Consider the following 70,818-nt stretch of genomic DNA (forward strand, 5'->3'; position numbering starts at 1 on the left):
AGTATGTCCCACGAAATCCTGGACAGTCGATTATTTGCTAACCTATTAAAGATACGAAAAAAGTTTTTATATGAAATTGAATGGCAAGAGGGGGCTGATTTATTGGCCGTAACAATTTTCTTTTATCATTATTGTTTAGAGAGATATGAAAGTTAAGTTTGGTTTTTTAAATGGGATTATATATATATTTTTTGATCAATAGATAGTACGTTTCACGACGAATTCAGCAAACATTAATGTATACACCTTTTTTCAAATAGTTTTTAAGATATTACGCGTAAAAGTTTACTGATTTTCGGTGGACGCGGTGGCGTCTGTATGAATACGTGCTAGTAGCAGATATCGAGAAAATGTTTCGACAAATTCTCGTAGCTGCAGAGGATCGTCGATTCCAATGCATTGTGTGGCGCACGCCAGAAACCGAACGAAATATAGCGTTCGAGTTAAAAACCGTGACCTACGGTACGGCGTGTGCCCCATATTTATCGATGCGAACACTTCTCGAGCTGAAAAAACGGGACGGCGACCGCTTCCCGCTCGCAGCTCCTATGCTCGAGAAGGACGTCTATGTTGACGACGTGTTTATGGGAGCTCCGGACAAACTATTGTTGAAGCAAATCCGTAAACAAACGTGCGAGCTCTTACAGCAAGGTGGATTTAACCTTCGTAAGTGGGCTGGAAATTCGCCAGATTTATTAGGCAATATTCCACATAGCTCGCACTCCCACGCAGTCGACCTTGATTTGTTTGATAATTCCGAATTAAAGGTACTCGGTCTGCGATGGATTCCATCGGGAGATTTTTTCTACTTCAACCTGCAACGCTTCCAATCGTCTGCAACACTGATAACAAAGCGTACTTTGTTTTCGGAAATTGCAAAATTATACGACCCTCTCGGCTGGCTTTCGCCAGTCGTGATTCGCGCGAAAACTTTAATGCAGTCCCAATGGCTGGAGAAAATCCAGTGGGACGAGCAAGTTTCCGCGGAAACGCTCAAAATGTGGAACACATTTTGTGCGGATTGGTGCAGATTGAACAAGTGGAAACTTCCCCGATGGATCCGATATGGAGCCGACACGACTTCTGTGGAACTGCACGGATTTTGTGACGCATCGCTCGCAGCCTATTCGGCCGTCACTTATTTAAGAGTGACGACGATAGACAACGGTGTGTTTACATCGCTGTTGATGGCAAAAACGCGAGTGGCTCCAATAAAAACACAGTCGATCCCAGTTCTTGAATTGAACGGGGCCGTACTGCTAGCCGAGCTAATCTTGCACGTGAGAGACTCGCTTGCAATGAAAATAGATCGAGTAGTCTGCTGGACAGACTCAACGATCGCTCTAGCTTGGCTGAAAAAACACCCATCGACCTGGAAGGTTATAGTGGCCAACCGAGTGTCGAAGATCCAAACGGCCCTCCCGAACGCGGAATGGCGTTACGTGCCGACCCGTTCGAACCCCGCGGATTTAAATTCGCGCGGGATCGACACGGCAGAATTTCTGCAGTCGAACCTATGGACGTTTGGACCGACTTGGCTGAGCGAAGCGGAAGCGCAATGGCCCGCCATACCCGCTTCCGTTGAGACCGATGAAAGCAAGCGCGTAGCGCATGCACACGTAGCAACTCCGAAGCCGGAATGGGATTTTCTGTTCCGCTTTCAATCATGGAGAAAACTGTTACGTGTAACGGCGTACTGTCTTCGTTGGCGAAGACCGGCGCGCGTCAATCAAAGGTCAAACGCCAGTCAAGTAATCGAGGCGGCAGAAATGCGTAACGCAGCTGAGCGCCTCGCACGCCATATACAGGGCTCGCATTTCGCAGAGGAATACCGATGCTTAAAAAATCATCGCAGTATCCCTGTGAAGTCTCCCTTGAAAAGTCTCAACCCGTTCCTCGACGATAAGGACGTCCTGCGAGTCGGTGGAAGACTGGAGAATGCGACGCTTGCATGGGAAACCAAGCACCCGATAATACTGCCTAAGCATTATGTTTCGACATTAATAATTAGGCAGTGCCACGTAGATACGTTGCATGGGGGCTTGCAGTTGACCCTACACACTGTCAGGCAAAATTATTGGATCCTCGGTTGTCGAAATGCAGCGAAAACCGTGGTCAACAAATGCATGCGTTGCGTAAGGTGGCGAGGCAACACGTCCACGCAAATAATGCAGCATCTGACCCCGGAGCGCTGCCGCCCGTCAAGAGCATTCGACAATTGTGGAGTGGATTACGCGGGACCTTACCGTGTCCGCGACTCCGCGGGCCGAGGCAAAACAGCTCACAAAGCGTACATCGCGGTGTTTGTTTGTTACGCTACGAGGGCTGTCCATATCGAACTCGTCCATGACTACACGACGAGCGCGTTCTTAGCCGCACTCGATCGGTTTGTTGCACGACGAGCAATCCCGTCCTGCATTTTCAGTGACAATGGAACCAATTTCGTCGGTGCCGATCGAGAATTACAACAGCACTGTCGTGCAGTATTTTCTGCAACGGATACGCATAATAAATGCGGTGCTATGTGCATTCAGTGGCGGTTCAATCCACCCAGTGCCCCACACTTCGGTGGAATGCAGGAGGCCGGCGTAAAATCGGTGAAACACCATTTGAAACGCACGTTGGGAGAGTTCACACCAACGGGAGAGGAAATGCAGACGTTGCTCTGCAAGATCGAAGCGAATCTTAACTCGCGACCGATCGCTCCCCTGAGTGACGACCCAGACGACTATGCGTCTCTTACGCCCGGTCACTTCCTGACAGGCGGACCACTAAATGCGATTCCGCTGCAGTCCGTGGAAAATGAAAAACTCTCGCGATTGTCGCGTTGGAGAGCGATTCAGAAATTTCACGAGCAACTGTGGAGGCATTGGACGCGCGATTATCTCACGCACCTCCAAAATCGCTATAAGTGGCGCGCCACCCAACGGCAACTGCAACCAGGAGATCTGGTGCTAGTGCAGAATCCTCTTCTTCCCCCCAATCAGTGGGAGATGGGAAGAATTGAGGAGGTGTACCCGGGGAAAGACGGAAATGTACGTGTGGTAATAGTACGTACAGCGAAGTCAACATACACACGCCCAATTACAAGGATGTGTAGGTTACCCGTGGATGAGCCCGCTATGACGACCGACGCCGAGGTCGAGCGGCCAAAATAAATTGCCAAAACAATTTTGGAAAAAATAGGGGAGACACCAAGGTGAGACCGATTGTTCTAGAAGAAAATCGAACGATCGGGACCCCCTCTTCCTTGACCCCCAAGCCTCCTGGGAGAGGAGACGAAGTATTTCCGTCTCTATCTCTCCAAAGGAAAAAGCGCCCCCGCGATATCGCGGGCGCCACCGAAATCGGCTGGGAGCGTCGCGACGGCCTAATCAGTTGTAAGCCACCATGGACAGCAACAACGTCGCGACACAGAAGGAGATTTCCGACAGCTTCGATCGCTGTTTGAAAATCGGGCAGAAGGTGTTACAGCCAGATGGCCACCCCGCCGAACAAAAGCAGCCGACGGTCGAGCCCCCGCGGGAAAAAACCGAGGAATCGCCGTCTCAGCTGCCCGTGGAGGAGTGGTTCTTCAAGATGGGCCCTCTCCAGCTCCGTGTCCCGGAGCACATCCCCCGCACCACCAGGAGATATCGCTGCACAGTCCCTGGAGGACGTTATGTCCTCCGTTGGGACAAAGAGCAGCGATTAACATCGCTGCTCTGGAGACCCGAACACGTGGCCTCGACGCTGGATTCACGTCCGGGGCAATCCACCACCACCACCCCCGCGAAGAAGGAGGCAAAACCTGGGAACAGAGTGCGAGGAGGCAGCAGGTCCAGCAACGGGCCACGACCTGGGGCACGGGAGGAACCAAGGCAGCCCGCCTCCGCACCATCGACCTCGAGGGCCGTGGAACCTACCCGATCCACGCCTGCCACCGGACGCTCCCGGCGACCTCCACGGCCACGCGGACCGACCTTGGAGGAGCTGACGCGCGCAGCAGTCGGCATCGCGGTGGAAATCTCGATGCGGCTGCTGCAGCAACAGCAGCAGCTCCAACAGCAGCAGAGCACAGTTCCACCTGCTAATAAGTAAGTTCAGTTGAATTTATATTTTGATTGAATTTACGACAACGCTGCGAGTGAGTTCACTTCAATTGAACTTCACTTGCAGCACCTCTCTCTCTCACTCGCGGAGAAAGCATCAGTCTTTCGAGTCTCGCGTTACGAAGTGCATACGACAGAGCATTACCGATTCTCTGTTGCACGGACCGTGCAAGGGGGGCGGTATGTTTAAAAAGCGGTTATATAACGGGCATTTGGCTCGTCCGCGAGATTCGTAATTTGTTGGTATACGTGACCGACCGAAGGTTGCCTTCGGTTGGAGCATCCGTTGTCCTAGCAGCAAAACACGATCAGCTGTCGTATGACTTGTTTTTATCGTCAAAATTGAAGTTCAAACAAAGTAAGCGTTGTCGAGCAACGGTTTTGAACTCCAGGCTCGATGTCGAGTGGGGACATCGGAGCCTGAAGGAGAGAGAGAGTACATCGTACTACATTAGCACGAAACAAAAGATAATTTGTGAGCGCCGCGTAGTGGTAAAATTTGGCACGTCTTCCGCTTCGCGGAGACACGCGTGGCTCTCGCCCCAGTCGTCTTACGACAATCAAGCTTGACGCAGTCAGTGCGACCGTTCGTCAAGCGCATCTCAGCTCGCCAGCCTTCAGATTTCAAGTTGTTTGGTTACCAGACCCTTGAAATCTCACTAGCTTTCAACAGCTGAAACGTTGTCACCTACAACTAGGAATCTGCTCTGCTCGACTCATACGTAGAACACGTACGACAGAGCACCTAGTTCGTCCAAGGGGACAACGCAGCGAGATTTGCACTCTTGGAATCGGGGCCTCCCCTGATTCTCTGAGTCTCGTTTTCGTCTCGGAGCAACAAAGGCCGCTGCCTGTTGGATCCCGGAAAGACGGGTTACAACAGAGAGAGATAACGTACGTGCCTATCACTTCTGCGTTACTCGTGCTCTGCCACCCCGTTTAGAAGCAACCCCCGTGTGACGAATAGAAGCACACGGTGAGGTGAACGGAGTCGCGGAGCCTCTGGCCGTCCTCAGCCTCCAGGACCAGCAATTCGCTGGTTATAGCGTGTCCCTCCGCTCACGAATCCCTAAGTTATTTGGATTCGTACGAAACGAACCTTTCCAAAAGGTGCAAGGCGAAGAGAAGAGGTCCCTCTTCCTCTCTAGCCACTCGCTCATCGACCTCTTCTTCGCACCAGAAGAAGAGTCGATAATACAGTCCACTGCATTACCTTTGCGTTACAGGCAAGGTATTGCTATCCCCTCCAAATAGGCTCGCGAGCGCAGCCTGGAGTCGGGAATCTTTGGTATAGCTAGACTTCCACTCTCGCTTACCGCCGCGGTTCCGCCGCTATCTCTCTTTTTCAGACGCCAACGTCGCTAAGGGGAGTAAAGGCTTCGCCACCACCAGCCAGGGCCCTCCGATCCACCGACGACCACCCGAGGCGACGAGGACCGGAGGCAGCACCCAGCCCCCAGAAACAGATTCTTTAATAAACGTCGTTTAAAAGCCCTTTTCAGAGCCGACAAAGATTAAAACTTGTGTCTTCGTTTCTTTCGTGTACCCTCAATCTCACCTTATCCGGACCTCCGTTGGATCTCTTATTTTAAGCGATTCCAACATATTAGTTCCTTTTTCATTTCATTATTAGTATTTTAGTGTATTATTTCGTTTTTATTTGTATTATTTCTGTAATATCATTTGTTTCATCGAAATGGATGAATCACCGAGTCCGTCTAATGCTGTTTTTACAAAAAATCCGAAAGGTAAGTAAGTTAGTTTTTTGTTGTTCTAAGTATTATTTATTTTATAAAAGTTTGTAATTTCATTTTTGTATTTAAAAAAAACTTTTGCAGTGGGTTACATCTGGCCGGAAGAAAATGATTGTCTGCGCTTATACAGCCAAGATTGAGAAGGACCCGCATATGAAGTATAAGGACCTCATCAAAGAATTACGAGAGGAAACCGGTATAGGCGAGCGTACAATTATTACAACAATCGCCGTATATAAGAAGGAGAGGAAGGCTTTTTCCCTTAATAAGAAAAGGAACAGGTCCATTTTTTTAAACACCATGAGCGACGACATGAAAATTGCTATCGGGAAAAAAAGTGCACGATTTCTGGTTTCGGAAGGAAATTCCAACATTAAATAAAATATTAGCGAATGTTAATGGTGACATACAACTGCCAAATTTTAATCGCACTACTTTCTACAAAATATTGATCATATTAAATTTTAAATTCGCAACGAGGAAGAGAAATAATGCGTAACTGCAACGTAACGACATAATATTATGGCCTAGAGACTATCTACGTAAAATCCAGCAGTACAGAGATGAAGGGCGAAAAATCTATTTCCTAGATGAGACAGGGGTGAACGCTGGCGATTGCAGTAAGAAGAGGTGGCAAGCAATCACGGTAGTATCGGCGACACAAGCAAGGAGCAACGAGTTGTCCCCGGGCATCCCGAAACCAACAGGTAAAGGGAAGCGGTTAATTATTCTGCACATCGGGTCGGCAGATGGATTCGTACCGGGAGGATTACTGTGTTTTACATCGAAAAAAAATACGATGGACTACCATGACGAGATGAATGGGGAACACTTTTTAGAATGGTTTAAAAAAATATTAACGAAATTGGACGATAATTCTATAATCGTTCTTGACAATGCGCCATATCATTCGATCAAGAAAGAAAAATGTCCAACCACAAATTGGTCAAAGACGAAGATTATTGAATGGTTAAATTTAAAGGGACAAACAGTGGCAAACAATTCATTAAAACTCGAATTAATGGAGATTGTCAAGAAATTGAAACCTCTATATTCGCAATACGTAGTTGACGAATGCGCCAAAAAAGAAAATAAACTTGTATTAAGGTTACCACCATACCACTGTGAACTAAATCCAATTGAGATGGCATGGTCCACGATGAAAAACTATATCAGAAGTAATAATACAAGCTATAAACTAGAAGAAGTGAAGAGATTGGTCATTGAAGGAATAAATAATATAACAAAAGAACATTGGGAAAACTATATTAAACACGCAGAAAAAATGGATAAAAGATATTGGGAAATCGATAATATTACGGAAGAAGTGACCGAGCAGCAAGGCGGGGAAGAAGAAAACGAAGAAGGAGAAGAAGAAGAAGAAGAAGAAGCAGAAGATATTTTTATAAATAATGACAGTGACTGAATAATTGTGTTTAAATAGGTGAGTCAGTGAATAAGTGATTGGATAAGTGAAGTGGATAAGTGAAAAACGATTTCAAAAAGACAGTTTGTAAAATATTTGTTGAACAAGTTAGTGTTTATAAATGCAAATGTATTCATTTTTTATTGTTGTTAAAAGTATTTATTTTAACATCGTTGTTACTTTACTGAAGACTTAATTTGGTGATTATTTATATATATATATGTATTTCTATTCCAATTATTTTATATTTCTATCGTTTGTATCTATATTTATCTAAAACTTTGCTCTGCGTAAATATTCACTGAAATTCAATTTCTTCCTTTCAACTTTCATAATAATGCACCTGGGGCCTCCGAAAGTATTAATGCGGCCCTGTTAGCAAATAAAAATCTTCTTGAATATCGTCTCTGTCGACGAAAAACGTACTGGTACGAGTCAGAATTTTTACTACGTTGCTATACCATAAACGACCCTGGATTTCCCGTGTCATAAACTACCTGATCGCATCGAACATTTTGTAGGAAACTCATGAAACAGTTCTACCGTTGCCGTTTCTTTACAATCAAATAAGCTGTGGATTCTTATACATTTATATTTGAGTAAATATTGTTTCTTAATAGATAGAAACATTTGTCTCATTTGGACACTAGATATATATAGTAGAAAGAAGCAAGGCGTGTCCTTTCAGGCTCTTGAATCCTTCACCAATCTCAGTGGAAAAGTAAGTCGGAGCAATGGAGGCCATCTGCGCGAAACGACTGCGTTCTCTCAGTGAACGCAGTATAGATACTGTGCCTGAATCCGGAAACTGCAGGGGATGGAGACGGCCTCAAGGTCCCTCAGTTCTCTTCTACGGCCCTGAAACGTCGTGCGCGCTCGGCACGAAGGCACCCGAAATTAGCGACGATTCTCAATATGCGATATTTTCCCCCAGGAGACGTCTTTCGGCATATATTCCGCAAGGGGGCCGTACGGTCCTTCTGTTCACTAATTTTCACTGACTTTAATAAAACGGGGACGGCGCTATCTGCAACGTCACAAGTTTTAATACCGGTTTGCTAGCTAAGACTATTTTTAACTGCTCAAATGCATGCTCTGCTTCACTACTGAGTTGAAATTTTACGTCGGATTTTAATAAATTTGAAAGGGGTCGCGCCATCAGTGCGTAATGTGCTATAAATTTTCTAAAATAACCTGTAAGCCCTAAGAATCTCTGAATCTGCTTAAAAGTCTTCGGTTTAGGGAACTGCATCACCGCTTCGGTCTTGTGTTCCGATGGACGAACCGTACCGTCCTTTACAATATGGCTTAGGTATTCTACCTGAGGTTGTTAAAATCTGCACTTGTCCCAGTTGATCAATAATCCTGTCTCACTCGATTTTTTAAATTACGTAACCCACTCTCGTAATCTGTCGATGGAACAATTATGTCATCTATGTAGATTAATACTTTTTTCTTCACGATCAATTCTTTAAATACCAAGTTAATGAATCTTTGGAACACTGACGGTGAGTTGCAAAGGCCGAATGGGACCTTTAAGAACTCATACTGCCCGTCGGGTGCAATAAAAGAAGTGTATTTACGACTGTCTTTACTCAATCTTACATGGAAAAACCCGGTTTTAAGGTCGAGTGTACTATATATCTTCGCGCTTTGTAGTAAGTCCAATTGATCCTCTATGAGAGGAAGTAGATATCGGTCCTTAACGATTTTTCTGTTTAGTAGACGGTAATCTACGCAAAGTCTAGTAGCCCCATTCTTTTTCTTTTCTAATACCAGCGGGCTAGCGTATTGTTGTAGCTCGTGTGAATACACGTGCGCTTAGCAGCAGAAACCGCGGAGTCTCAATACTTCCGCGCCGAGCTAAGCAAATTCACAAGAATCGGTAAAACGTGACGGCTTCAGCCACCCCCGTTTTGTCTCCAAAAGAACGCGGATCGAGGAACGCGGTGCACTTTGGTATAGCCTGTCCAGCGAACCACAACGCGACAGTACCAGAGCTAATCAGTGTTTAAATAAAAAGTAGTCAAGTACACGGTGAGTTCCAACTCTTTAACCTGGCCAAGGACCCAATCATCCTCCCATTTTCCTTACAATCGGTTGGACACACTGTCTACTACGTTGAGCACTGTTGTCATGCACCTAAGACACTGTCCGCAGGATTTAAAGTTCAATAGTGGTGCGTGACACCTGGAGCAGTTGCATTCGCGTCTTCTGATTTCCACCCTACGTATTTGACGGGGAATGAAGTTTATCAGGCACTCCGCGGTCGCACAAGCTTCACAGCACTTTTGTCCGAATATGCTTACGTACACTACTCCTTGGGTGCACAAAAACCCTTCCAAATAGTCTAGAATTTGCAAAAGTCGGAGTTCACGGAGTCTGGTGTTTACGAATTGCGTGTGGCGGCACATTACCACCTTGCGATGACATCTACGGCGCCTCCGTTTTGCATGAATATCCACATGTCTGAAGTCATCTCAAAGTGTTCTATGCACTGCGGGCAGCGCCAAGCTGGACGCACGATGGCAACTATGCAGTTGCAACGAGCGCATGTGGAGGCTTGCACTGTTCCTGTGCCACCCTCTTTGGATGTAGCGGTCTTGTTCGTCATCATTGAAGGCGTTGTAACAATCCTGGCAAAGGCGTTGGTCACGGTATACGTAGATCGCTCTTGTGTGGATGGTGACGCAGTACAATTGTAACAATTGGCGTTACGCGTTCGGATAATCTATGGGGCGAACACCATCCATAGATCCGTAAAACTGTTCATAGTATTCGGCGAATTCCTCGCGCGACAACCCATGAGGAAGTGGTATTTCTGGAATAGAATGCCATCCTGAGTAATACGTGACTCGTTTTTGTGTAGAAGAGTCCGTTCAGTCGTGCGGTTCGTTCGTCCTGTCTACGTTTTCGGTCTGCTGTGTGCCAATTTTAGTTTATTTATATGTACTGTACGTATGTCATTATTAGTCCGTATCTTAACATTCTGATTGGGCAATAATTCTAATACCTTATGTGGTCCAGTGTACTGATCTGCAAATTTCCCTTTTTGCGGTTCCTTTAGGAGATAAACTATGTCTCCTGCTTTAAAGTTTTGAGGGTTTATTTTTTGGTCATAATATCCTTTTGATCTAATTTTGGCATTATTTAGATTTTCCTTGGCGGTAATTTGCACGTCAGTGATCTTATCGAATAGGTCTCTTAGATAATCGGCATACGTGTGTTCCAAGTTTTCTGGAATTGGTTGCTCACTAGATGGCTCCCGTGCAATGCAGCCAAATATTAATTCGTGAGGTAAAAATTTGGTGCCCTCGTGTACCGATGTATTATATGAAAACATTGCTAAATCTAACCAATCGTCCCAATTCGTGCTATTATTTATGTATTGTTTTAGGTATTGCATTAATACGTGATGTGATCTGTCGATTGTTTGCGGTGGTGCCATAGCTCCAGAAGTATGTGGTATGGGACTCGCAGTGCGATTCATAAGTGATTCTTCCAGGTGCTCCATTTTAACCCTTAATTCATCAAGCCCGTTGAATTTTTCTTCCCATAAGGAAAGGGATGCCAACATTCGGCCCAGAGTAGATTGTGTCTGTACTTGCCTTCGTTTCGTTTCTTCTTGAATAACGTGTAATTTAGCCGTTTGTTCCTTGAGCTCCTCCAAAGTAAGTGAGTTGCTGGGTTTGGTCATGTTTGTTATTTGTCAAGATACGAGTAGATCGTTTAATTCCTTCAACTATGGCAGCTTCAATCCCACCGCTGTCACCAAAAATTGTTATACCCCAGGGCGTTCAGGACGTTTGCGGTGCTAAGTTACTTCGATAGCAGGCTGCTGTCACCAGTGCAGGTATTTCTGGAGCCTGCACTCTCCAGTAATGGACAGGAATCTGAATTATACGACCGCTTCGAGCAAGTCTATGCGACTTATGGCTCGGGATAGTTGAAGGGATGACTCTAGTAACTACTGTCAAAGGTTACGGGGACGTAACACCTCCCCCCTTTAATTCAAATTTCTGAAAGAAATTTGTTCAAGATCCCTCACCGCTTGCTTGAATTCCTTCGCTACAGTGGAGGGCGTTGCCTGAGGCTCTGCTACTGCTGCTGGCGGAGGTTGATTCGGTTGCGTGGTTGATTGCTTCTTCTCGGCCAAGCGTATTAGCAGATGTGTAAGGGAGCTCCACATGGCTCCTAACAGCGGCGGTCTACATCCATAGACTGAGTGGAGGTGGCAGCAGTGGATAATGGTGTCGATTATGGTTTTGATGAACTTTATTATTCTGAAAATTCCCAATATTCCGGCTGCCAGTGACCCAAATGCTACAAATCCGTTCCAGAATCTTGTGACTGCACTTTCAGCTAATTTGGTGATTGTATCTTCATCGAATATACCTATCAGAGAAACTGAACCAGGTGGAATGTTCCTTCCTGTGACTCCTCTGGCGAGTGTGTTGAGTATAGCTGTTTTTTCCGCAGGAAACATTATGTGATCACGTAGGTTTTCCAGATCTTTTTGCGAATATATTCCGCTTATTGCCAGAGCTGAGGCGGATACGTAATGCCACGATGGTTTTGTCATAGGCCGTAGCATTTGCGGAGGGATTCATGTAGGTGAATAAGAATGATGATGATATAGTGGGGGCAAAGCTAGTGGTGATAGCTACATGTAACGTGTGATCTGCTGAAACATTGTCACAGTTTAGAATAAACAATTTCTGAGCGAAAGTATATGTGTGTGTGTGTAATGGAAAATATTCCAAGGAAATTGGAGTTTGCGGCGTTGGATGCTATAAGGACTATTTTCATTTTCATTTTAATTATACTTTAATTAAGCTGTAACGAGCTACTCTCGGGAACACTTTCAGATAGTGTAATTGAAAAGATATTGTTTGAGAGTACTCCCAAGAGTAGCTCGCGATAGTTTTCACTTTCTTAAGTGTCCACACACCCTAAATGTATACATAATTTTTCTGTATTTTTCAGCTCATAAACCATTGGTTTATGAAGTATCATTCCGGCTAACGTCGGCGGCGACAACCATACATCGTTGAAGAGCAGCAGGCATATCACACCGTAAGTATAATTTTGAATTTAATTAAATACTTATTTCATTTAATTTTTATTAATTTTCTGTATTTTTTCGCTTACAGCTTATAAACTTAATGTTTATAAGGCGTCGTGATGAGCGCCGCCGCCGCCGACAGTGGAATGACGACATTTGGGAGTGGAACGATATATCGCTGGATTATTTATTTGGTTAGTATGAATATTATAGTATGATTTTTAATTATGAAATATATTAATAAATTAAAAAATTTATATAGTATTTTTTACGTTTCAGATAACTAAGAAGAAACTATTTTGTATTTCTATTTTTATTTTTAATTTCTATTTTTTATTTTTTATTTCTATTTTTTTATATTTTTTATAATAAAAAGCTCATTACTTATATACACGTGATTGTATGTTAATCACCTTATAACACGTCCCCTTCCTAATACAGTGATATGCAATTAAAAATAAAAACCGTTTTTTTAAATTTTATTTTCGTATTTTTAATTGCCTATTAATCTAAGACCTTGTTTAGGACTGGCATAAGTCTGTGTTGTACTTCATCATTTTTATGTTGTAATTTTTATTGTGCTTCAATTAAGCACAACACAGACTTAACCCAGTCGTAGACCAGATCTTACAACATAAAGAAAATTCTGACACCTTTAAATCAAATGACAACGATGTCATCCATCCAATAACCATTTGCATTTTATCGACTAATTCTTTTCGTTGATAAAATAGATTCGCATGTTTATCGATCGATTTTCGGTTGGTAAAACAGTTTTGCATTGATTTCAACCGGTATCAATGCGTGACGTCATCAGTCGTGCCCCCCCCCCCCCGTAACGTCAGCCCCCTAGACAGCCTGTCCAGAACCCCCATATATATATACTGATGATAAATTGCTACCATCTTCTTCTGTAAAGTCTCACAACTCGTGGACAGTATCTTCGTGCGAAAAATCTCGCGTAAAACAATACAACAATCTAAAACGACCAATACAAAAACAAAACACAAGTTTTTAAGAATCTTCTACATTTTTTACTCATAATAATTTCATCGGCTTTCGATGGATAGGACAATGTATCGGCTAGCTGTATATTAAGAAATGTTTTCTTGCCATACAAATGTTTAGAAAGTTTTATGACGCCCGCGCCAGAGAAGCTATTTTTGAGTACGCTGTCTTCATCGGTTTTAGCCGTTTGGGTCGAACAGTTAAGTGTTCTTTAGGAATTTTCTACGACAGCCTCAATAGCGTTCGTAAGTGTCATAAATCTTGGGTCTCGGACTGGCCGAACCCTGGATTGCCGGAGGCCTGCGAAGTATCACGCGGTGACACATAACTTTCAGGGTCTGACAGGTTGTTTAGGTTTTTCCCTGATGAGACCCCGCTGCATCATCAATATTTACGTTAAGAAATTGGCCTTTGACAATTCGCCCCACTCTGGAAAAGCTGGAGACGGCAAGCGAGCTGTCTTGACCAATGAAAATTAGTTGAACAGCTTCTCCAAGAAACCAAACCGTGAAGGAAGAAGTTTTTGGGAGAGACAGTTCAAGAGTTCTTGAGTGAGTCTCGTACAGACAAGAAGACTAGTGTTCAACTCGCGTGAAAAATAAAGCCTGGAATAGTCACGTATATTTGCAACGGTTATTTTACCTATACGAAGCATCCCTTTAACAATTTTTATCTGTCCTTAACAATCTAAGTAAATTCGATAAATTACATTTACGAACACTCATTATTACAAACGAAAAAGATAAATAAATAAACGAAAATAGAAATATAAAGTATACTACAGCTAATAAAAAAGAAAAAAACACGGAAAGTAAGGCAAACATGAATAATACGTAACAATAAAATAAAATAAATGCTATACTAATTTAATGTACCAAATTAAAGCTAATATAAATGTTAGAATACTATAGATAAAATGAATGAAACGTTAAAATACTATAAATATATGAATGAAACTAAAATACTAATAAAATACTATACATAAAATACTTAAAATACGTTAAGATAAAATGCTATACTAATTTACTATCCTAAATAAAAACTAATATAAATGTTAAAATACTATAAATAATACTAAAATACTATAAATGTTAAAATACTATACTAAACTATTCTACAAGAAATACTATATTAAAATCGAAAACGTACAAAATCAAAGAAATTAACAATGAATACTTTAAACTCAAACACATGGGAATATTGTGGTATCACCACGTGAATCAAATCACTCGTAAAACTTTGAACATCGAAATTTGATTTATCCTGCCTAAATGGTCGCTACTGTGATATCAGTGGTGCAATTGCACATATCCAACGGCTCCTTTCAATGGCTGAGCTGCCTGTAAAAGCCAATATGGCGTCGAAATAGCTTGTGAAATAATTTAAAAATGCTCACCTTTAAAGACACATAACTTTTCAACCGCTGAATTCCTAAACTTAAAACTTGCATTTTTGGATTCCGCTCGTCCAGTACTATTAAAATATATATAAAAAAACAGATTAATTTTTGTTTCTTCAAAGTAGTTTCAGCCGAAACTAGTGGTAAAGATGGACAAAATAAAAAGCTTCAATATTCAAAAATTCCAAGAAAAAAATTTTGAATTATGGAAATATCAAATGGAAATCATTTTTCGTGCCGCAAAAGTAATGAGTGTTGTAGACGGCACGAGGGTTCGACCGGTAGAAGGTGCAGTTTTGCAGAGCCAGTGGGATGATCTCAACGAGAAAGCAATCTCAACAGGTATGGAATTTGATCAGTTACAAACGGTCATGATCTGCAATACAGCCAGGGATATGTGGGATCGTCTCAAAGTTATACATGAGCAACGTCTGCAGTAAATAAGGTGGCACTGAAGCAGCAATTCTTCAATTACAAAATGTCTGAGACTGATATGATAGCCCAGTATATTGGCAAAGTAGAATCTCTAGCACAAAAGGATGTTGATGAACCAGTAGGAAATGTGGATAAAATAGCGAAAGCTTTGGATAGTCTTCTTACGAAGTATAATTCATTTGTTACCGCGTGGGACTCGTATGACAAAAAGTAACAAACCTTTGACAATGTAACATCAGGTTATTAAAGGGAGAACAACGTCTGTCTCAATTGGACGAAGCAACAACAGCATTTGCAGCAATAAAGATCAGTCATCCTAAAGACAAGAGTAAAAATCAAGAAACTCTGACAAAAAGAATAAAATATTTGCAAATAAAGAAGGTGTGGAATGTTATGTTTGCCAGAAAAAAGGTCATTATAAAGCTGAATGTCGCAAAAGGCTATGTAAACCTCAGAGACATACTCCTGAGTCTAAACATCAAGCTCTGAATGCTGAAATAAGGAACATGTTGGCTACCGATTGTGATGATGTATGGCTCGCTGACAGTGCTGCATTAAAGCACATGACTTCACGGAAAGAATGATTCTCAACACTGAAGCCTCTGGAAGATTGTGACATATCGGTCCAGATAGGAGACAACTCGTTTGTACGGGCAGAAGAAATTGGTTCCATCAAGCTTATGGCATTGGTAAATAGAACCTGAGAGTCACGTACGTTGGACTTAAGGGGGTACGATCAGATATATCAGAGCGGCGACATTACCGACAAAATTAGGCAAAAACAGGGGTTTACGGCCTCACACTTTTAGTCCTTATATGAGATGATTTTAAGCTGGGAATGGATTCATTCGAAAGAAAAAAGTTCAATGCAGCGCAGTCAACTCGCGATTTAACGAAATTCTACTGATATTTAGTAATACGAGTGTTGTAAAGTAGAGCAAAAATCTACCATTGACAGCTATGGAAATTTAAGCATTTTTATGTAATTTAGAGAGTGTTTTGAACGAAATCGCGAGTTGACTGCGCTGCGTTGTGCTTTTTTCTATCGAATGAACCCTTTCCCAGTTCAAAATGTTCTCATATAAGGACGAAAAGTGTCAGGCCGTAAAACCATACCACAGTATTGCTTTAGGCTGGGTTATCGATAAAACAGGCAAAAAATATGACAAATTTAGTTGGCCTTTTGCGAACCAGGCGGCGCCTAATTTGAAAGACTGCCGATGTGGAATCGGAATCTGTGATACCCAAATTGGCGATGCGAGTTACTGAAAATTTTCCCCTCCACTATACACACCACCTTAGGATTCGCGTGTGTATGAGCTCGGCGCTTCGGGCCACTTCGGACAGCTTCGGAAAGTCAAAAGAGAACGCGAATGTAAAGTGAACCTTACTCTCTCGTTCTTGAAATACTGTCAAGTTGCCGACAAACGGCGCGCGATATTTTCATTTGCCCATATTTATTGTGTCAGCATCGCCGACTTCTACGATCTCTGGAAATGCAGCCACTGTGACTACACCGGTTGTAAAGAGAATTAATACAAGAATTAATTTATTTGTTATCAATTTATTTATTTTTTTATTATTTTATTATCATTTTATTATGATAATGTTTTTTGGACCGCGGCCCTCTCCTCCCTCTCCTCTCCCGCCTCTCCCACCTCTCCCGCCTCTCCCGCCTCTTCCGCCTCTCCCACCTCTCCCGCCTCTTGCGCCTCTTGCGCCTCTTGTGCCTCTTGTGCCTCTTCTGTATTTGTAAAATTTTATTAGATGTTTCATTTTTTTTATCTGTAATAGAGAAAGTAAATAATCATAATGTTATGTAGTCTGAAATTGCGTATGTATCTAATTATAAATACGTACTTTTTGAGTAAAGCCAGCATTTCTGCTGGCGGCGGCGATCCTTGCCGTGGCGACGCAGACCGCGGCCGCGGCGTTGTCGTTCTTGTATTTTCTTTTTTCGATGGAGAGCAGTCCATTGCGTCTTCTTTGTTTGCCATCTAACAATAAATTAAAGAAATTGTTGTATCCTTTTCTTGAATTATTATTTATAATTCATAGACAAATTACAAAATCATGTTATAATTCATTGAAAATATGTCTTTACTTATCTCGAGGGTCGAATAATTCCTTTATCTTTAATTCGACGATTTATTTTCTCAAATAATTTTCGAGCACTTGTCTAGTCGCTGAATGCTGACTCGGGGACAGCCTCGAACATTACAACGTAACATCGTCCAATGACAAAAATCTAGTTTTTTATGATTTTCATCCTATCTGTTTCAGAATGGTAATAAAAAATTAAATACATATAATAATAATGTACATTTTTCATCGAAAATAAATTCATTATAAATCGGTTTCGTTGTGCTTAAATTTTCATCACAAATTTTATAGGATCCAACCGTAATTTTCTGACTTCTGTAAGTACAGGGTGTCAAAAAACTCAAACTAAGTTCAAAATTTATTGGAACTTCACTACCATTTTTCAATAGAACAGCTGAGTTCCTTCGACACTTGCGAGCTGACCAAAATACGAAATAAGGTTGGCAATACTAGATACAGATGAGCCGTATCGCCATGACAAGAGTTTTGAACGTGTATAAAAAAGGTACATAGATGTATAACAGATTTCATGCTAACTAATCATATTTCTCCTGTACATCGAACATAATGTAATAATTATATTTATTTTCAACATTACAGATAAAAGAGTTCACACAGGAGAAGTTTCAGCTTGCCACAGATGAACGATATCGTCACGACAGGAGTTACTGAAGTATGTAAAAGAGGTACGTAGATGTATAGGCGATTTCACACTAACTAATCATATTTCTCTTATAAATCACAAAAAATGTAATAATTATGTTTATTTTCAATATTATAGATAAATAATTGTGTTTATTTTTAACATGATAGAGAAAGAGTTCACACTACGCAAGTGGAAGAACGGCAGTAGGAACTTTGACCGGGGTCGTGACAGTAGCTACAGAGGCGGGAGAGACGGGCACCAAAATATCAAGTTTTATTTTTAAATAAAAAATTTTAAGACATGTACTGTTTAGTTATTTCAAACTAAATGTATTGTGTAATTATCGTTGTGATAGATCGTATCGATGTGGGCGAACAATGAATAATATGAATGTAGTGGTATTTAGAATGTGACACGTGTAAAATTTATACACATACAAATATCATGTGTCGCGTTTGATAAATACCACTACATTCTCACGATTCAATGCTATATTGAATCACTGAAAATATCTCAGCAATCGGAAACATTGCACGTGGCTCGTGCCGCTTGTAGGGATTTGAATAGTTGAATATAGCGTTTCAAGGGTGAGAGAGTAAGACTCATATTTGCACTCTCTCTACTTTCCGCAAATGTCCGAAATCGGTCGCGAAGCGTCGAGTTCATGTACGCATAGCTCGTATAGTAGTGTGTGCAATAGAGGGGGAAATTTTCTAAGCTACTTCCCCAATTCGAAATCATAGAAAGGCTCCATCTTGCGTTCATCAGGTAGCCACGTGTCTGTGGGTAATACTATTTTTGCAACGAAAACTGTAATAGCAGATACCGACCTGGCAATCTCGAAAAGTCACGCGACTACCATACCCCCTTAATGTTGCATATTATAATCTTACATTATCAAACCTTACAGTATCAAATCTAGAACGATTATTCCCACCAATATGTTCCACTGAATCGAATCTCGCGTTTTTGTATGACCATCCCCACCAGTTTATCTCTTCTAAACTATCGCTCTTATCATTCCCCCACATGACAAGATTCTACAGTCTCACTGCGTTTAGACACTAAGACAATAAGGTGAAGAGTTACATGATACACATGTATACGAATTACAACACATTTGTGATTCACAATCACAAGTGCATAGTATTACAGTAATGTTGCGGACGAGAGCCGTTTCGTCTACACAGACGAGAGCCGCGGTTTATCCCCACTACCTCGTTTGATACGTGCCGCGGAGAAACCAATTCTTGGAACCATCGCGTTCGAGCTCGACGCCCGAGAACAGGGATGTCATAAAAAACAACGATAGCATTAGGGATTTAAATAGGAAAAATTGAAGTTTCTTATTCGCAAACGGATTTTCACGCAAGTAACACCAATCGATTCCTTGTGCTCTCCCGATTAAAATGATGTCAAACACGACATGATTCCGATTATTTTTAACAAAAATACATAAAACTTGGTTTGTAGAACGAAAGGTCATGCCATTGCATTATGTAAACAGACCCGGGCGCGACTCTCGTCCGTGAGTGGTAGTCGATTTTAAGCACGACCATTCCCGAGCGCTGCTCTCGTCCGAGAATGGTAGTCGATTCTAAGGCACGACTAGACCCGAGCGCGACTCTCGTCCGTGAGTGGTAGTCGATTCGACGAGCGCGGCTTTCGTCGTAGGGCTAACTCCCTATTATTCCCTCATATTTTTGTGTTTAATTATTTAATGACTGAAATTATTAAGAAAATGAAAGCGTAATACAAAAAGTATGTATATAAGTTCCGTTTTAAATGTTTAGAAATTTTTATTTTTTTATTTTTAATATCTTCTTTCCGACATCGATTAAATATAATATACATAAATTCTGTTTATGTCATTTTTAGCTCGTAAAGAACTGATAGAAAAGTAAGTTTGACGATTCTCCGTAACCGTCGCAGGGTTCCAACCTTTATTATTTAAATATCTTTATTATAAATAATAGGAATCATGTCGTATTTGATATCATTTTTATCGGGAGAACACAAGGAATCGATTGGTGTTACTTGCGTGAAAATCTGTTTGCAAATAAGGAACTTCAATTTTTCCTATTAAATTCCTAATGCTATCCTTGTCTTTTTTGACGTCATTGATTTCGGGCATCAAGCTCGAGCATCGATGGTCGAGCGAGACCCTTTTTTTGCTTCTCCGGTCTTGTACCAATTATCTCGGCGACTGAGAACAAAGGAAGCCGAATCGACTACCAGTCGCGGACGAGAGTCACGACCAGACCCGAGAGCGGCTCTCGTCCGCAACATTACTGTACATTCTATCTTCTTTTCTTTCCTGCATGTTGTATTTGCTTGCAAAGGTAGGATTCTTAAAATGTATAAGCTTTGTGTGTTATAAAGTATTGTGAAATGTATATATGTATATGTATCTTAAATTTTTGCTATTGGTTTATTTTATATTTTTACAGATAATGCAATCCCTATGGAAGACAGTGGAGAGTTTTAAAGGACATTCAGTTGTCCAACGAACTGAACAAATTGGTCTACTTTTTTCTGTTTTCAGGTATGTATAATTTAAAGTAAGAAAAAATATCAATAAACATATAAGTACATAAGAATTATGTATAATAAATTATATGTAAGTCTATCTCATACTATAAATAATTTTAATATTTTCCAGATATTGAAACAAATTAATGAACAATCCATGGATTGAGAGGAAAAAAATACTGGAGAATCCTGAAGGACAATCAGTTGTCTAATGAACTGGGTAAATGGGTCTATTGTTTATATTTTTCAGGTATATGTAATTTAAAGTAAAAATATGTCATTGTATAGATTGGATTTTTATGCAATTTCATATCATCATAGTAGTTAAAAAAATGCAACCTAAATAAGAGTTTACTTTTTCTTCCAAATACTGTGATTTGGACTTTATTTTTTATATTTTCTATATTTTTGAGAATTAAATGCATTCTGTAACTTTCTACATATTCGAAATTTCCATAAGTGCATAAAAATTTACAGTCTATTCATAAGAATTATGCAGTTAACGTCATCTCGCTAAATATCAATTGTACAATTAATTGAAAATAATAAAAGATGTTATATACATACCTCGTGCATTTTCACTTATAATTTTGTATTTTTATTATACAAGATGTCCCAAAAATATTGGAGTTCCTTAAAAGGGGTGATTCGGGGGTTGATTTGAAACAACTTTTTCCTTAGCGAAAATGTTCTTCTAGGCTTCGTTAACGAGATATTAACAGAAAACCTCGACCAATCAGAGCGCGAGTATGCCGGTGGAGCGCCCGCGGTAGAGTAGGCTATGCGCTATGCGGCCGCGCTCGTACGCGAACAAGCGAGTCAGCACCAGTGGTGGGAAATCGCGAACTTCGAAGTCGATCGTCTCGAAAACGGTACGAGATATCGAAAAATGTTACTCTTGCTTTTTTACTTGTTATGGGTAAAGGAGCCGAAAAGGAAGAGTGGCACTTTTCGATATCTCGCTCCGTTGACGAGATATCGTCGACAAGAAGTCATAGCCTGCGTTAAATTTAAAAAATACTGATTACCGACAAATTAAATAAAACTCACCCTTTCGGTAATTCCTTTCCTTTCTTTTTAGAAACCTGTACCGCTAGGTCACTGTGCCGAGCCGGAACGTCTGCGGACGAAACGGTTGTATGGTAGGTCAGTATGGTAATCAGTATTTTTTAAATTTAACGCAGGCTATGACTTCTTGTCGACGATATCTCTCCAACGGAGCGAGATATCGAAAAGTGCCACTCTTCCTTTTCGGCTCCTTTACCCATAACAAGTAAAAAAGCAAGAGTAACATTTTTCGATATCTCGTACCGTTTTCGAGACGATCGACTCCGAAGTTCGCGATTTCCCACCACTGGTGCTGACTCGCTTGTTCGCGCACGAGCGCGGCCGCATAGCACGTAGCCTACTGTACTGCGGGCGCTTCACCGGTATACTCGCGCTCTGATTCGTCGGGGTTTTCTGTTAATATCTCGTTAACGAAGCCTCGAAGAACATTTTCGCTAAGGAAAAAGTTGTTTCAAATCAACCCCCGAATCACTCCTTTTAAGGAACTCCAACATTTTTGGGACACCCTGTATTTGTATAATTTAAGAGGTAAACCAAGGCAGATGTGAGCGTAATTTAAAAGGTTTTCATTAAAATTTTAATAAATTTGCACAATTTTAATGAAAAATTTTTAAATTGCGTTTTCACCTGCACTGGTTTGCTCACAATGAGTTAATCTTATTTGAAATACTTGATACGTGTACATATATTACACACACATGTGCTCATTCACATATTCATACGTTATAATTCTTCCCGAATCGGTACGCAGCGCTGCAAACATGACTTCAACTTTTAACATGGGAGTTTGGCCTTCCTAACCACCTTCAAGGGTCCGTGGGAGGACCGAGGGCAATCAGCTACAAAACAAAAAAGAGAGAACCAGCGTATGAGCTTTTGAAAGATCGCTCGCTACGTACGTACACGTTCGGTAGCTGGAACTCTCTCCCCTTGCCTGCGGTTTGCACGCCTTATATTTCCGCGGTGTCATAACTTTACTCGCAGGATCGCAGAATATCGCGGTGGCCGCCTCGTGGCCGCGGTGTGAACTAAGTCCGCCTGAGGCGGTCTCGAGTGGGGAGTTCCGGGTCTCCCTCTTACTCGTTACAACTGTAATAACCGAAAACAGTCATACGTTGTTTTTGCTGTGTCTATTATGAGCGCAACGGAATCTCCTACCGAGGACACCTTCGCTAGGTCATATATGCTAAACGACAACAGTTTTTGTGGATGAGACACAGGCTCGTCATAACTCCACTTTTAAATAATATCTAAGAAATAACTTATAACAGATAATTTTAAGTAACATTATTTCTTAAATATAATTGTTACGCTGATTTCTATGTTTGAAATTCAGTTGACAGTTTGTAAATGAATCTAAGCCTCCAAAATAATTTTTTCTGTAATTTTTCAGCTCATAAACTTTTGGTTTATGAGGTTTCACAGGACGCGGTGCCGGCGGCAAGCAAGCGTTGCCGAGGACGTCTTGCACTCGTTGCAAACAGTATGAAAGATTCAGTGTGAGGAACTCTTGCATTGATGAAAATGTAGCAAGTAAAGGTGGCTTACAAATCATTATTCTTCAATAGTTATTATTTACTATAAACAAACGATTGGAATTGTACCATAAATTATAGTTTAATCCACTAATTTTACACAAAAGTACCTTAGTTGAGTAAGAATTAGCCATTCCCTCATAATCTACAGGTGCCGGTTTCGAATCTCGTGGTAGCTTTTAATTTTTTTTGTTTTCAATTTTTATTTTAAATAATTCTAATTAAAGGAGGGGAGGGACCGTTATAACAATATATTTATTTTTAAATAAAAAATAATAAACATAACAATTTCGTTTCTTTGCTTCTAAATTTAACCCTTACAGGGTTAAAAAGTATAAATGAATGAATGAATGAACGAATAGCATGAATTTAATGAATTATTTATACTATATATATAAGTTTTACGATTTCACGCATTAGTATATATATGCCCATAATTATGAAAGTGGTCTGAATTGTATATTTCTTATTTTGGGATATTGATAAGATTACATTTGAATAAATTAGAAAATATTTCTATACTAAGTAACATTGTAATTTAGAATTTTATTAGTCTTGATGAATGAAAATTTATTATGAATGTGAAATTTTCTGTGAATCTCATACGAAAATGTTATTTTTAAAGTTTGAATTGACTTAGACCACTTTCATAATTATGGGCACATATGTATTGTTTAATGAAACAATAATCACGTGATACAATCAAGAGTATCACGAATGCGTGATACTCTTTCTTTCTCGCTCGCACCGTCCTTTTCGATATTCCGTACGAAGCAAAATATCGACTCGAGGCGTATTCAGTAGAGATTTACTGATGGATAAAATTGTAATTGATGTGGCAACAGCGTGATAGAAGTTTCCTACGATGCGATTTGGCAGTTATACTTTCGCACTTCTCATTTGTAATTCAACAAAATAACGCTAGATGCCACATTATCAAATGTCTCTGTGGAGCCTACCTCATAAAAGAATAAGCGGAAACAGGAAGCGAACGTCATCAAAAATTCAATTTACGCGCGTTATGTTTATTTGTTTGTTAATTCAACTGTTTAATTTGTTTATAGTAACGAGAAAAGAGAATTGGTTTTGAGATTGTGAGGAACAGTCGTGTATTTTGTGAGAAATTTAATATATACATTTATTTCATAAATATTGTAGTTTTTAATATAAAAGAATCGCTACAATATTTAATTGGTGACCGACGACGTGATCGGATACAAATAGATAATTAAATAATTTTTACAAATTTAACAAGAAAATGCCTCTTGATCGTTCTCCATTACGGCAGCCGGAATTTTCACCATCTAACTCGAGAACGGAAGATCCAACACAGGATCAAGCTCAAAATGATCCGGGAACTCAAGAAAGCGGTCAGCAACAAAATTCCGGTGCAATCAACGCAACCAGTTCCGTCAGACTTCCCCCGTTTTGGAAAGAAAATCCAGGACTTTGGTTCGCTCAAGTCGAGGCAGCGTTAAGCATTGCACGCATATCCAGTGATGACTCGAAGTACAGGTACGTGGTCGTACATTTAGACCAGAGCATCCTTCCAATGGTGTCAGACATCCTTATCGATCCACCTCAACAGAATAAATACCAAACGATAAAAAGTAGAATCATTAACGCTTTCGAAGAGACCAATGAATCCAAATTACGAAAATTAATGCATGGTTTAGAAATTTCTGAGGAAAAACCCTCTAATTTCCTACAAAAATTAAGAAATTTATCAAACGGCCAATGTAACGATTCAATACTACGTTCGTTATTCTTAGAAAGATTACCAGACAATATTCGAAGTATATTAGCCATCAGTGAAGTTTCTGACTTGCAGAAACTAGCCTTACAAGCGGATAAGATATATGAAATGTCAAAATCACATATCTCGGCAATTTCTTCTTCGACAAATACGGGCACACCTTCGTTATCCGATGTCCGTTACAAAGAGCTCAAAACAATGATAGAAGCATTAGCGGAAAATATTTACACACGTCGTTCAAAACAGAAACAAAATCGATTTAGACACAGAGCTAGATCTAATTCCCGAAATAGTAAATACTGTTTTTATCACCAAAATTTCGCCGAGAAAGCAAGGAAATGCACCCCACCTTGTTCTTGGAGACAAGCTCCAAATCAGGCAGCATCGACGCATACGGAAAACTAGTAAAGTCATCGGTATCAGAGGCAGTTCCGGATGACTATTCAAAGAATCGCCTCATTATTGTAGATAGGAAAACGAAAACACGTTTTCTAGTTGATACCGGAGCTGATATTTCTGTAATTCCAGTAAAGGGTTTTAAAGGAACGCGTAAACAAGACGACTTAAAATTATATGCCGCAAATGGTACAGTCATAAATACTTTCGGTCATAAACTTCTATCCATCGATTTCGGTCTACACCGAGAATTCACATGGGAATTCATAATCGCAGATACTTCCAAGGCTATTTTAGGAGCTGATTTCCTAAAACATTATAATCTTCTTGTTGATTTGAAACGGAAAAGGTTACTGGATGGGATCACATTTTTAAGTTCCCCAGCTTACACCACATCCAAATCTTACGTTACCTTATCGACAGTTAACGAAGCCGGAAAATTTTCATCTCTCCTGAAAGAATTTATTGACATTACGAAACCTTTAGGAAAACGTGGATGTAAACATCATGTTACACATCACATTCTTACTACTGGACCTCCAATTTATGAACCAGCTCGCAGACTCACACCAGAGAAGTTACAAATCGCGAAGAAGGAATTTGAAAAGATGATGAAAGAAGGCATCTGCGTTCCCTCTTCCAGTTCTTGGGCGAGTCCACTGCACATGGTTAAGAAGAAGACGGGAGATTGGCGTACATGTGGTGACTATAGAAGGTTAAACAAAGCTACCATCCCGGACAAATACCCCATACCTCATCTCCACGATTTCACACACCGACTACACGACTGTAAAATTTTTACAACGTTAGATCTTACACGCGCATATTATCAGATCCCAATTGCCACAGAAGATCAACCAAAAACTGCAGTCATCACACCTTTTGGCCTTTTCGAATTCAAAGTCATGACTTTTGGTCTCTGTAATGCCGCACAATCATTCCAAAGATTCATGGACACAGTTCTACGTGGACTGGATTTTTGCTACTGTTATATTGACGACATCCTCATCGCTTCGAAAGACCTTGTCGAACACAAAATTCATCTAAGAAAAGTTTTTCAAAGGCTTAAAGATTTTGGTATAAGCATAAATATTGCAAAATGCGTCACTTACCTCGGATATACAGTATCTGAACAGGGACTTAAACCTCTTCCTGACAAAGTTGAAGCCATTAAAACTTTCCCCACTCCGAAGAATATTTCTGAACTCCGTCGTTTTCTCGGAATGATCAACTTTTACAGGAGATTCATCAAGAATGCTGCGACTGCTCAAGCTCCACTCAACGCTCTGCTGGGTAATGCTAAAAGAAAGGACAAAAGATTAATTTCCTGGACGCCTGAGTTACTCCAAGCCTTTAACTATTGTAAAAATCAGTTAGCCGACGCTACTTTATTGGCTCATCCTATTGCTGATGTTCCTTTAGAAATTCGTACAGATGCATCGGATATCGCCATTGGCGCCGTTCTTCAACAATTCCATGAAGGTAATTGGTTTCCTTTAGCATTTTTCTCTAAAAAATTAAATGACACTCAGAAAAATTATAGCACCTATGACAGAGAATTACTAGCTATTTACAGCAGCATTAAATTTTTTAAACATCAAATAGAAGGTCGACAATTGACGATACGCACTGACCACAGACCTTTAACTTTTGCTTTTTCTCAAAAGTCTTCAAAAGTTTCTCCACGGCAAGCAAGACAACTCGATTACATTTGCCAATTTTCCACGAACATTGTTCATATTGCCGGTCAATCTAATATTATTGCTGATACTCTTTCGCGAGTAGAATCAATAAATATGCCTACTGTTGTTACTATTGACGAATTACTAAAGGAACAACAGAAGGATCAGGAGTTACAAAATATCTTACAAGCAACAAACTCTTCACTGAAGCTTTGCGGTCTACGCGTAGATAATTCGGATTCTCTATTGTATTGTGACACATCCGGAGAAGACATTAGACCTTACGTACCCATCTCTTTACGGAAACAGATTTATACACAAGTACATAATCTTTCACATCCTAGTGGAAGAGTTACATTAAAATTAATCTCACAAAGATTTGTTTGGCCACTTATGAGGAAAAACATAAAAGATTGGACACGTTCCTGTCTCCCATGTCAAAGAAGTAAAATTCATAGACATGTGAAAAACGTACCAACACAATTTCCAGTTCCAAACTCTCGTTTCGAACATATTCACATGGATATTGTTGGACCTCTTCCTATTTCCCATGGTTTTAAATATTGTTTAACTATCATCGATAGATTTACTCGATGGCCAGAAGCTATTCCAATCATTGACATTTCTGCTGACACTGTAGCTACTGCATTTTTTAATAATTGGATATGCAGATTTGGTTCTCCAGCCACAATTTCTACAGATCGAGGAAGTCAATTTGAATCACAACTCTTCCAAAGCTTGTGTAAACTTATTGGAGCAAATAGAATTCGGACTACGGCTTACCATCCTGCTGCCAATGGTTTAATTGAACGCTGGCACAGATCTCTTAAAAACGCCATAATTTGTCATGCAAATACTAAATGGACGGACGTTCTTCCAACCGTTTTATTAGGTTTACGGACCTGCATCAAAGAGGATTTAAGGATTTCAACAGCAGAACTTGTTTATGGAAAATCATTAAGAATTCCTGGTGATTTCTTCTACGATTCTGATTTCCATCCTCCATCTGAAATATTCATAAACAAATTCAAGGAATATATGCAAGAAGTCCGACCTGTTCCTACCTCACATCATTCTAAAAGAAAACCTTTCAGATTTAACGGATTAAATACCTGTTCTCACGTATTTGTACGAGTTGATGCTACAAGAGGATCTTTAGACGCACCTTATGAAGGACCTTTTGAAGTTATAAATAGGAATTCAGATTTAGTTTATACCGTTAAATGTAATGATAATTTAGTTACAGTTTCCACTGAAAGGCTTAAACCGGCTTATTTTGAAGAAATTCCCACAGAAGTCGTTGAAATACCTACAGCAGAAAATGATCATCAACCTTCATCCTCGCGGTATGCAACGAAAACATACCCTGGGAAGAAGAAACTCTCATTTGCGTAGGTTACTAGGAGGGGAGTACTGTGGAGCCTACCTCATAAAAGAATAAGCGGAAACAGGAAGCGAACGTCATCAAAAATTCAATTTACGCGCGTTATGTTTATTTGTTTGTTAATTCAACTGTTTAATTTGTTTATAGTAACGAGAAAAGAGAATTGGTTTTGAGATTGTGAGGAACAGTCGTGTATTTTGTGAGAAATTTAATATATACATTTATTTCATAAATATTGTAGTTTTTAATATAAAAGAATCGCTACATCTCATGTATAAATTATATGTTTTCACTAATATCCGTTTCTTCGCAACAGCGCTTCGATCGATTCGGAGTAGGCCCCGAAGGAGTCTGCCCCCTTAACTGCTCTTTTCGGCCGATTCTCGAAGGCGACGCCTCCTTTCTCCCTCGCATGTCACTTCTCTCCGCGGCGGCCCTAGTGCTCGGAAGGCCTCAGGCGCGTGCCATAAGAATTGCGTGTGGCGCATTGGGGCGACGACACTTATATTAATAGATTTCCACATCACCCATGAGGTACTATTGTTGATGCGTTTTTTTTTTGTCAGTGGTATCCCCTGTAGGCCTATTCCACTGTCACGCGTTGATAATTTGGAAAATCGCGAAAAAAATAAATATAGAAAAATTATTATTAAAATATTGTCAAAATCTCACTTAAGGTTTGGTAAAACTAGATTTTCGAGCACGCTTAGACGTGCTTGGTAAACTAGAAATATCAATGGGGAGTCTGGACGTCGCTGTTCGCATCAAAGACGAAAGCGAGGAATCGTTTAGAAGTGTGCGCTGTTCTGTCTTGACACTTCGCATTTTCGAGAACGAACATTCGCACAAATATGTTGATCCGAACATTGAGAGAAGTCGGAACGCAAAATTTTTAAGACAGGGATACGTTGATTCATCCAGAATTTTAAAGAATTCGGCTCCTGTTTCTTGCCTCGTTTTTAAAGAAATATCGTGCTGAAGATCGCACAGTTCTTCTTGATACTCGAGGTCTTGTTCTTCGATTCTCACGGTGAGGGGATTCTCAAGGAGAATTAGATCATTTTTAAGCGAATCGAAGTCAGTGAAACGCTTATTAAACTGGTCTATCACCGAACGAAGAATATGAAAATGATCAGCAAAATCACACTCATCACCGAATTCTTCGAAGATTAATTTGGACGTGAGGAAAAAGAAACAGTTTTTTTCTTCGAGATGATGTTGAAAAACAGTTAGCCTTCTACGGAAGGAATCGACGTGGCTATATAATTCTGAAATTCTTTCGGTAGGCTTTTGAAGTTTTAAATTTAATCTGTTTAAATGGCTAGTGAGATCAACTACAAATGAGAGTTCACAAAGGAAGCTCACATCTGTTAATAACGAAGAATATTCGACCGAATTTATACTTGGATTTTCTTGCAAAAAAAGAAAAATTTCTTTTCTCATAGCAAAAAATTTAGTCAAAGATTTCGCTGCACTCAGCCAGCGAACTTCACAATGGAGGGGAACATCAGTATAAACAGCATTATGCGTTTCAAGAAATTCAATAAATTTCCTATGAGAAAGAAATTTATTGCCGCCCTTAATAGAATTGATTATCTTTGTAACCAGTTCCATGGCGAAAGATAATTTAATTTCTTTTCCGCATAACGCTTCTTGATGAATGATACAGTGTATCATTGGAAACTTGAAATCACGATTTTTGAATTGCCCATACAGTCCTATCTTGGTACCTGTCATGGTTTTTGCACCATCGGTTAACACTGCAGAGCATTTAGAAAAGTCAGTTCTAAACTTTCGAAGAGTGTTCTCTACTGCACTGAAGAGATCTACACCTGTCGTTGTACCATGTAAAGGCACGAAATCTAAAAGCTCCTCGACATACGAGAAATCACTTTGTACAATTCGAGCGAAAATGCTCAATTGACTAATATGTCGGTTATCGGTGCTTTCGTGCAAACGTACGGAAAAATAACGACAGGTGTTTAGAAGTGCAGATAATTTCTCTTCGATAGATAAACTAATATCCGAAATTCGGGAAGCCACGGTTTTATCACTAAGTGGGATGCTCGCAGCTTCTTCAAATGAAATTGAATTTCCGAAGGCTGAAACCGCTTCAGTGAGACATTTCTTTACGAAATCGCCTTCAGTGAATGGTTTACCCTTCTTCGCTATTAAAAGGGAAATAGCGTAGGAAGCTAAGCGAGCTTTTTCAGAAGAAGATTAAGCCTCAGCAATATTTGTACGATTTTCTGTATTTACTAATTTGAGCCCCTCAATTAATTCAAACTTCTCGCACATGGGGCATACTGTCACGTATGGCGACTCGAAAAGTGACGCTCAATGTTACTCTTTTGTTTAGGAAAGTGTCGCATTAGTTTTTACGTCTGTAACGAAACTTCCGTAACGAAAGTGCAATATTTTAACTGCATGTGAAGATGTCGCAAGAGCAGACTTATTGTCAAAATTTCGATAAGGTATGGGAAAACTTGTATTTTACTAAGATTGGCAATCGTACGATGTGTTTGCTTTGCGGATTTGAGCCAACTCTTGTGAAAAAGTGTAACATCGAGCGTCACTTCTCGAGTCGCCACGCGCGACAATATGCCTCATATGAGTGCTGCAAGAAATTTGAATTCATTAGTGATTATTATTTTTTAAATCTAACGCAGACTACTTTCAACGTTTCTATCTTCAACGTGAATTCTTTCTTGTTCGGAGTACAACTGTAGCGCCTAGCGCGTACCCAACACTACCGCTGTCGCTCGGGCGGCAAACTCGTGCTCTCATTGGCCGGTGTTTTTCGTTAATAACTCGTTAACGAAGCCTCATCTTACATTTTCGCTAAGGAAAAAGTTGTTTCAAATCACCACCTGAATCACCCCTTGTAAGGAACTGCGACATTTTTGTTACACCCTGTATAAAATCTATTACCTACTGTTATATGCTCAATGCTTCGCGGAACCTGAACTCATACGCGGATGACCCTGTAGTTTTACGGAGGACTGCACTGAGAGTACCATATGAACTATTACTTACTTTTGTTCTTACAATATTTCGTGCTTCAATCCCATCGCGATAATGCCGCGACAGAATTCACGGCCATCTCCGAGAGAGCTCGAAAAATTTGCGAAGAACTAGATGTTGAATTTAAACATCCTCGAGTGGTGGCAAGGCAGACCCACTGATCAAATCATCCGTCTGACATTGTAGAAGAATTTTTCAGAATATCGATCTTCATTCCATATTTAGACTCTCTGATTTCATCTCTGAGAGATCGATTTTCTTCTATGCACAAAAAAGCATTTTCGCTTATGCAGCTCCAACCAGAGAACATGAGAAAATTAAACAAATCTTCATTTCTATCTTTACGGAGGTATTCTCCAGAATTTTATTACTGAAGCTATCACGTGGTACGAGATATGTAAGGCCAATGATGTGAGTGATGAATCCCTTGAGTATACCGGTTTGATTGCTCAAACCACCCCGTTTTACTCAGCTGTATGCGAGGCAATCAAGACTGATCTGACTATTCCAGCGAAAACATGCAGTGTTGAGCGCTCATTTAGTACGTTACGGCGGGTCAAAACATGGAATCGGTCTACGATGGGAGATGCGAGACTGAGCGGTCTGTGCATACGTAGCGTTCATAGAAAAAGAATAGAGAACGACACTGAATTTGTTGACAATGTATTAAACAATTTTGGTCAACAACCTAGACGTCTGTAGTTTTTATTCAAGCAGTAATTTTTCATAATTTTTTTTAGTAATGAATAAAAAATTTATTTAAAAAGAATACTTAATATTTTTTGTTGTGTATCTTCAAAACTCATGATTGGAACAATTTCTTAAATTATATGATAGCATTTCAAAAGCTTTAAGTCGTTTAAATGTTTAGTTAAGACAACTGAAAAAGCTCTTGGAAAAAAGATACCAACCTAATTACTAGTAAAGGTATATTAATATTTCTTTATAATTCTTTAAAAGAAAACGATTCCAATATTTCTAACGAAATATTACAATCTATTCAAATACGAATTAATGAAAGAGAAAAACCGTATTTGATTTCACTCATAAAGTATTTACAAAATCCACACTTTTTATCAAAAGAAAAAGAAGTTGATCTTCCGATTTCTTCAAGCTCTGTCATAAAAAACTGCGACGAGAATTTATGATCAGACTATTTAGTAGTATTCAAACGAGACAAGCTGTTATATTAGAAACAGATGAGAATTGTGAGGATGCTGATGATGTTGTTATCAACGATAATATATTAACTACAAACACAGAGCAGCTGAGCAGACGATTAGGCGGTGCCATCAAGAGATCAGAAAAAGTTTGTAGTCCTACTGTAACAACCTGCGACGATTTCAATAATCTAATTAATTAGACAATTTCCAGTCATAACGTTAAGAATAAAAATAAGTATTAAAATAGATATGTATATGTGACACTAATTCCAACCTAGAACCATATCCTAATCTCAAGTTTCTAATTCAAACAATCGCGCCAGCGACGCGCAATATATATACGCAGAAGCAATAGGACCCTTCCATCCACGTATGCGCATAACATCATCCAAGCAACATCCTATGACAGTCTTCTCCGCAGGCGCTGACGACAGAATGGCGACAGGATGATGATACCGCAGACGTATCAGGAAGCGAGCCTCTCGGCACGCATGCGCGAATACTATCACGCGTATGCGCCAAGACATCGGAGCCTATTAGGAGCGAGTATCCTGCAACGGTTCCGATCCACGCATGCGCGACACAACACTTCTCCTATGCTGAGGGGAATTACTAGCTCCAAAAGAAAGAGACAACCTCCGAGGATAAATATGGCGGCGCCAGCCACAGCAAAGCATTCTGGAGTTCGAGGTTCTGAAGAACACGCAATCACACTGATCCTAAACCTCTCCGAGGCAGCTTTATCCAGCTCATTGATTACCACTACGAGGCAGCTTTATCCAGCTCATTGATTACCACTACGAGGCAGCTTTATCCAGCTCATTGATTACCACTACGAGGCAGCTTTAACCAGCTCCTTGGAACCTCCACATCAAGGCAGCTTTAGTCAGCTCTTTGATTACCGACCAAGGCAGTTTTAACCAGCTCCTTGGCATATCGTCGATCCTTATTGATTATAATCCGACACTGCCATCTGCCCTACAGACCTGTTCTACAGACTGAATTAGTAATAATACTAGCGTTAGTTATCTTAAGTTTAACCGTTAACTGTATAGATGTAGTTAATTAATTCTGTTATACATTAATCTAAGAAAAATCCTAGTCTATGAAATTAAGCCTCTCTATCCATGAACATTCTATGTACAACGAAGTCAGATCGGTACACTAGTGTAAACAATTCCAACCAGATATTGAGGAAGGAAATGCTCATTTTTGAAGGCGCTTACAAAAATTATATAATGCCTTAAAAACTATTCAGCCAAGATCGACTGCGAACGAGCGTGTATTTTCTAGTTTCTTAGATTTCTGTACAAAAAAGAGAATTACGTTAGGAGATCTATATAGAGTGTATCTATTCTATAAGTTTAAATAAATTTAAATAAACATTTGACATGTTTCTTTTTTGGTATAAGTAAATACTAGATTCATAACTATGTATGTATAAAAAATAAAATAAATCCGGAGTCCTGAGAATTTCGAATCCCGGGATTGAAAAAATGGGCCGGAGAAAGTGAAACGCTATTAACAAGATGCATAAATGATAGTAGGTAATTATAAAAAAAGGTTTCGATTCATTTGTTTTTGTTTAATCAGGCTTTGATGTCTTCTCTATTAGTACTCAAAACAATAACAATTGGATTCAATCTCTCGTCACAAAGTCTATGGCATCTAAGGGTTAAACAATAATTATAATAATAATTCACTATTCAGTAAGTTCAATATTTAATTTGAAGTTACATAATATTTACTGCTAATAATGATAAATATTTGTAGATTTATTTTGCGAAAGATATGTGGGAAACATACCCTAATGGAAAAAAAATTGACTAAAGCAAAATGCAGTCCCTACAATATTCTATAAGAATACCAACAAAGAACTGTATATTATTTAAAAAGGTAAACCTTTATGGTTTAATTCTATTTTTTATACATATTATTTGCAATGATTAAGTTGAAGAAAAAAAACTAAAAGTTTTCTGCTATATTATTACATTAATAACAATTGTCACATATGTACACAGATGAATCGCAGGAGTATTTATCCGAAAATATCGTACATGAGAAAATGGATGTAGAAAACAATACAATTGCTTAACACACTTCAGACAGTACTATCATTGAAAGAAGTTAAGAACGGAACGAAACTGCAGCATGTTGTACATAAAATACTCATAATGCAGAATGTATAGAAGTACAAATACGCCTTACTAAGCTAGAGAAGATTTTAGCAAACAAGAAACGGTCAAGAGATTATTATTACATAAGAAAGTGGAATGAAGAAAAAGATTGAAAGATTGAAAAAGACAGTGTTTAACAATAAAATGGAAAAATCTGTAATTAGTATTTTTAATCAAGATCAATTGAGGGTTTGTATAAGAAGGTTCCTTGTGGATGCAATAACACGATAAAAAATGAATTGAAATTGCGATTTTCGTGTGGTAGTGCGGGTTACTGTTGAGAAAAAATTAAGTTATGGTCGGTAATGCAGCATGCGAAGAAACATAGGGTATAAGTGTGCTCTCTAGTTGCAGATACTTATAAGCGTTCTCGCTGCTGCCTCTCTCGAGAACAGGTACGTACTTTATGTGAAAACGTGCTAGCAAAGAACAGGGTCTCTAAAATAGAAAAATCTTTTATTTCAAATTGCTACTAGGTTACAAAAAATAAGAAATGGAAACGGAATATAATATAAATAAATACGGTATTACGCCATTCAGCGGAGAAGAATTCAGGAATTGGCTATTTAGAATCAAATTAGTTCTTGGCCAACAAAGTTTAAAAGAAATCTTAAAAGAGAGTTTTCAAGTAATTGAAGAAAACGCAATAATTAAGGATGCTATAGCAAGAAATGTAATAGTCCAATGCGTTTCTGATAGCCATCTCGAGCTAATAAAGGAATGTAAAATCGCTGGAAAAATAATCAAGAAGCTCAAAGAAAACTTCCAACGTACCGGTATTGCGTCGCAACTATTGTTTCGTACTTACATTAAAATATAATGAAGATGACAAAATAGAAGACTTCTTTATAACATTTAATAAGATGGTAAGAGAATAAAGAGTAGATCATATGATGAAGGGCTCAAGAAAGCAGAGGAGCAGAGGTGTTATCATCATAGGCACGGCGGTGATGTGAGCTCGCAGTTTTTTGTTTGCTTCGGATGTGAAGTGCTGAGTTCAGTCCGTTTCAACGAGTGTGAAGGTCCAGTTGTGACTCCGTTTTGAGTTTCTTATAGTTTTTCTTTACTGTGTTAAGATTTTGTGCGATCTCATTAAGCGTGTCGAGTTACACGAGTGATATAGTGCCGTCAAATTGGGTTCAAGGTGTCGGGCTGCACCCTCGAATGGTACCATTGAGATCGTGCCTTGGCTGCACAAGTTTGTGAGGTTCATAACCTCTGTGCCTTACTGCACTCTATTGTGAGGTGTTGTGCCTTGCTGCACGCATTGCCGTGCCAAGCTGTGCCCTGCTGCACCATTATTGTTGGTCGGGCCCTCCTCGCTGAGAGTATCTAGTTTGGAGTGATCAACTCGCTGGGACGCCCGGTTCACGCGCCATCATCGATCCATATATCGATACCAGAGTCCTGTTACGGCAGACTTCATCACTACCACGCCTTGATTAAATATTTTTGATCCTTCGAGCCGGATATTAGAGAGCGGTTAAACACGAAAAACCAGGCCGAACAATGAGGCTCGATCACGTCAAGTTTAGAGTGGATCAAAAGTTAGTACAGAGTGATGAATTATTGCAAGCCTATGAGAACTTTCTCGGAGCCGGCTCGCTTACTCGCCATCGAGTTGAGGTACGTTTACAGGCGGTCAAAGAACAGTGGGAAGAATTCCACGTAGGTGACCGTGCTGTCCACTTAGCTGTATCAAAATTATCTATCGATGAACAACACAAGGTAAAGCTTCTTCCTTATTTTTCCCAAAATCTATATTTCACAACACGTGAAAATTACTTGGAGACTGTTGCGAAAATGACAGCGCTATTGGATGAACTGCAAACCGATTTAATTCAACAATCACCTAGTCGATTCGTGTCTCAGCCTACGACCGTTTCCACCTTTCATCAGGGTCCGAGACTTCCGAGAATTAATTTACCAAAATTTGACGGCTCCCTATCAGAGTGGTTGCCTTTCAGGGATATGTTTATGTCATTAGTTGTATCCAACTCTAATGTTACCCCAGTTGAGAAACTACAATATCTCAAGACCAGTCTTATCGGATCAACGTCGCACTTATTAAACAACACCGCGATAACTGCAGACAATTTCGCACAACCTTGGGCTTCGGTCAACTGCTTTTACGAAAACGAACGGCAGTGGTGAATTCAACATTATAATCATTATTTTCGTTAAGAAAGATGACGAAGGAATCAGCATTTGAGATGGAGCATCTATACACTTCAGTGATGCAAATTTATCGAACGTTAGAATCCCTCAATCGACCGGTTCATTCGTGGGAAGATATTTTAGTATTCATGATGATCCGCAGACTGGATCTTGAATCTGTCAAAGCATGGGAACATCATTTAGGTTCCTCAAAAAGTTCCCCATCCTGGAGGCAATTCCGAGATTTTTTATTGACAAAAATGTTCTCACTGCAAGCGTTTGAAAGGTCGCTACCAAGAAAACAACGTGAGCAACCCCGAGTTCCGACCGCGAGGTCTCATTTTGTCAGTTCATCACTGCAAGATAAACCAGGAAAATTTTGTCTGATGTGCAAAGAACAGCACTACCTCGCTTACTGCCCTAACTATCAGCAAAAGAGCATCAAACAACGTTTAGATTTTGTCACTAACAAAAACCTATGCTTTAACTGTCTCTGCAAAAAAAAAGCGCTGCACTAAATGCGGTAAGCGACATCATTCGACTTTGCATCAAATGTCATCTACAAGCAATCGAAAACCGTCAACCGATAATCAACCTTCTTCATCTGCGTCAACCAATCTTCCGTCCAGTCAGTTATGTCCTACCACAGAACTCATGCTAAACCCAGTCCGTCACGCACGTTCAACGACATCTGCCATTAACTCAATTATTTTATTAGCCACTGCACGAGTCAGGATCTTCAACCGTCATGCTCAAAATGTCCTTGCACGCATTTTACTAGATCAAGGATCAGAAGTGTCGTTAGTGACAGAGAATTTGGTGCAACAACTTTGCATTCCAAGAAAGGCTTCACATGTTCTACTCAGAGTCGGAAATCAATGTACGGGGAATACCCGGGAACTTGTGACATTGACTCTAAAGCCACATTTCGATTCCTCTTTCGATATCTAGCGCATGTACTGTCAAAATTAACCACCATGATCCCAGCAGCCCCAACCGTGAACTCTGCATGGCCTCACATTCAAAACCTTCCGTTAGCAGATCCTCAGTTTGGACAGCCCGGATACATCGATATCATAATTGGTGCCGACGTGTATGGACAGTTACTGGACGGCCCTATCCTTCAAGGACCTTCCGATTCATCCATTGCTCAGACTACAAAATTCGGATGGATACTTTCAGGTCCCACTAAAGCTCTATCTAGTCTCCAGGAAATACACATGCACCAATGTTCTGTTGAAGCCGATCTATCGGAGTTGCTGGAGCGATTTTGGCATCAGGAAGAAATTTGTCCCCCTTCATCAGGTGGCTCCTTGTCAATGCTAGAACACACCTGCGACGACCACTTTGCTAGAACTCATACACGCGATCCCACGGGACAGTATATCGTCCGGCTAACATTTAAGGCACCCTTTGACCAGTTAGGAGATTCAAAACCAGCCGCCCTTCGCATGCTGCGACACCTTCATACTAAATTTCAGAAAGACCAGATGCTCTTCCAGTCCTATACCACGTTCCTGTCAGAGTATAAAAACCTCCATCATATGGTTGAAGTGTCAGCCAACGAGTCTGATCCTGACCATTCCTTTTACTTGCCTCGTCGCAGGGTACTAAAAGAATCGAGCACAACTACAAAATTGCGAGTTGTTTTTAATGGATCTTGCAAGGTGATTAATGGGTTTTCCTTAAACGACATTCTCCACACGGGACCTAAACTCCAGACAGATATATTCGACGTCCTACTCTGATTTCGTCGCTTTCATTTTGCCTATGCCTGTGATATTGAGAAAATGTACTGCTAAATGAATGCCCATACTACCGATCAACCTTTCCAACGGATTTATTGGACGGATAACAATAATCTTCTAACATATCAGCTTACTACAGTCACCTATGGACTTGCGTCTGCCCCATATCTAGCACTGAAGACCGTTCAGCAATTGATTTAGGATGAAGGTCGGAAGTACCCATCCACGGTTGATGTAATGTCACACACGCGGTACGTTGACGATATTTATGGAGGAGCGGACACTATCGAAGAAGCACAATCACAGGCCTCCCAGTTAAACAACCTGTGCATGGCGGGCGGCTTCCCTCTACGGAAATGGGCAACTAACTATCGTCCGACGCTGAAACATATCCCGGAACAACATCATCACCAAACTCCTTCCATAGATATTCCACAACCGGTTATACCCGCCTTAGGTTTATCTTGGAACACTATCACAGATATGTTGCATTTTAGATTAGACACCTCGGTCGCCAACCACATCACTAAAAGGACACTGTTATCACGGATAGCTCAGATTTTTGACACCCAAGGGCTCTTATCCCCTGTGACTATTCAAGCTAAAGTCTTCATGCAAACTTTGTGGATACTAAGACTGGCATGGGATACTCAATTATCCGAACCACAGGTACAGGAATGGCATCGAGTCTCTCAAGCAATGTGTGGTGTAGAAACGATCAAAATTCCTAGATGGATCAAGACTACGGCTACTGGAGCCAGTGAACTCCACGGATTTTGTGACGCATCCCAAACTGCGATGGCAGCCGTCGTTTATCTTCAAACAGTTCAATCCAACAATGAGATCAATGTAGCCATTCTTTGTTCAAAAACGAAAGTCGCTCCGTTAAAACGTATGACGATCCCACGTTTGGAACTTACTACCGCAATTATGTTGACACGCCTAGTCGCACCTGTCCAAAATTTGTTTAATTGGCGACATTCATCGTGTCACCTCTGGACAGACTCGTCAATCGTTCTCACTTGGTTGAACAACCACTCGTCACGTTGGCAGGAATTTGTTTACAATAGAGTCTGCTTGATTCAGGAAACCCTGCCTACTGCTATTTGGAATCACATTGCCGGCAAATGCAACCCAGCTGACTGTGCAACCAGGAGGTTATCAGTCGAACAGCTTCAGAATCATCAAACTTGGTGGTCAGGCCCATCATGGCTGTTGGAAGACAAATCGTGTTGGCCAACATTCGCTGGTTCTGTCCCCCCTCTGAAACATCTCTCAGAGAAACGAAATCGGTCACGTACCACCATTCTACACACAACCGCCTCAGTTTCGATATGGAATTTGATCTTCCGATACTCGTCAATCAAGCGGCTCCTACGCATGACCGTGATTTGTAAACGAGTTTTACAACGTGCGAGAAAAATCCCTAACACATCCCTACAATTCGCGATTCAACCGCAAAAGTTGGAGGACTATCAACGTTATTGGATTCGGACAACTCAACGTATTCATTTTGCTACTGAATTTACATTACTCGAAGGGAATCCGGACTTACCTAAGTCAAACCCCCTAACGAAGTTGTCTCCGTTCAATAACACTCATCAATTGCTGCGTGTTAAGGTACGTTTGGAAAACTCGCCATTAGGTGATAAGGTCCAACATCCATAAATCATACCACGACAGTACCCACTGAGTTCTCTTATCATTCAAGAGGCACACGAACGGACGCTTCATGGAACCACACAAGACACCCTCAGTTATCTTCGGAACACCTACTGAATCATTGGTGGGAGAGCTCCTGTTCGGTCATACGTACTCAAGTGTGTCAAATGTACTCGCTACCGCCGTTTACAGGCTCAACAATTGATGGGTCAGCTGCCTCCGTCTCGAGTGAATCCCTCCCGGGCATTTCTTCACATTGGACTAGATTACGCAGGCCCATTTACCCTCAAAACTTGAAAAGTCAAAGCAACGCGCACCTACAAGGCCTGAGTGGCCCTATTCGTTTGCCTTTCCACATCCGCCATCCATGTGGAACATGTGACGGATTACACTGCGGACTCCTTTATTGCCGCATATAAGCGTTTCACTGGTCGCAGAGGAATCTGTGCCACGATTACCAGTGATTGTGGAACAAATTTTAAAGGAGCGGATCAGAAGCTAAAGGACTTATTCTCAAAATCATCCGCTCAGCTCAAAGAACTTGCCTCGCTTCTTGCAATGGATGGAATTGTGTGGAACTTCAATCATTCAGACACCCCACATTTTGGCGGAAAGTGGGAAGCTGGAGTGAAATCCGTGAAACATCATTTGAAGCGCGTAACAGGGAATGCTATCTTAACCTATGAAGAAATGTCCATCCTTTTGATCAAAATCGAAGCCGTACTTAATTCTCGCCTGTTATGCCCCCCGACGGATCATCCGGCTGACTTAGAGGTGCTGACCCCAGGCCATTTTCCCATTGAACAACCTCTGACATTGGTTCCAGAACCAAACATGATCCATGGCGACCATCCACCAATTCTCCGCTGGCAACGGATAACTCAAATCCTTCAAAGTTTCTGGGCCAAGTGGCTGAAAGGATATCTACAACATTTCCAGGCGATGTACAAATGGAACAAATCCTCTCCGAATCTAATAATTGAGACCGTAGTGCTCATCCTCGATGATAGGTACCCCCCGTCAAAGTAACCACTAGGTCGTGTTGTCCACACCTATCCTGGGTCGGATGGTCTTGTACGAGTGGTTTCGATCAGAACCAGTACGTCTCTCATTAAGTGGCCTGTCACCAAAGTCTGTCCTTTACCTATAACCGCCGTCCGAGAACAATTCCTTGCCTGCGACAATGAAGGCGGGCGGCAATGAATAAAGAGTAAATCATATGATGAAGGGCTCAAGAAACCAGAGGAGCAGGGGTGTTATCATCATAGGCACGACGGTGATGTTAGCTCGCAGTTTTTTGTTTGCTTCGGGTGTGAAGCGCTGAGTTCAGTCCGTTTCAACGCGTATGAAGGTCCAGTTGTGACTCCGCTTTGAGTTTCCTATAGTTTTTCTTTGCTGTGTTAAGATTTTGTGCGGTCTCATTAAGCGTGTCGAGCTACACGAGTGATATAGTGCGATCGAATTGGGTTCAAGGTGTCGGGCTGCACCCTCGAATGGTACAATTGAGATCGTGCCTTGGCTGCACAAGTTTGTGAGGTTCATAACCTCTGTGTCTTGCTGCACATTGTCCTGCTACCGTGCTTTGCTGCACTCTGTTGTGAGGTATTGTGCCTTGCTGCACTCTATTGTGAGGTGTTGTGCCTTGCTGCACGCATTGCCGTGACAAGCTGTGCCCTGCTGCACCATTATTGTTGGTCGGGCCCTCCTCGCTGAGAGTATCTAGCTTGGAGTGATCAACTCGCTGATACGCCCGGTTCACGCGCCATCATCGATCCATATATCGATACCAGAGTCCTGTTACGGCAGACTTCATCACCACTAGGCCTTTATTAAACAGTAAGAGATTTAAAAGGGTCTGATGCTGATCCAACTGAAAGTGAAATAATTTGCTACGTATTGCTAACTATGCCGAGTTCATATGAAAACGTGGTTACTGCCATTGAAACTTTATCTGATAAGGAACTGTCGATTGAGTTCGTAAAAAATCGATTAGTACAAGAAGAAATTAAAAGAAAGGGGCTACAAGAAAAAGAAGAAGAAAGAAGTCAAGCATTTATGAATAAGAAACCACATTCTAGTAAACAAAGATTTCCCTTTTACTGCTACAACTGTGGAAAGAAAGAACATAGAAAGGAAGAATGTTGATTCAAGCCAAAGAAGCAAATATTGAGAGAATTTAAAACAAAGAAGGCAAATGCCAACTCCAGTGAGGTAAAATATTAAGTATGTTTCTTGGCAAACATCAATAATGCCAGAAATGAAAAAGAAGGTCAGTATATTTATTTTTATGTTAATTCTCGTTATGTTGGCGCCACTGATCATTTAATAAATTTAGATCGATATTTCAATTACTATATAAATTTAAGAAATCCAATAAAAGTGAATGTAGCGAAGGAAGGAGAGTCTCTTACTGCAATAAAAGTTGGGACAATTTCAACAGAAGAAGGTAAAATCAAAAATGTTCCAAACGTTCCGAACTTAAGCAGCAATTTATTATCAATGAATAAAATAGAATCAGCAGGATTTGAAATAAAATTTAAGAATGGCAAGATAATAGTTCATAACAAAGAGAAAATAGTCAAGAAAGGATACAGGAAAGATGGTTTATATGAAGTCAAATTCAAACAGAACGAAATATCTGCTCAGAAGGCATACTCGATACCTGAAAAGGATTAAGTTTGGCATAGACGTCTTGGACATGCATCAATGGATAAAATGAAGAGATTAAAGAAGAGAAATCTAATAGACTGTAAAATGAATGGCGAAGAAATAATATGCGAATCGTGTCTCAAAAGTAGGCAAACCAGATTACTTTTTAATCATACTGAACATAACGTTAACAGAACATTGGTATTGTGTATTAAGTTCATGAAAACCGAGCCAGTTATGTTAGATTAATTTCGAGCCGCTAGGAGTCTCCCGTTTAGGAGTTGTCTGTCACTGTTCTCTGTTACATTATTGTAGTTTTTGTCCTAATGAGATAAAGAGTATGTTCGTTGCTGAGAAATGTGTCAAGAACAGTTATTTCTCTGTTGTAAGAAGATACAATAATTGGAATTAATCCATTCAGATCTATGTGGTTTGTATCTCGACTATTGGCTGCTGTCACCAGTGCAGATAATTTGGGAGCCTGCACTCTCCAGAGAAGGATGTGAATTTAACTAGTAGGGCCGCTTTGAGTAAGTCTATGCGACTTATAGCTCGGGATGATTGAAGGTTTAAAATAAATCTCGCACTATTGCGGTACTGATTCTCATTTTATTATTATTCGAAATCAAAATACAAGATTGGGAATATTTCTTTTGATGGAGAGTCTGAGCGTGTATTTTTTTATCTGTTTCTAGTTCTATTTGTTCGAACAGTTTCTCTTCTAAATATGTCGCCGGAGGCGCAGGGGGTGCCGTTGCCGGAAAAAGTTGACTTATGGCGAGGAAATTTAGCTCGCACTCCATAAAGCAGTGTTCTGGTATCGCTACGTCGTTTGCGAAAGGGGTTGGATCGTATGTCTCTTTTTCTTCCCTTTTCTTTTGCCGGATTATAGCCCGTCGTATACGGCGATTTTCAGCCCTTAACTTCCTCTGTACTCCTCCTCTTAGTTTTCCTTCACTCATTCTTTATTTGTTATGATGCGTAGTATTCCTTGGTACAATCTGGTTCTACACTCCTTGGTACTAACTACTAGACGATGTACACTGGTTGAGGTCTGAACGTTAACTGAACTGCACTGCTCGGTAGCTGAGCTTCAATTGACTGCTCGGTAGTGCGGTCCGTGGCTTTTATAGCCCGACGAACTGTTTATCAAGACTGCACGTGCATCCTGCTTGCTGGTGTGTCAGCAAAGATAACTCGCAGGTGTTCGTGTTATCTGACTCCCAAGGAGATATCTGCACGTGTTTTGTCTTGGGAACGAGTTCGTTAATGATTATCGGTATCCCTTACGTTGCGGAATATGCAGCTGCACATTTCCTATCGTGTGGGGTATCCGATATCGGGTGCACGTGTGTTCAGTTGTCCTTCAGTCCGAGGGACTTCCACACGGTCCCGAAGACCGAGAGTGGGGAATCCTATGCTCCTGACGAGGTTTACTCATTCGGTGCCGCGCCGCGGAACAGTTCGGACGTTCTCCACTCTTGGTTTAACAGTATAGTACTTATAATATATATATTCAGTGTGATTTCTCAATCGTAACTTCTGTTTCGGAGTGCGTTTTACAGTGTCGATTGAGCAACCATCCTGGATCCTTACGTAGCGTGATGTGTCGAGTGAGTGTATTTTGTGTGTTTATGCTCGGTTTATTGCCGAACTGTGAGTTTTATCAAGTTAGTGGGTATTGTTCACGCTAAAGTAAGGTATAGCTTAAATTAAACTTTAATGAATTTTTGCTCGAAAACGGTTTGACAGATCTCGCTCGTTTTGGTCTTATTGAATAGCGTTTGCGGAATAGTATCTCTCTGAATTTTTCCAGATTTTTAGTTTGAATTTTACGAGTGGTGTCATATTACATCTGACCCTGAAGGAGTGAATTTTGCTTATATCTGAGTGTTGTTTTGTGTTGGTCTGGGTTAGGTCTGGGTTAGATCCAGGTGCCGCCTGTATGTGGGAGTGGTGCGGGCCATGGCCCTATACGGATGTCCCGTGTGGGCCCGCGGCCCGGTGGTCAGCCGGAGCGCGCGGTGCAAATTGCGCCGCGTGCAGAGGCTAATGGCCATCCGGGTCGTGCGTGGCTACCGCACCCTACCCCACGAAACGGCGGCGGTTCTGGCGGGTGTCGTCCCCTTCGACATCCAGGCGGAGGCACACGCCGATGTATATCGGCGTCTGCAAGCCCTCCGTCTGGACGGGGACGCCCCGCCGGACGCGACGGTCGAGGCAGAGATGAAGCGCCAGTCCCAAAGATCCGCCCGCGAAATATGGCGGCGTCAGCTCCAGCGGAGCGGCGCCGACCGACAGCGGGCGGTAGGGGCGGTCCTGCCCAGCTTTGATAGCTGGCTGGACCGTAGGCATGGTGGGCTCACCTACCGTATGACCCAGGTGCTCTCCGGGCACGGATGCTTCGGGGAGTACCTGGCGAAAATAGGTGCCGAGGCGACGGCCATGTGCCACCAGTGCGGCGCGGAGCTGGACTCCGCGCAACACGCGCTGGAAGAGTGTCCCGCCTTTGCGGCTCAAAGGCGGGCGCTCCGGAGGGAGATGGGTGGCGACCTCTCCCTCCGAGCCGTTGTAGCCGCGATCGCAGGCGATCGCGGCGCATGGCAAGCGTTCGCCTCCTTCTGTGAGGACATTATTGCCCGGAAGGAGGCGGACGAGCGCGAGCGGGAGGTCGCAGACCCCGCTCGCGCAGAAAGAAGAGGGGCGCGTCGGGCAGCGGGGCGGCGGTTACGTGCCGCCCCAGCCACAGGTGGGGCTGGTCCCCCCTGACTCTGGCGGCGCGTCTCTCGGCCGGGCGGAAACGTCATCCGCCCGGCACCAACAGGCGGCTCCCGCGCATAATGCCGCGGCGGGCTCGGCTACTGAGCCCGTCAGCCGCGCGCGGGACCGCCAGGGCCTGAGGTCACCGGGTTGGGGACCCGGTGGCCTCCTGTCAAAAGGCCCAGAAGGGGCGTCGTCGAGGGTGTGGCCCTCTCGGCGGCGCCAATCCCGAAACGGGAACAATATGTGGTCGCGGGCGCTGGGCGCGTAGCGCGAGGTGTCCGCGGCCACGTGGGGAGGCTATACTCCCCACAGAAGAAGGAACTCCGCCGCGCTGGTAGCGGCGGAGGTAGCGCGGGGGGCTCCGGTAGTGTTCGCAAGAGTTCCCGGAGTCCCCCTCATGCGCTGAAGATGGCCACCGTGGAGTTTTAGTGGGTGCAAGCCCCACACTACCCCGGGATTCCCCCATCCCGGGGTGTGCGTTAGGCATTTCTCCACGTTAAAAAAAAAAAAAAAAATGGGTTAGATCCAGGTTCCGCCCGCGAAATATGGCGGCGTCAGCTCCAGCGGAGCGGCGCCGACCGACAGCGGGCGGTAGGGGCGGTCCTGCCCAGCTTTGATAGCTGGCTGGACCGTAGGCATGGTGGGCTCACCTACCGCATGACCCAGGTGCTCTCCGGGCACGGATGCTTCGGGGAGTACCTGGTGAAGATAGGTGCCGAGGCGACGGCCAGGTGCCACCAGTGCGGCGCGGAGCTGGACTCCGCGCAACACGCGCTGGAAGAGTGTCCCGCCTTTGCGGCTCAAAGGCGGGCGCTCCGGAGGGAGATGGGTGGCGACCTCTCCCTCCGAGCCGTTGTAGCCGCGATAGCAGGCGATCGCGGCGCATGGCAAGCGTTCGCCTCCTTCTGCGAGGAAGTCATGTCCTGGAAGGAGGCGGACGAGCGCGAGCGGGAGGTCGCAGACCCCGCTTGCGCAGAAAGAAGAGGGGCGCGTCCGGCAGCGGGGCGGCGGTTACGTGCCGCCCCAGTCACAGGTGGCTCTGGTCCCCCCTGACCTGCTCGCGCGTCCCTCGGCCGGGCGGATACACTACCCGCTCGGCAGCAACAGGCGGTTCCCGCGCTCAATGCCGCGGCAGGCTCGGCTACTGAGCCCGTCAGCCGCGCGCGGGACCGCCAGGGCCTGAGGTCACCGGGTTGGGGACCCGGTGGTCTCCTCTCAAAAGGCCCAGAAGGGGCGTAATCGAGGGTGTGGCCCCCTTGGCGGCGCCAATCCCAAAATGGGAATAATAAGTGGTCGCGGGCGCTGGGCGCGTAGCGCGAGGCGTCCGCGGCCACGTGGGGAGGATTGACTCCCCACAGAAGACGGAACTCCGCCGCGAAGCTAGCGGCGGAGGTGGCGCAGGGGGGCTCCAGAAGTATTCGACAGAGTTCCCGGAGTCTCCCCTCATGCGCCGATGTTGGCCACCGTGGAGTTTTAGTGGGTGCAAGTCCCACACTACCCCGGGAATCCCCAACCCCGGGGTGTGCGTTAGGCATTTCTCCAAGTTAAAAAAAAAAAAAAAAAAAAAAAGGGTTAGATCCAGGTTGATGCTTTGAAGGACACTTCGACCGCCTAGTCCCCCAGGTTGTGGCCACGTCGAGCATGCTTGGTCGACTTTTGCCCAACCTAGGCGGACCCAACCAGAAGGTACGCCGCCTCTATGTGGGAGTGGTGCAGGCCATGGCCCTTTACGGATGTCCCGTATGGACCCGCGGCCCGCGAAATCCTGGACAGTCGATTATTTGCTAACCTATTAAAGATACGAAAAAAGTTTTTATATGAAATTGAATGGCAAGAGGGGGCTGATTTATTGGCCGTAACAATTTTCTTTTATCATTATTGTTTATAGAGATATAAAAGTTAAATTTGGTTTTTTAAATGGGATTATATATATATTTTTTGATCAATAGATAGTACGTTTCAAGACGAATTTAGCAAACATTAATGTATACACCTTTTTTCAAATAGTTTTTAAGATATTACGCGTAAAAGTTTACTGATTTTCGGTAGAAGATTTAGGCCTGCCGTTCCTACCACAGTCTCTTCGTATCAGTTTCAAGAGGCACGGTTTAACCCATAGCATCTTAAGTGTGGTCGAGAGTCGAGACTCCCTACTGTGCTTCCTGGTCTCGCAGATTTTCTTCCACCGAAAATCAGTAAACTTTTACGCGTAATATCTTAAAAACTATTTGAAGAAAGGTGTATACATTAATGTTTGCTGAATTCGTCTTGAAACGTACTATCTATTGATCAGAAAAAATATATATAATCCCATTTAAAAAACCAAACTTAACTTTCATATCTCTGTAAACAATAATGATAAAAGAAAATTGTTACGGCCAATAAATCAGCCCCCTCTTGCCATTCAATTTCATATAAAAACTTTTTTCGTATCTTTAATAGGTTACCAAATAATCGACTGTCCAGGATTTCGTGGGACATACTGTATAAAAAGAAAAGAAGGTGAATGATATGTTTTCCTATATGTGGATGATTTATTAATTCTGTATCACGATAAAAAGTCTTTCGAAACATTCAAAGAGAAACTATTAAAGAGATTTAATGTGACATATTTAGGAGAACTAAAGAAATTGTTAGGACTAGAAATAGAAAGAAATTATAAAAATAATATAATTAGCTTGCATCAGAAAACTTACATCCAAAGAATATTAGAGAAATTTTGTATGTCATAATGTAGAGGGGTAAAAACTCCTTTAGAAAAATGTTTAACACTTGAAAAGGAACTTGATAAGAAACGTTAGACTAAATACCCTTATAAAGAATTAATAGGTAGTTTAATGTACTTAGTTCTAGGTACAAGACCAGATCTGTGTTTTGTAGTTAATCTGCTGAGCAGATTTCAGGACTGTGCGAACGACAATCACTGGACGTGTGCAGAAAGAGTGCTGCGATATTTGAAGGAGACTAAAACACTAGGTTTGGTTTATACTATTGAGCTTTCACAGGAGAATAATGCAGTAGGATATTCTGATGCAAATTGGGCTACGGATAAAATAGATCGAAAGAGCGTGTCAGGTATTTGCTTAACATTATACGGAAATTTAATTATGTGGGCAACACGCAAACAAAAAACGGTTGCTCTCTCTACTGCGGAAGCAGAATATATTGCATTGATTATGCTCGTATCAGAATCAATATGGTTTAAAGGATTGTTAAACGACTTGAGAATAGGCTGCCCACATGTAATAATTTTTGAAGATAATCAAAGTTGTATTCATATGGCAAACAATAGAGAAAACAGCAGCAGAATTAAACATATGGATATCAAATATCATTTTATTAGAAACAAAATAGAAAACGGAGATATTATAGTTAAATATATTCCTTCAGCAGAACAAAAGGCTGATATCTTTACAAAGGCGTTAGATAAAACTCTGTTTATTAAGTTCAAGGAAAGTTTAGACATAAAAGAATGTTAAGATGAGCAGATCCAAATAGAAGCTTTAATATTATGTATCAAGTAAGACTTTTTTCTTTTTGTATTTATTAAGAAAAGAAAGAATTTATGTTAAATTAATGTTATGTGTATCTTGTTAAAGACACTGCGTGTTTATGTTTAATACAGACAATCCATGTTTAGTTCTATTGGAAACGTTAAAGATTTTATGTATAAGTTAGAATGCAGCATTACGGGCAAATGTTGAGAAAGAATTAAGTTATAATCGGTAATGCAGCATGCGAAGAAACATAGGGTATAAGTGTGCTCTCTAGTTGTAGATACTTATAAGCGTTCTCGCTGCTGCCTTTCTCGAGAACACGGGCGTACTTTATGTGAAAACGTGCTAATAAAGAACAGGGTCTCTAAAATAGAAAAACCTTTTATTTCAAATTCCTATTAGTTACGACGAATTGCTACGCCAAAGATTTCTTTTACCGTCAATAGAAACCTTAACAAGGAAATTAGAGAATTAAAAATTTAGTAGTGCAATAAGTGAGGAAATTTTCCAGTCTTTAGTACTTACAATTTCAAAGTTTTCAAATGATATTGATAACGATTGCTTGTTAGTTTTAGATGAAATAAGCATAACCAACCATTCTTGTGATATATCCACAAATACGTATGTAGGATATGTAACTCTACCAGGTCATGATACAAATGAAATTATAAGGTATGGTCTGGTATTCATGTTGGCTGACCTTGATGCAAGATAGAAACACTGTGTCGCATATTTTTTAATTCATGATTCAGTGCATGGACATACATTGAAACCAATTTGCGAAGAAATTATTGCAAAAACAGAAGCCATTGGTTTACGTGTCCATGTGCTGAAGTCTGACATGGGTTTGACCAATCAAGCGATGTGAAAAGCTTTTAGTTTTAATGCGTCATGCCATTTCACAATTAAAAACACATCTCCGCATCCAATGGATCCAAACAGAACATTATTTCTGTATGCAGATTGCCCACATACTTTCAAAAATATAAAAGCCGCTTTTATTTCCCATGAATTTCTTGAAATTCCCGTGCAATTTGTACAAACATATAATTTACCATGTAACAAGGTAATGACAAAATATTTACATGATGTAATGAAAGAAGATGAAGATTGGCACTGGGTGTTATATTCGGCCTTCATCTGGCCCCCTTTCTCGTCGTCAATAAACGAAAAATACTGGTGCATTTCGTAATATGTTAGGCAAACGCTAACGACCAACTCCACCGAGTTGCTTCGGCAAAACAATATGTAAACGTTCTCCTTTTCGATATTACGAATTATAATAATAATAATAATAATAATAATAATAATAATAATAATAATAATAAAAAAAAAAAAAAAAAAAAAAAAACTATAAGAACAAAAATCGACAGCACACAGGAAGTTACATTTTGAGTTATATCGAGTCAGTCGAGAATCAGAGTGAATCTGTGCTCACCATCTACGCGAGAGTTGTAATATCGTAACAGCGAGAGCGTATTGTAACGTTTAGCACAAAGCCGCGTAAGAGTCGAAGGATATCGTGTATTTGTCAGGCGTATTCTACGCTCAACGATTATGTACTGAATGCAATAAACGTGCACAAGTATCGGTCATTTGCTATTCAAAAATTAGATATATTTTTTCTTCTTCTGTTTCATTTATTTTTAAGAAAGATGCGTTTAAAATGTTCAAGAATCGAAAGTAGGTAAAAGACAAATTTTTCAATATAGAAGACAATATACGACGTTATTAAAAAGATTTCTGTTCAATCTTGCTAAGTCAACTCGTATTAATGATTACCTACATTATCTTTTATTAATTCTAGATGCCTGTATCCGTTTGCAATTGCAGTTTTGATATAAATAAAACTATGTACCATATTTATACATAGTTATAATCGGGATTTTGCATACAAACAACAACTTACTTTTCATTTTTCTGAAGATACCCGTCGCAATAAACGAGATAACGCCAGTTCAGTCTATCTGGACATCGAGCTAAGCGATTCGCCCCACCCGTCGATTACCCGTCCAGACAGCCTCGAGATGTTTGCCCCCAACATTGCCTATGCACTCCTCCGAGGATTTTCGGGTCCTGTCAATCATACTCGGAGTCATCTAACTCTGTCTGCAGCACGTCTTCTCCATCTAGCTATTCTTTCAGAGTGTCCTCAGTTATGTTCGCGTTCGCGGCGATCCTGTCTGCATAGGGCGATCTGTAACGCTCGAGACGACCGCTTGCTTAGTTAGGACGTAACAAAGGTAATGCTCAAATTACAAACAGAATTTTTGGGCTCTAGTAATCACTTTTTAAAAATGTGGGTGAGCAACTTTAGAAAACTATTCAATCAAGATGTTAGTAATTGGTGAAAATCTTGAAGGTGTTGGTTTGTTAATTTTGTAGCTCGTTGGTTTGACATAATGTGTAGTAGGACGATTACCGTGGCTCTTAATAAAAAAATGACACAAATATGATGAAACCATGTCATTTTTAAAAGAGTTTGTAACGAATAAGAGGGAGCGAACTTCCCACTTGATAACGCTTCATGCGTACTTAGTTCACACCACAGCCGCGAGGCGGCCGCCGCGAGACCCGTGATCTCGCTAGTAAAATTATTACATCGCAGAGATATAAGGCGTGCGAGCCGCACCGAACAGGATAGCGTTCCAACCAGGGGGGCCAAGCACAGATGTACAGAGTTGAAGTCGCATTTTAGTTCTCCCCGTATCGGTACACTGCGCTCGATCACATCACACACACATTTTTATAACCTATGAGTGAGTACCACTACAAACGTCCCATGTCCGAGAGAGTCAGTAGCCGCCATTTTTAAAGTTTCGACAGACTTTTTGTTGGTTTGACGGATGCTTTGTTCGTTGTTTTCATCAACGAAACAATTCGTATTAGACACATAACGTGTAAGAAACGATTAAAAGAAGCCACAAGGCATCTTAAGCTTGGCTTTGTGGAACGCATGAAATAGCTTCCAAAAATTGTCCGCGAGTTTTTTGAATCACAAGTCCGTAACATGGGACGCACAAAATTTAATCGGAGCTATACACTCAACAACAAGATTTTTGCTCTTTCCATGCTGAAGCAAAATTCACAAAATTATCGCCATCTCTCCAATGTATTCCTTTTACCCAGCAAAGAGACCATAAGCAAACTGAGCTGCAAAATACATCTCAATCCTGGAATTTGTGATACTGTGTTCAACAGTATCGGAAAATTAGTTCGAAATTTTGAAAATTATCAGGACAAGTATTGCGCGTTATTATTTGACGAAATGAAGCTTAGTCCTGGGCTTCACTACAACGTAAAAGCCGATCACATAGAAGGCTTAGTTCATTTTGGTTTTTGCAGAAAAGATGAAATTGCTGATCATGTTGTTTTTCTCAACTTTATTTCTTTTGTGTTTTGCTATGTCGTCAGATGACGGTAGTTATAATCGTAGGAATGGAGTTCCTCCCTTACCTCAGGAAAACCGAGGAGTTTTGGGGGCTATTCGCAAAGCCTGTGGATTTAGCCGAGGATTGCGTAGCTCAGTAGGCGATCAAGGACGTCTTACGAGTGGGGGGCGTTCTGGTTGTACGGACTCGTGTGCAGTGGATGGGACTGCCGATTCCGACAAAGATCAATGGAGTGACGCTGGTAGTGATGGATCCTCCGCGTCAAATTCCTCTAAGGGCCAGGTGGTGGAAAAAGACAGTATGCAAAGTTTAATCCGTTCATTCGCTGCTGTCACTGAAACTCCACCAGAATTACCCATACATCAACTGCCCACACCATTTAATGATACGCTGATAGTCATGAAAGAGGACTTAAATATTGAATGCAATTCATTCTTTACCGTACCACTTCCATGTGAGTACAGAGACTACAGCGATCGAGTAGATGCAGGACCGCCGATAGACCGACAGTGGAATGGGAGGCCGGATGGAAGCTGGTAGCGAATAGGAGAAAAGCTCCAAGCCCCTTCTCCCCCAGGAACCTTCGCCCCTGGTAAAGGCTTGGCTGGAGAGAAGCAGAGTACTTCTCGTGACCGCGGTGCATGCACCGGGGAAGTGACCGCACCTCATAGTGCGGAACTGGATTCGGGGACGGTAACCATAACGGCAGAGGAGTGTGAGTATATGGTATCCCCGCGGCCTAATTCAAGGCCAGAAGTCTTCAAACATGCCGTTGCGACTAGTCATTTGAGGGCTAAGTATAGAGCGGCGACGGACGGTTCCAAACCGTGGAAACAAACAGTGTTGTATTCTTTCTGTAAGGGGACCGCTTCATGGGAGTCGATTGCATGTCCATATAAGTCCATAGGTCGGAAATGCAATAACGTCGGTTTAGTAGTGGTCGCTTCGGTATGCGATCAAGAGACGACAAATGTACGTGCGGTAAAGCAATTGCTTTTCGACACGAAAAGGAATTGCGACACAACTGCCTACAATGGACTGATAGTGGTTGACAATCAGAAAATAGTACCAATGTTTGATCCACCTCACTCGTTACAATGTCTACGTAATAATTTATTAACAAAGGATCTTTGTTATAGAGTTGCTATTGAGTCACTTTTGGAAAATTTAGATGCTACTATGGTCACATTAAATTCAGTGGAAGTATCTATGCAAGCTTGCGCAGATTGTTGCAAAGCTCTGCAAATGCACAAAGAAGTTGTAATGCACTATATGAGAGAGGTCAGTGCAATTACAAAGTACTTCTTTGAGCACCTTCCACATTTAAGAAACTTAAGGATTCATATTCAAAATTACTTAAAACATAGAAACTATGTCAACCTGTCTAACTGCCCTGGGAGGCATCTTCAAAATTATTTATTTCAAAAGCATGTTATAGTTATCCTGCAACAATGTATTTCTACAGCTAATGGGCTTCTAAATGCGTTGGAACAACCACTGATTCAAATGTATGGTTTGTCGTTACGTGCAGCTACGTACAGCAGGGTGCATGCCAAAGGACGTAGACATTAATTTGTACATATAAAAAATTTGTAAAGGCATATAACATGTGTGTATGTGCTTACTTGAGAGGAAAACGATTATGATAGTTTTACTATCAAGTGGACATGTATACACATGTAATTTGTATATACAGACGGTTCTATTTTCATTATGAGTACTGTGATAGTGTCATCTTACAGTACTCCCAATGAAGATAAAATACAGGCAATTAATTGTAAATTTTTTAGTTTTAAAAATACAAAGCACGAGGTATGTGTGGTTTTACAGATCTGTATGAAATGTTTCTATATAAATGCGGAATGAGTGTGTCTTACATTTCATGGAAACCATTCCAAACAGCAGTATTAATTTCTACTAAAACAGTTATCTCTAACAATCAATCAAGTTATTTCAATTATTATTAAATGCGCATAATTTTACTTCTTTTCCGTCCAGATTGACACATGAATGTTTAGAGAATTTATTTTCACTAGTTAGATTAAAAAATGTCACACGAACGCTCTCCGATTAAAAAATACTTTAAAGTTAATTACAATATCCCAATTTATAAAAAATGTTTCAAATACAAATTATGAGAAAGATGATCGGGAGTTCTTTCCAGAATTTTTTGTTACATTATTACAGAATCGGTATCCTTCCTCACATTACGTTAATAATACTGTATCGCTAAGTGAGATACCAGATTTACTACACGCGACCATTAATTTAAATAGAATGGAATTAAATGTTATTTATTACATAGTTAGATATATCTTGTCCGAAATATCACAAAATCAAAATATGTGCAATATTTGCCTAGAAGCGACTAAATCAAAGACAGGCATTTGCCATTCCTTCAATGAACTTACTCGTCTTAGAGCACGCAACCAAAAGCAAGTTTTTTGTAAATAGAGAAACATTTTCATTTTGTACACAAATGAAAACAGTTTTTAGACTAAAAATATGTTCAAAAAGTAAAATGAACTTAAACTGATTTCTTGTTACCATGTACAAAGAAATTTCAGTCAGTTTACCGGAATGTCATGGATTAAAAGAGAAAATTATATTAAAATATCAATCCACTAGGTTAAAAATTGATTTACGAAATATAATAAAAATGTGTGAAATAAATTAATTTTTTATATATTTTTCTTTCTCTTCTCTCTGTTTATTTATAACACTTTCGAGACTATTGACATGTAGAGTGATGGGAAAATAAATAAGGTATTTACATTTTTTTTATTTAATTCTGTTTTATTTGATTTTCTATGTGTGTATTACACAACTCATAAGTATGTTGCTAAGAAAAACATTTGTTGCAGGTGAAATCTAGTAATTTGAGGACACCAAAAGAAGGTTCAAGAAATGCCGTATCCCATTAAGTTTAAATTAATAATAAAACAGTTTAAGTACTTTAGGGTTAATGCTTAAGCAGGTACCATTATTTCAGCAATTATAAAATACAATGAACCTCTATAATTGTATATTTACAAATTTTTGTCTATGTTTTAAGAATATATTTCATATTCTACATATATTATTATCAATAATTGTGTAAATATAAGATTATTTTAATACTATATATATAGTGAAGAAAAATTTATAAATAAAGTATTTTTATTAACCATCATTCTTAAACTTTTGCTAATTTCTGTATAGTAAATCTAGAAAAAAATCGTTATTTAAATGTTTGTGCTTTTCATACTATTAATTTAATTTTAATAGTTAAATTATTTTAACATAAACAATTTATTTCGTAATCTGTAATTTTTACTTTTTATAAAATTGTAATATTTGGTAAAAAGTACATAATTTTTCATTTTGAGTTAATGTAAAAGCATTATTTAAAAACAACAGACTATATATTAGTGGAAAATATTTCGTACAATAGAAAACAGTTTAAAATATACCACCAATTTCAGTCACTTCCATTTTAGATGATCGACATGGCGTCGCATTGTCCAATCCCTTCCTAGAGGATCCTTACAACAAGACAGCGGTGCGCGCCCACATGGACGATCTATAGCAACAAATCGAGGTCCTGTCCATCTCGGTTACCAGTGTAACGGCCCCTCCTACATCTATCTTATTGCCTCAAAATGATCCACTACGTCCTACGCCATATACATAACCTTCTCTATTTTTTTCGCACAATACGCTCCTTTTTTACGTTCGTTACTCCGCTCATGTATAACCTTCTCCATTGCGTTTGTAATATTTAGTCAATTATAATTGTCTTCACCTATTAGTTTTACATACTTTTTTCATTTCACATATTGTAGAATTTTTAGACGCACGTACCCATTTTCGTAGTTATTTAAAATATTTTACAAATACGGTTAATTTAAGTTATTATTATAAATATTAGAACAGGATAGTGACTACTCTGACTTGCTGCGCATGCGCGTTTTCCACTTTTTTGAGTGCATAAGGAGATACTCCAGACGCAGCTCAATGAGAGCAGATTTGGACGTCCAGAACAATGCTGTAACTATGTGAGAGGCTGATACACTCCCAGTGATTATTAAAGACCGCTTCGCTCCTAATATGGTCCCGGCGGCTATAGCGATTCAATGCCCGGAGAATTAAAGATATTCTATGCTTTTTTTGGGGATTGATAGCAGCGAGGGTGTCCAAATATTCATAGACTTGGAGTAATAAGCCTCTACGAACTTATTCGACGATTGCGCAAGTCCACAAACTGCTCTGTTTGAGACAAGGTCTCTGTGGCTAGAGCGGCTGAAGGCGCCAGCAAGTTAAAATGTTTCTCAACGATGCTTAATCGAGCATACATGCCGTACCAAGTGCAAACAAGTAACTTGACGTTGATAAGAGTGTCAGGCTGCTCAGAATGTATTGGAAACTGTAGTCAAACAGGATGAATACAGCTTGAAAGCAAACAACACAGCGAACCTCTAGGTGAAATTCTAATACCTAAAGATGCAGATGTAACGAACCGTGCGTCGTAGTAGATAAAACGTCCACAGGTAGAGTGGCTCACCTGTGAACAGGGAGTAGGATTCGTGTGGCGTGCCGTTAAGAAATAAATTCCATAGACTATGATTTTTATTTAAAGTAAAACATGAAATGATTTATTAACCTAAATGTTTTACACTACTAGAGTACTTAATTCTATTCGTATAATCATACAAACTTCAGTGTTTTGATGAGGTAGATTCTTATTAATATATGAACTGGTATTTGTCGCGAGGTTCTATATCGACGGCATATTAATGACTTATAATCTGAGCGGATGGCAGTGATGATCAATGTCAATGTGGATCAAGGAAAGGCCAAGGAGCTGGTTAAAGCTGCCTCGGTCGGTAATCAAGGAGCTGATTAAAGCTGCCTCGGAGTGATAATCAAGGAGCTGGTTAAAGCTGCCTCGATTTGGAGGAACCCAGGAGCTGGTTAAAGCTGCCTCGGTTAGGAGTAATCCAGGAGCTGGCAAAAGCTGATTAGATCGAAGGAACCAAGGAGCTGGTTAAAGCTGCCTCGGTATGGATTTGGAAGTTAAAGAGAACTGCGCTGCGTACTACTACTTCTGTCACTCTCTGACTCTCCCTGTGTCTCTATCTGTTCTGCTGGTGCTGGAGCTGCCCTATTTATATGGGAAAATTGCCTCCCTCTTTTGGGCCCAATGACTGTCCTCGATGTAGCGGTAGTGTCGTGTTGCGCCTGCGTGTTCAAGAGTCATTGCTCCTGGATTCCGAGGTTTTGATGCATCTATCTGGTGGTGTTTCCGCAGGCGTATAGACAGCGTTGCTTGTTGGTTGGCTCGTGCTGTCATCATCCGTCGTCAATGTTTGTTCCATCGCACGCCATAGGATATCGCTCTGGTGACGTATTGATTTTGTGCGCATGCATAATGGGAAGCGTCCTGTTGTGTGTGCGTACATGCGTTGCGAGGATTCGATTTAAGGATTTGAAATTAGGGTTATGTGTTATGGGTTTATATAACTGTCACTGATCAGATCTAATTATCACTTATTGTTTATTAAATGTAAAAGGAAAAATGTCTTTCAAATCTTAATTACTTCATAGTCGAAATCGCAGCTGGTTGTTACACAGAGACATACAAGAAAATAACCAAACACTTGAAAACGTTAAATGCGAAATTTCATAGATACCAACTCACGCAGGACAGATCATATAGACTTATCCTACGCAATATATAGTGACTCAAATTAAAATTCGGACACTACGATCCCCGAACATTATCGCCGCGCATACCTGTTTATAATGAAGTTATTAAACGGATTCTTTTTTAATATATTAAACACTTATTATAGCGACTTGCACTTACTGCGACTCTAAGTCAGGGTATTGTATTAAATGTAAAATATACATAGGTCAAGATACAGTGAAAAATTCAATCACCAGTGCTTCTGAAAATGTTACCATGTTTATGTGCACAGAAATAGCTAATTTCGGACACATCTTGTTTTTGGATAACTGGTATTCTTCGCCAAACCTGTTTGAAAAATTGCAATCCATAAAAGCCAATGCCATATGAACAGTAAGATGCAATAGAAAGAATATGCCGAATGATTTCGCAACGATAAAGCCGAAAGGATCAGAAGCTATTTCAAGATCTTGCAAGGGTACTTTAGCTGCAAAGTGTAAGGACAAAAAAGATATATATTTATTGTCCACAAAACATAAAAATATTGAAATGATGAAGCGGAAAAGAAGAGATGGAAAAATAATAACACTATTACAAAGCCCAACATCGTTTTGGAGTATAACGATGGGAGGGGTAAATCTCCAAGATGGCTACTTATCTTCTTTTTCACTTATGAGGAAATACGTAAAAAGTTATAAAAAATATTTTTTTATTTAATGGACATTTCACTTTTTAATGCTTATGTTTTATTTTGTAAGAAATTGGATATATCAAAAAGCAAAAAATTCACGTTTTCTAAGTTTCGATTAGACGCGGCGGAACAAATTGTAGAAAGTGTATCTATTCCTGCATACACAAAACGTGGAAGGCTGCCTGCTGATGACATACCACTTCGTTTACAATCAAAACAATGGGGCCATTTTCTAAGGAATATTCCACCCACGCAAGCTAAACAAAATCCCCAAAGACGGTGTAAAGTGTGGGCGAAACGTAAAAAACGCAGTGAGACTACATGGGAATGCAAGGAATGCCTTGCGGCATTACATACTCCAAAATGTTTTAAAATCTACCATACAGTAGTAGATTATTAATTAATAAAATGTTATTATTGTCGTGAGTATTCATTCATATCTGTGTAAAATTGTTTATGTAAGATCCTACCAACGCCCTGAGGCGCTGCCTAAAGGATTGCACTCGCAGAAGCGGTGAGGCGTCAAAGTGACACCTCACCGCGTGTTATACTGTAGCGCGCGACACGCGCAATCGTAAGTTTAATGGTAGCGCAAGTAGTTAAGTAGAGCAACTAGGAAACTCAAATGCTTATTATCAGCGTACAAAAATAAATCTCTTGGCGAGTACATAAACCACCTGACATCAACGGAAGTCACCGACTATTCTCTTTGGAAGATAACTAAAAGGATCACTAAACCTCAAGAAAATATCCCGCCTATACGAAACTTGCAGGGATGCTGGGCTAGGAGTCCCCACGAAAAGGCAGATGCATTTGGCACCTATTTTGAAGAAGTTTTTAAACCCTTTCTCTCCAAACCGCAAGCGACTGAGTCTGAAATTCAAGACCTGAAATACTTGCAAACCCTTCACCAGTTATCTCCACCGATCAAACCGTTCACAACTGATGAAGTCAAATTAATGATATATACATGACTTAACATGACTTAATCTGGACATGACTTAACCATCGGTAAAATAGTCAAAATGCTTCCTAAGAAAAGCATCGCATTATTAACGTCGATATTCAATGCAGCACTACGTACTGGTCATTTTCCTAATCAGTGGAAAACATCATACATTATAGTAATAAACAAACCTTGTAAACCTCCACACGAAGTATCATCATATCGCCCTATCAGCCTTTTACCAATTCTCTTAAAGTTATTTGAAAAATTGTTGCTGAAACGTATAGAACTTGTGCTAACTGAATCAAATCTAATACCTGAACATCAATTTGGCTTTAGAAGACAACACTCGGCTGTGCAACAAGTTCATGGACTAGTCCATCATATAAGAAAATATTTAGAACATAAACGTTATTGTTCGGCTGCCTTTCTAGACATTAACCACTTGCGGTGCTTCTGTTACTGGAACACAAGCGACGTGTTACACACGTCGTCAGGCGAATGTTGCAGAAAAAGAAGTGATTCAAATTGGAAAAATAGGTACGCAATAGCTTCACGTCATATATCTTTTTCACAATTTCAGATCGCTTATTGAAGGTAAACAAAAAAAATTTAATTTTTGGAGGCGATTATTACAGACAAACCCTGGAATGACATCTATAGAAAAAGTAGGAATAATGCTATAATATATACCTATTGTGCTTGTGTGAGTTTGGGAAGGGTCGGATTGGTGGAACATAGTTAAAAAAAGGAAAAACCAATATGCACGGTGCGGCGGGCTGCGCGTTGAAAACAGTGAACACCGCTTAGCTAACAAGACAACGTATCGGACCCGCGCACGCCGCTTTCAATGAAGCGGAAGATATCTAATTGCCAGAGCACTATTTGATGTATATTAGTTACATGTGTTGATAATAGAGTTTTCCTCGTTTCGAGTATGTGGTAGCCCTGAAAAGGACTGTTTTTTTATTCATTTTAGGAATAGAGTTGTTCTCGTTGTAAGCAGCCCTGAAAAGAGCTCATTTTATGAGATAGTTCATGCTCTAAAAACGGAGTATCTGTAATATGAAACTTGGAGGCTGGTATGTTAAATATTAAGGTATATAACAGAAATACATTGCTGCAGAATTTAATCTTCGTCGCTGTCTTCGTTAATAACTTAGGTATACCTGTTGCATCACATAAACGTGTTAGTATTTCCGCGGGCTTGACAATTCTGGACTTATAACGTGCATGTGATAAATAATATATGATCGCGGCTACATGTGAACAACAACCTACAGTTCGGTTTCCACTCGCACAATCACAAGTATATTGCTGTATACCTGCATGAATCGATGTTGCGCCACTCATATAATTAAGAGCGATTCTTCACCAATGAACTCCAACTTCTTCGTATCCATTCTAACTCAAGTTCAATAGACGCATCCGATATATCACTATTCTTACACCGCTTGGCGACTAATGTAGATTCATCATTATATGACAAAATCGGCAATTTTTCATTACCGGAAGAACAACTGGAAAACTTCACAGGCCTTAATTGGGAAAACAGACAAATGTTACAACAAATGTATATTGGTTTGAGAAACAGTGAATCGCGTACTATTATTCGGGTCTTAGTTGTATTTTTGTTTAAACTTACAACTGGGAGCGCCGATCACTTGACAGCAAGCAGCAAGTATTTGTTTATTGTCAAATAAAAAAAGATATTTTGTCCACTCATTTTGGTTTGAATGCAAGATCTAGAGAAGATATTATTTTAAATGAAACTTCCGACGTTGCTAAAAAGATTTTTGACATTGAACAGTTTCAATTAGCAGTAATATTTAATGGGACGTATGTTCGTCATGGAAAAAGTAGGAATAATTAGTACCAAAGAAAATCATACTCTGGACAGAAAAAGGTACATTTATGCAAGCCATTTACTATTTGCACTACCAACGGCTACATTATTGACTTTGCAGGTCCATTCAATGGTACCTTGAATGATGCCACTATCATTAAAACTTTATTAGAGGACACTATGGGATTGAAAACAATATTAAGGCCAGGTGATATTTGTATTGTTGATCGCGGTTTTCCAGATGCTACATACCACAGTCTAGATAATAAAAATAAAATTTTAAAATCATTATGCCAAATAGCTGGGTTCTTACATAATATGTTTAGAAAATGATTAAATTCTGATTTAGAACTTGCCGACACATTCGTAGATTTCATGAAACAGCTGAGAGATCAAATCGACGTAAAAAACCTTTTGCGCCAATGTCTGCTACCAGTCTCATAGATTTTTCGGAACTTAATGAAAACCAATTAAAGATACTATATACCGGATCATATCAATTATCACAAGCAGTATGCTACCTTGGCGAATTAATGAATAATAGGGATGACTTAAATGTTCAATATTTGAAAGAAAATAACAGCATTTTAGAAATGAAAGTTCAATAGAGACACAAATTCTAAAACATATCAATGCTACATACAGTATCAGCCAAACACAAATATTCATACAGGCATACAGCAATATACTTGTGATTGTGTGAGTGCAAACCGAATTGTAGGTTGTTGTTCACATGTAGCCGCGATCATATATTATTTATCATATGCGCGTTATAAGTCCAGAATTGTCAAGCCCGCGGAAATACTAACACGTTTATGTGATGCAACAGGTATACTTAAGTTATTAACGAAGACAGCGACGAAGATTAAATTCTGCAGCAATGTATTTCTGTTATATACCTTAATATTTAACATACCAGCCTCCAAGTTCCATATTACAGATACTCCGTTTTTAGAGCATGAACTATCTCATAAAATGAGCTCTCTTCAGGGCTGCTTACAACGAGAACAACTCTGTTCCTAAAATGAATAAAAAAACAGTCCTTTTCAGGGTTACCACATACTTGAAACGAGGGAAACTCTATTATCAACACATGTAAATAATATACATCAAATAGTGCTCTGGCAATTAGATATCTTCCGCTTCATTGAAAGCGGCGTGTGCGGGTCCGATACGTTGCCTTGTTAGCTAAGCGGTGTTCACTGTTCCCAACGCGCAGCCCGCCGCACCGTGCATATCGGTTTTTACTATTTTTAACTATGTTCCACCAATCCGACCCTTCCCAAACTCACACACGCACAATAGGTATATATTATCACATTATTCCTATTTTTTCTATAGGTATCATTCCAGGGTTTGTCTGTAAAAAACGCCTCCAAAAATAAAATTTTTTTTTTTTTTACCTTTAATAAGCGATCTGAAATTGTGAAAAAAAATATATGACGTGAAGCTAATGCGTACCTATTTTTTCCAATTTAAATCGCTGAAATATCTTGAATAGTTTTCGAAAAAAAGCATGAAAGAGTTTAGGATTATTACCCCCATATCTCCCTTAAAAAGAGGGTTGGAGGTCTGAAATTTCACACAATGGTTTTCTAGACAAAAATCAACATTTAGTAAAATATATAGTATAATATATGTTATTATATATATATCAAATTCAGAAGCCAACCTTAAATGCGAATTTCTCTAGAAGGAAGTAGCATACTTGGATCACATCATCAGCGAAGATGAAGTTAGGCTTGGTCCGAAAGAAGCTAGTTATTGTCAGAAAATATCCAGTACCAACAACACAAAAGAACGTAAAACAATTCTTAGGATTTTACGGATATTATAGAAGATTTATCAAGGATTTTTCAAAAACTGCACAGACATTGTCAAATCTGACCATAAAGGATTACAAGTTTGAGTAGACAGAAAGCCGACAAAAAGCGTTTGAATTCCTGGGGGACGTCCTTTGCAAGGAACCTATACTTCAATATCTGGATTTTAATAGAACATTTAACATTACTACAGACGCATCTGATTTTGTCATCGGAGCTATCCTCAGCCAAGGAGAAATTCGCAAGGAGCAGTCTTTAATGATTCTGTAACATGGTATTCTCCGACAGAGCAAGAACTACATGCTGTAATATACGCAGTACAACATTTCAAACCTTACGTATATGACAAGAAATTTTTTTTTTTAATGGATTACAAACCATTAGAATGGCTATAAAATCTGATGAACCCTACCTCAAAACTCATAGGTTGGAAGTTAAAACTTGAAGAATACAATTATAGAATTATCTACAAACTAGGAAAATATAAACAAACGCAGATGTATTACCAAGAAATCCAATTTCTCTACCAGTGTATGCTAAACGAGTACCATCCCCATCGAACCAGGACTCAGAAGATTTTAAAAGAAAGAAAGAATACCGTTAATATAAAACACGAACACGAACGCCTTCCTACACTGAATCAGAAGATTTCAAAAGCAAAAAAGGATATCTTCAGTATAAGACACGACCTAGAGGTCATTCTCTTATACACTCGTGTCGGTATTTATGTTGATGTGATAATATTATAGGTAAGTGCAACATTTTGTTCTTGTAGCGTAATTTCTTTGTGTTCCTCCGACGCTGTGATGTTTGTTTAGATTGCTCGTGAGTAGTGGTCTTCAGTTTACCCGCAAGTGGCGAAGTGTAACGACCCACGCTCTTCCCTCTCACTCTATCCATTTTTACCTCTCTCTATCTATTACTATCTTTCTCTATATTTGTATCTTTCTAATACTTTATTATTATATTACTGTGTATTCTATTATACTAATACTAATTAATATTTTTGTACCTCATTTTTATACAACATATTATAAGTTTCAATTATATGTTAACATAACCACAACGTATATCGTCTGATTTCATTCACGATTAGAATAAGGCCGCCATTAGAAAGTAAGACATTACACATGCGCAAACTCCTACTAGCGGGTATATAAGGAGCTGCGAAAGCGGCAAGAGACACACTTCTCCCTCGCATCGGGTTCCGAACGAACGAAGATCTTGAAGGCAGCTGATATACTCGTCCAGTGGGATCGAGACCGCTCCTCTAGAGGTAGCGACCGTTTTCCACCAATCAAGAGTATTTGATGCTCCTTTACAGGTTCAGTCTGAAGTAACCTTATGACAAGTGCACTACGACGATTCCTGTGAAGTGCAGTACGGGCGACGTCTTGGAGGAAGCTGATATACTAAAAGATCGAGACCGCTGCTTTAGAGGTAGCGATCGTTCTACCAAATAGTAATTGATGCTCCTTTAATATAGAGTTCGTGCTTGCCGTAAGCAGACGAATCGCTTGCCAACAAGCGCTAGAAGCCATTCCTAGTCGGACACATTTCTAAGACCGCTCCCGAAGAGTCGTTTCTCCAGAGTAGCGACTGATGTAGAAAAGACAACGAAGGGCTTACGGATGCTTAGGCAATTAAGGCAAAGATTATATGTTTCATGAAACCTTGAGACCGCTATGAGGTTATAGCCACGTATAGCTTTGGCAGCGACCAGGGCGTGCGAGACAAAATCTATTGCAGACACACACACACACACAATACACTTCACTTTGTACAGAGGATCCTCCACCGCGAATAGTATGAATAGTTACATAACCTAACTCTCGTTCAACGACATATATATATCGTATTTGCATAACTCTTGCGTTATCGAGATAATTGATAGATAATTATAATATAACCTCACATATAGATAATCACACATAATATAACCTCATATCATTTTATGATTTTATTTAACCAGATTAGGATAGTTATCAATGTTGTATTAACGTTAGGATTACAATAAGTATTATTGAATAAATTATTGTTAAGAAAGATATAAGCCTTGGATTTTAACTCCTTAACCGCACACCACACGAATCCCCACCTTTTCGTCCATCGGAAAGCCGCTCTTCCATGGACAACGTAGCATCGCTTTAGGGACGTTACAGACTACGTATACACTTTTTGGTGACAGCGGGGTGGGATATACGAAGCGTAGAACCGCGTGTAATTTCGATAGAATCAACCCACGATAAGCTTAATATCTTAGGATAATAAGCTTTGTGAAACCTACTCCAAAAATATAAGTGAGTACTATCGATTAAGTTGTGGCAACGAGAATTACTTCTCAGCGGGGCTTATATCTAACTTGGCATAATGGCATCGACTAACAACCCTGGCGTAGATAACCTAGCGAACGATTTGGAGCAATTACAATTAAACACTGGTAATGCGACACCTGTTCATACTACTCCTCCTTTTCCACATATGAGCATTAGAGATGCCGCTGATACAGTTCCTTCTTTTGACGGTAGAAACTTAGCCGTTTATCAATTTGCAAAAAGCTGTCGCAGTGCTAGGCGAATGATTGCTCCAAACGCTGAGTACGGATTAGTACAGTTAATAAAAAACAAACTCTTTGGACAAGCTTCACGAGTAGTTTTAAGTGGTGATTATAACACCATTGAAGACCTTATTTCCGTGCTCAGTTCGCGTTTCGCTCCATTACACTCGTCAATACAATTATATGGCGACATGTCTAAAATTGCTCAGATGCCAAATGAAGCCGTCGTAGATTATAGTAGTCGCGTTTCGAACATTCTACTACAAATAAGGAATTGTAACGAGATCGAAGTACCCGATCATATCGCGCAATACAATATAACTGCGGAACGCAACGCTATCAAGGCTTTCTTAACAGGGTTAAAACCCGAGATATTTTCCCGTATGCGATATTGCGATTATAGTACTCTCGACGCAACTATTAGCGCAGCTATTAGGGCAGAGGCCGAACATCACGAAAATCAAATGCGAATTCGAATGGCAGAAGGTCTTATTCAGAATACCCAATGTACAAATTGTTTCGGCTACGGCCATAATACAAATACTTGTAGTAGTCAGCCTATGGGAAATCAACAACAAGTTTCTCGAGTAGATTGACAGATGAAACACTGTCAATTCTGTCAGAAGAGAGGTCATACAGTTCAAGAATGCCGAAGTCTAAACCGTCCTCGAAGAAACGCTCAACTTACAGACGTTCCTACATGTCAATTCTGCAAATTTAAGGGACACACAATTGAGCAATGCAGGAAGAAGAAATACTTCGACCAACGGGAAGCTGCAAAAACCGCTAACCAGGAGAGACCTCAAAGAGAACCACTACAATCAAGAATGGTACGTAGACAAGCCATACTTAAACTCGCCACAACACAAATAAGCAAACCTCCAAGCATTAATCTCTGTGGTCCAGAATTCGACAATGGGCGAGCAACCTTAATGGTGGATACAGGCTCTGACTTAAATGTCATAAAGAAGTCTGCCATCTCTGCTTATGCACTGTGACGTGGCACAAGTGCCAGTCACAAAGCCGAACCCTCCCCGGAGCAAGAGGAGCCTTTAGTGCGCACCAGAGAGAGTCCAACGTATTTCTAACATCTATTTTGCGCCCTAGCTCTCGGGATATCTCAGCGGCCTAGATGGTGACATCGGCAGGCGACAGGTGCGAGACCATCTCGACACCACCGATACGGTCTCCTGCGGCGGATCTTCGGGATCGGGGAGCGGCCAGGGTACCCGCCGCTCCAGAGTCACTTCACCCGGCGAGTGACACGACGCCGAAATTGGAAGGCTGTCGGAATCCATCGTGCCACTCAGGGAGGACACACGATGGGAGGGCTGCCCCACGGATGTGAGAGGACGCACCGGTACATGGGGACCAGCCGACGCGGGCGAGGTTGGCCACCTCACCCCGCGTTCCGGGGAGAGATCCTCAACGGAGAGGCGCAGGGACGAAGCCACGGGGGCCATCTCGCGGGCAGACGATGGCAGCGGACTCCGGAAGAGCGAAGTCTACTACTGCGCCTCGGATCCACGCCGCAGGAAGAGCCCCAGGGGGACTCAAGGAGGACCTGCCAATCATCAATTAATCTTCGAACGGCGCGACGAATAATTGGTCGCGAGACCGCGCGAACTGAGCGAGCCAATCGGGGCACAGTGGGGGAAGCGTCGCGTGCCGAGATCCTGCCGCACGCAGCGATCTCGGCCTTCTTCTTGTACGGGACGCCGACCAGTCCACAGGTGGTAAGTCTTCCTCCATTGTTCTCCCCGGTTGACTCGGACTAGATCGTTCGCAATCGAAATCTCGAGAGGGCCGACTCCTGGTGGGCGCACAGGCCTTGTAACAGGAAGAAAGCCTTCGCACGCGGGTTTCTCGAAGCCTGCGGACTCGGCCAAACGGCGAGTCTGCGGCTTAACGGCGCGTTAGCTAACGGTTGTAGCGTGCGGATACATCTTCGGCTTGCTGGTGTAACTTCGGTGCAACAGCAGCCACGCGGGCGGTTCTCTCGCGTGCCGAACGTGCGTTTCAACCTCGTCGTCGCTCGAAACCTTGTAACGCGATCATATTAGCGGGGAACGGGTAACTTCCCGCGGCCACGTGTCGCGGGACCGCGCGTGTAAGAACTCGACCAAGCCCTGGAAGTTTCTCGCTTAAATACATCGTTTATTACCAGAGAAAACCGAGTTTTGACTGGCGTTCTCGCCGTAAGAACCCGAAATCCCGAAGCGTTCCTCACCCTGCGCTCGAAAGGACCTCGCCCCTCTCCGCGCGAAGAGCTGGCCCGGGCCGCGGATTTCGGAAAACAGGAGACGCGTTCCACGCCGGTATCGAAAGATACCTGGCGCCCACGGAAAATTCAAGGCGTGGGACGCGTCGTGGCCAGATCTGCACGCCCGTCCTAAGCCGAATACGGCTCGGCGGGGCGGTCACGTCGCAGCACCTATATCAACCAATCTCATCTTCGATCTCAACGGAATTACGGAAGGACGACTTACTACCCTAGGGTATATAAAAGTAAAGACCTTAAATACAGAAATCACCTTTCACATCGTTGAAAACCTTCCTATACCTCAGGACGGCATACTGGGAACCGAATTTTTTGGAAGTAACAAGGCGACCATCGATTACACAAAATCTGCAATAACATTAGGGAATGAGGTATTACCCTTTGCAGATCCAGAAACTATTACAATTCCCGCAAGAACAAGAAGTCAAATCTACGTACGCGTCGCTAATTTACAAGCAACCACAGGGTATATTCCCAAAATGAACATACATCCCAACATCTACATGGGAAATGCTGTAGTAGCAAACCATAATGGCACCGCCTATCTCTTTGCTATTAACTCTTCAACTGAAGATATCGAAATTCCAGTGCCCACGGTCAAAATACAGCCTTTTGAAGAGGCACCTTCAGCTGAAAACTGCACAAGAGGATATAAGGACCCGTGTCGAGCTTACAAGGTACTCCAACACATGCGCCTAAATCACCTTAACTCTGAAGAAAGAGCCAGTGTAGAGACCTTGGTAAAGCAACATGCAGACAGATTCTTACTTCCTGGAGAAGAGCTACAAGCTACAAACAAGGTGTACCATAGGATAATTACCGAAAATGAAGTTCCTATACACGTTAAGCAATACCGCTATCCTCAAGTACACAAGGAGGAAATAAAAAATCAAGTAAATGACCTTCTCGATAAGGGAATTATTAGACCCTCTTCCTCCCCATATAACTCCCCCGTCTGGATCGTTCCGAAGAAGGAAGATTCCCAAGGGAAAAAGAAGAGGAGGATGGTTATCGACTTCAGGAAACTCAACGAAATAACTATGGGAGATGGTTATCCACTTCCAAATATCGCAGATATATTGGACCAATTAGGAAGCGCCAAATACTTTTCTGTATTTGACTTGGCTTCTGGATTCCACCAAATCCCCATGCACCCTGAAGACCGGCACAAAACCGCCTTCTCCACCACCTACGGGCATTATGAATATGTACGAATGCCCTTTGGTCTCAAAAATTCTCCTGCAACCTTCCAGAGGCTAATGGACGAAGTTCTAATCGGCCTACAAGGGGTAGAACTGTTAGTATACGTCGACGACATAGTCCTCTATGCAACTTCACTTAATGAACATACAATTAAGTTCAAGAAACTAATGAAACGTTTACAAGAGGCCAACCTCTCACTACAACCAGAAAAATGCGAGTTCTTAAAGAAAGAAGTCGCATACTTAGGGCACATCATCAGCGAAAATGGTGTTAAACCTGATCCAAAAAAGCTGGAAGCCGTAACAAATTTTCCAATTCCCAAAACACAGAAGAATGTAAAACAATTTTTGGGACTGTGCGGATACTATCGTCGATTCATTAAGGATTTTTCTAAAATTGCTAGACCTTTAACAAACTTAACAAAAAAGGACTACACTTTCGAGTGGACAGGAAACCAACATAAAGCATTCGAATTTCTACGAGATGCACTTTGTAAAGAGCCTATCTTACAGTACCCTGATTTTAACAGGATGTTCAACATAACAACAGATGCATCTGGCTTTGCTGTAGGTGCTGTTCTCAGCCAAGGAGAAATCGGTAAGGACCTTCCCATAGCATATGCATCAAGAGTCCTGAACGATGCCGAGACAAGATACTCTCCAACAGAGCGAGAACTACTTGCTGTAGTATATGCTGTGCATCACTTTAGACCTTATGTGTATGGCAAGAAATTCCTTCTCATCACAGACCACAAACCATTAGAATGGTTACAAAATCTGACTAACCCAACGTCACGGTTAATGCGTTGGAAACTAAAACTAGCTGAGTATGAGTTTAAAATCGTTTATAAACCTGGCAAATATAATACTAACGCCGACGCCTTACCCAGGAATCCGACTTCACTTCCTGTATATGCAAAACGAGCAATTACTCGCTCAAGCCCAGATTCGGATGAATTCAAGAGGAAAAAGAAATTTCACCAGTACAGAACCCGTCAAAGATCAACATCTCGCTCTAGCTCTGACCATGGTCACAAAAGGAAAAAAGAAGTTCACCAGTACAGAACACGTCAGAGATCAACATCTCACTCTAGCTCTGATCCTGAAGATCACAAGAAGAAAAAGGAATATCACCAGTTCCCAACACGCCAGAGAAGTACCACAACTTCAGCATCTGGGAATCCAGCCCCAAAGAAACAAGCAAGAATATATTCAAGCGATACAGACAACGAAACAGAAGTAGAAGTTAACGAAAAAAAGAAACAAAAAAGGAAAAAGAGCCAAACAACTTC

General features: G+C 40.8%; 8 protein-coding genes across 16 annotated transcripts; 4 read left to right on the forward strand and 4 right to left on the reverse strand.

Moving 5' to 3' along the window:
* The first annotated feature begins 350 nt into the window (after positions 1-350).
* On the forward strand, positions 351-3,158 carry LOC143181881 (uncharacterized). The gene has a single exon (XM_076382539.1). It carries the CDS (start codon positions 351-353, stop codon positions 3,156-3,158), a length of 2,808 nt encoding a protein of 935 aa, XP_076238654.1.
* An 8,091-nt stretch (positions 3,159-11,249) lies between these two features.
* LOC143181670 (uncharacterized) lies at positions 11,250-12,702 on the reverse strand. Its single transcript, XM_076382204.1, has one exon. It carries the CDS (start codon positions 11,863-11,865, stop codon positions 11,278-11,280), a length of 588 nt encoding a protein of 195 aa, XP_076238319.1. The 5' UTR covers positions 11,866-12,702; the 3' UTR covers positions 11,250-11,277.
* Positions 12,703-16,609: 3,907 nt separating this feature from the next.
* LOC143181882 (uncharacterized) lies at positions 16,610-18,958 on the reverse strand. Its single transcript, XM_076382540.1, has 3 exons — positions 18,831-18,958; positions 17,039-17,210; positions 16,610-16,963 (listed from the first exon to the last, which is right to left on the reverse strand). The coding sequence occupies exons 1-3, from the start codon at positions 18,956-18,958 to the stop codon at positions 16,769-16,771; spliced, it is 495 nt and encodes a 164-aa protein (XP_076238655.1). The 3' UTR covers positions 16,610-16,768.
* A 5,212-nt stretch (positions 18,959-24,170) lies between these two features.
* LOC143181602 (uncharacterized) lies at positions 24,171-28,596 on the reverse strand. 9 transcript variants are annotated; one of them, XM_076382115.1, is made up of 10 exons: positions 28,009-28,596; positions 27,680-27,902; positions 27,372-27,590; positions 26,327-26,513; positions 26,094-26,257; positions 25,968-26,001; positions 25,752-25,873; positions 25,627-25,666; positions 25,420-25,522; positions 25,289-25,334 (listed from the first exon to the last, which is right to left on the reverse strand). In XM_076382115.1, the coding sequence occupies exons 3-5, from the start codon at positions 27,446-27,448 to the stop codon at positions 26,177-26,179; spliced, it is 345 nt and encodes a 114-aa protein (XP_076238230.1). In that variant the 5' UTR covers positions 27,449-27,590; positions 27,680-27,902; positions 28,009-28,596; the 3' UTR covers positions 25,289-25,334; positions 25,420-25,522; positions 25,627-25,666; positions 25,752-25,873; positions 25,968-26,001; positions 26,094-26,176. The 9 variants fall into 9 exon arrangements, with proteins under 9 accessions (XP_076238229.1, XP_076238225.1, XP_076238230.1 ...); XM_076382113.1 differs by having other exon boundaries at positions 25,744-25,873; XM_076382116.1 differs by having other exon boundaries at positions 25,744-26,001; positions 26,094-26,236.
* Positions 28,597-28,952: 356 nt separating this feature from the next.
* LOC143181883 (general transcription factor II-I repeat domain-containing protein 2A-like) lies at positions 28,953-30,578 on the reverse strand. The gene is made up of 2 exons (XM_076382541.1): positions 30,524-30,578; positions 28,953-30,475 (listed from the first exon to the last, which is right to left on the reverse strand). Exons 1-2 carry the CDS (start codon positions 30,576-30,578, stop codon positions 28,953-28,955), a joined length of 1,578 nt encoding a protein of 525 aa, XP_076238656.1.
* Positions 30,579-37,319: 6,741 nt separating this feature from the next.
* On the forward strand, positions 37,320-38,607 carry LOC143181884 (uncharacterized). Its single transcript, XM_076382542.1, has 4 exons — positions 37,320-37,324; positions 37,368-37,681; positions 37,723-38,479; positions 38,523-38,607. The coding sequence occupies exons 1-4, from the start codon at positions 37,320-37,322 to the stop codon at positions 38,605-38,607; spliced, it is 1,161 nt and encodes a 386-aa protein (XP_076238657.1).
* LOC143181885 (uncharacterized) lies at positions 38,604-40,416 on the forward strand. The gene is made up of 3 exons (XM_076382543.1): positions 38,604-38,720; positions 38,751-40,202; positions 40,261-40,416. The coding sequence occupies exons 1-3, from the start codon at positions 38,604-38,606 to the stop codon at positions 40,414-40,416; spliced, it is 1,725 nt and encodes a 574-aa protein (XP_076238658.1).
* Positions 40,416-41,414, forward strand: LOC143181886 (uncharacterized). Its single transcript, XM_076382544.1, has 4 exons — positions 40,416-40,439; positions 40,486-40,589; positions 40,649-41,236; positions 41,306-41,414. The coding sequence occupies exons 1-4, from the start codon at positions 40,416-40,418 to the stop codon at positions 41,412-41,414; spliced, it is 825 nt and encodes a 274-aa protein (XP_076238659.1).
* The last annotated feature ends 29,404 nt before the right edge of the window (positions 41,415-70,818 follow it).

The sequence above is a fragment of the Calliopsis andreniformis genome, chromosome 7 (assembly GCF_051401765.1).
Source record: "Calliopsis andreniformis isolate RMS-2024a chromosome 7, iyCalAndr_principal, whole genome shotgun sequence".
In the NCBI taxonomy this organism is placed as follows: Eukaryota; Metazoa; Arthropoda; class Insecta; order Hymenoptera; family Andrenidae; genus Calliopsis; species Calliopsis andreniformis.

What these genes read in the sequence shown, in the direction of transcription:
- LOC143181670 (XM_076382204.1), bottom strand. Translation starts at nt 11,865, where the DNA reads ATGCTACGGCCTATGACAAAACCATCGTGGCATTACGTATCCGCCTCA.
- LOC143181885 (XM_076382543.1), top strand. Translation starts at nt 38,604, where the DNA reads ATGAATGCCCATACTACCGATCAACCTTTCCAACGGATTTATTGGACG. An exon ending in TTGCGTCTGCCCCATATCTA is followed by an intron (nt 38,721 to 38,750) that starts GCACTGAAGACC and finishes CAATTGATTTAG; the next exon opens with GATGAAGGTCGGAAGTACCC. An exon ending in ACTCGCCATTAGGTGATAAG is followed by an intron (nt 40,203 to 40,260) that starts GTCCAACATCCA and finishes TTATCATTCAAG; the next exon opens with AGGCACACGAACGGACGCTT.
- LOC143181883 (XM_076382541.1), bottom strand. Translation starts at nt 30,578, where the DNA reads ATGTGCGAGAAGTTTGAATTAATTGAGGGGCTCAAATTAGTAAATACA. An exon ending in ATTAGTAAATACAGAAAATC is followed by an intron (nt 30,476 to 30,523) that starts GTACAAATATTG and finishes AAGCTCGCTTAG; the next exon opens with CTTCCTACGCTATTTCCCTT.
- LOC143181882 (XM_076382540.1), bottom strand. Translation starts at nt 18,958, where the DNA reads ATGTGGGGGAATGATAAGAGCGATAGTTTAGAAGAGATAAACTGGTGG. An exon ending in TCTAGATTTGATACTGTAAG is followed by an intron (nt 17,211 to 18,830) that starts GTTTGATAATGT and finishes TAATAATTCAAG; the next exon opens with AAAAGGATACAACAATTTCT. An exon ending in ATGCTGGCTTTACTCAAAAA is followed by an intron (nt 16,964 to 17,038) that starts GTACGTATTTAT and finishes TCTCTATTACAG; the next exon opens with ATAAAAAAAATGAAACATCT.
- LOC143181602 (XM_076382114.1), bottom strand. Translation starts at nt 27,448, where the DNA reads ATGGGAAATAGGAAGAGGTCCAACAATATCCATGTGAATATGTTCGAA. An exon ending in TGGAACTGGAAATTGTGTTG is followed by an intron (nt 26,514 to 27,371) that starts GTACGTTTTTCA and finishes CCTTTCTTTTAG; the next exon opens with CATTACCCAGCAGAGCGTTG. An exon ending in TCAGATACTGTATATCCGAG is followed by an intron (nt 26,258 to 26,326) that starts GTAAGTGACGCA and finishes AACTTTTCTTAG; the next exon opens with ATGAATTTTGTGTTCGACAA.
- LOC143181881 (XM_076382539.1), top strand. Translation starts at nt 351, where the DNA reads ATGTTTCGACAAATTCTCGTAGCTGCAGAGGATCGTCGATTCCAATGC.
- LOC143181884 (XM_076382542.1), top strand. An exon ending in ACTCAGAGTCGGAAATCAAT is followed by an intron (nt 37,682 to 37,722) that starts GTACGGGGAATA and finishes TTGACTCTAAAG; the next exon opens with CCACATTTCGATTCCTCTTT. An exon ending in TCTTGCAAGGTGATTAATGG is followed by an intron (nt 38,480 to 38,522) that starts GTTTTCCTTAAA and finishes CCTAAACTCCAG; the next exon opens with ACAGATATATTCGACGTCCT.
- LOC143181886 (XM_076382544.1), top strand. Translation starts at nt 40,416, where the DNA reads ATGGGTCAGCTGCCTCCGTCTCGA. An exon ending in GTCAGCTGCCTCCGTCTCGA is followed by an intron (nt 40,440 to 40,485) that starts GTGAATCCCTCC and finishes TAGATTACGCAG; the next exon opens with GCCCATTTACCCTCAAAACT. An exon ending in CCGCCATCCATGTGGAACAT is followed by an intron (nt 40,590 to 40,648) that starts GTGACGGATTAC and finishes CACTGGTCGCAG; the next exon opens with AGGAATCTGTGCCACGATTA.